Here is a 60948-nt window from a genome sequence, read left to right as displayed (position 1 = left end):
CAACTCCAATCACCCATATACATGTATTAATTTTCAAAATTTGCAAACATTAGAACCCATCATTACAACGAGCCTCAACAAGTTAATCAAGCAAGTCATAGATTCGAGGAATACTCATATCTTCACAACATCTAGGGACCTTGTGATTTCACATACCTCTACGTCCATTCCATAAGTCGGAACCTTAAAACTCTTGATACAGGTTTCTTCTTAACCCTTGCCACATCAACTTCTAATGTTACCTTGAATCGGATTGATTCCGTTATTGATTGCCCATGCATTTCTCCTTTAAAAATCTTAGAATATAATGTGCATTCGATACTTGATATTAGAAAGGATCTTCATTACGTAAAAATCTACAAAGATAACTGATAGATATTTGGCAAGTGTACCAAAGTCTATCGAAGTAGTAAAAATATCGATCCACGAGGACTATATTTAACTTCAACTTAGCAAGTTCGTTATTCTTTAGGATGTGTAAAGTTTATATTGTTTGCCCTAGGCAGTTGATAATTGGTTTGAAAAATCGGTAAATAAATTGCGACAGAAATTATATTGAGATGAATGATTAAGCCGTTGAATCCGCTATTGCTCTATATGAGATAATTGTCCTCTCTCTACTTCTCAATTATTAATCCTTCTTTGCGACAAGTTAACAAAATAGTGTTGATCGCTCTCGCGCATCAACACCCATTCCTAAGCTAGAATCGCCTACTCTATCCAGAGTCTACGTGGCAGCAATAACTTAGGAAGCAAATATAGAACGTTATCTTATGTGTCATAACCCTCAATTTCCCATCTATGGGCTCCTAATGTTGAGTTAAACAGAGTTACTAGATCAAGATCAAAAGCCAGGGTTAGTGGTCATTCAATTCCTAAGATCATTTCATATACATAATTGAGGTAGTTATGGTTAGTGGTCCTACAACAATCATTTTAGAAAAGCAATGAACACAAGTAAAATTGAATAAAGACTGATTAATATTGATAATAGAGAGAGTACAACTACTGATTTATATATTACAATAGGTTCATCATGGCTCAATCAAACTATAGTTTAGCTACTCATAACTAAACTATCATAAGCATAAATGATAGAAGCATACATAAATTCTTACCAACTTGAGAGTTGGTATGACTCTAAGAGCTTGGCTCCTCTGTTTCCTTGTTCCTTTGTGTTTAAAATCCCATAAAACTTCTGTGTCTCAAACATTCTCCCAAACTTTCCCTTTATAGGCAAAATAATGTGGCCAACAGAACGCACCATCGTGCCACGATGACTCCTCATCGTGGCACGTTTAGACAGCAGATGCACGCTTGTCAGCAGATCAATCGCACTAAAGAGTTGCCAGATTGTACCATTGTGGCACGTTGTTGATGCTTCGTGCCACGAAATTTCCAGAAACTTTGTCTTTGATTAAAACCATCCATCGTGCCACGAAGGATCTTAACGTGGCACGATCACTTAGGTTTTTGGAAGCTTTTCTTCTTTTCTCCTCTTTGAGCACTTGTTCGCGTTATGGTCTAATTTCGCAATGAATTATAGGTAGTTGTCTCTCTTTGTGTTACAAAAACAATGTAAATAACAACTAAAAACATGCAATGACAGACAGTCATCAATAACCCCCAATAGCTACTGCAGATCCTAGGGACCATCTGACAGCTTTCGGAAAAACTAAAAATTCGCCCCAGGTTCGCTATCCGCGAAATGCTCTAGAGCAATTTCGCTATTAGCAAAATTTTTGCTATTGGCGAGTTTCTTCAGCTCAATTTTCCAGAAAACATGTTTTGCATAAAAATATTATTTCTCAAGTAACCCAATGCACATTGGTCATCCATAACGTCATAAAAACATTTCATAACATTTGCATGGAAAGCATTAACGTCAATCGATACAATACACGACACATTGGAAACTAATGTCTCATTCGTCGCAACACTTAACGTAAAACTTTCACATACAACCTTAACTTCGTCCACTTCAAACGACTTAACTTGTTTCTCTACCGACTTACTCAACATTCCTACCAGTAGAACCTTGTCCACTCTAAACATACAAGCCTTTGGCTTCAATCCCATATTGCTATTCCTGAGAGCCTATTTATTTATCAACATACGCCTACTACTTTATTCTGAAATTCTTCTTATCCGGTAACTCTCCACTTGCGTTCTAGGATATAGTCTCATCTCAATTACGGCTCTTACAGAAACTTCGAGCAAACTTAGATACCTCAAATCTTCATCTTCGTGTATACGAGATTCCATAACAATTCGACATCGTCAGAGCACTTCATCTTAATCTTAACGATAATTGTGCTCCAAGAGGAAACAAACTTCGACTGCCTATTTCACCGGCCACCTTTTGGCACGACTACACTCTTAACTGCACATTCTTCTAGTTCATCACCATCATAAAATTCGTTCCTCCTGGGTCCTATTCAGCTCTCAGGCATCCGTTCTAACCGTCAAATGTCAAATTTAGTTGATGAGGCTCAACTAACAACAACAATTAGAACATTTACCCGGAACCCAATGGTCCCACTACCTTAGTTGTAACTTAATTACCCATGGCACGATCTGAATCGACCTGCTCTGATACCAAATGTAACACCCATACTAAACGTACCTAGGAAGTTTAGCATGTGCATTAACTTGATACTGGATACATTAAAATTTACAACAATAATGCATTGAATGAATAATCTATACAACAATAAGCGTTCGTACAAACAAATATACTGTACTACTAGTCCAAAAATGTAGAAAATACATCCTTGAAAATCCCTGATATCCTGCAACGGGTACGAACAATCGCTTGCTAAAATATCCATTCGGCTACAAGCTAGCAAAACCATCATGCTTATCTGAAACAAACAAGGATTGGGATGAGACATAATGTCTCAGTGAGTTCTACCTAATCCTAGGCTATAGGTAACCTCGGGGGAAACCTACGATCATCACGTGTCTACAATACAACATGGCGGTTGATTATACGTGTGTGGTCATGCTTTCCTAGACGGTCGTGCATGCTAGATCCGTCATAGGTTCAACTTAACTTGCCGTAGGTCTTTACTAACATCATACGTGTCATGGTGTTAACAGGGTACCTAAGACTGCTATGCGAAGATACGTTAAACGCATCGAGGCCTAAACATAATATAATCATGACACGATCCTAAACTGGACGATTAGGGGAAACCTTAGATCGTCATCGACATTCATTCATATCTTGATCTTACATAAACTAGTATGTGTTTAACAACATATCATCTCTTGACATACTTGAGGATTCATGCTATCATACTAGTTCTCGATGATCTACGTCAAGGCTCTATTACATAACCTATACATATCTAGCATCATAATCATGCATAGTCATATTCGTTCATTCATTCATTATGTTAGCGTTGAACAAACAATCATTATCTGAGTTCATTTTACGGATTAATCCCAGGTGCAGTAACCCTGGAAGTTAATCCCTTACTTGACCGATGAAAACCTAGCTAAGGTACATCAGACTCCCTCAGTGTCGTGCGGGTCCCTTGCGGCTTATCCCGTTCCCCTTGGAGAACCTCTCGTATCCAACCTTGGAAGGAATACAGAGACACGACACCTACATCTTGTTTACTCAATGACATGCAGGCCCCCCTTGCGGAGCTTATCCCGTTCCCCTTGGAGAACCTCTCGTATCCAACCTTGGAAGGAATACAATAGACATGGCACCTACATCTTGTTTAATGGTCTTGACCATATGTGATATCGTGTCTTAATACTTGCTTACCTAATCTTGCTTAATCATTCTGGAAAGATTAAACCTATACATGCTTTCTTATTTACCTCGGATCCTTAATCGATCCGACTAGTGGTAAACTACATACTTGATCATAGTGAAGAGATTAACTATTAATTCACATCTTAACTTGTGTACTTAAACCTTCTTGATCATGTGCAAAGAGAATATACTTCGCGTCTTATCCTACATGGGATTCTTACTTAACATTCTAGTTCTCGACAAACTATGTCGAGGCTCTATATTCATACCCTTTCTTAGTTCATCGCTACCCGAGTAAATCGGCTTAAACTCTCTTGTGCCATCCTTGCCATACATGCTAAGATTTCCATGATTTTTGATTCAAGGATCAATTGATGTTATGTGCATTGCTTAGATGTTGTTTTGGGGTTATAAAGTTATAAAACGTTGAAAGAAAGGCTTCGAAATGCACCACCGACCCTAGAATGATCCAACAACCCAAAAACTTGCTGGCTGGACAGAAGCATTTCACCATAAGCAAAATTCATCTGGGCAGGTTCTGTAAATTTCGCTATAAGCAAAATTATTTCGCTATAAGCGAAATTATTTCGCTTATAGCGAGTTTCTTCGGGTCTGTGGTGCAAAATTTGCAATTTTGACCCAAAACTCGTCCAAATCGATCCTGCAATGCACCATATACATCCAGCAACAAATAGAGACATTTATAAACATATTTCATGGCCATTTAACATCTAATCAACAAGAATTTGCCAAAGGGGCTCTAGGGCTATAAACCCCTAATTAACATAAATTCATGCATTCTCACAAGAATTTACACATCCCAAAGGTAGGAAACTATCTATAGAATTCACCTAACATGTTCCTTGTGATTTCTTCAAGCTCCAAGATCAAACCCTAGCTTTTGATCATTTCTTGATCCTTAACCTTTCAACCAAACCATGCTTTAATCCTTTCCTCCATTGGTTTCTTGCTTGCTAAGCCACCATATTCCATCCTTGATCATTATTAGGAGTAAGTTTGGATGATTAAGAGAAGAGGGGGAGGGCGTGGGTTAAAGAGAAGGAGGAGATAACTCTTTCTCTTAAAACCTAGAGAGAGAAAGGAAAATGAAAATGAATGAAAAGTGGCCCTTGCGGCCTTCTATAACCTTCACGGCTTAATCGCGTCTGGCCTGACATTGATACTTAAACCCTTGCTTGACTGATATTTCTTAATAATGTCTTCCGTCGTACATAACATTCTGTAACACTTAACCTCTGATACATCCGATGGATACAATTCTTTTTGCTGAATAGCGGGAAGTTACAAAGTAGTTAAAATACAATCACTAATAACATTTTAAGTTTTCTTTGTATGAGACTTTGTGAGCACCACTTTATAAACCTTCACTGTGCACATCTGCATCTACCTCAAAATTATGGTTTTGCCACACTAAATTGACATCTGGATTGACCAGATTATTAAACCCGACCCTGCACCACAATATCAGATCCTTAGAACATAATTTAAACATAAACAATAATCCAACCAAGTTTTAAAATCACCGTAACATAAGTGAGAGTAGTTCTCCATTTTATTCCAGTCTGAATAAACATCGATTTAATATTAACGGCCTAATTTGACATAAAAATATGATTTAGGGGAATTGACTGTATAAGTAACAAATATAATTTTTAAACAAAATTAAAGTATTACAAATTAAAAAGGATTAAGCTCCTACAATATGGTCCACATGAATGTAACTCAGTAGGTAGGAACATTGCTTTATATATGTATGGGCTAGAGTTTGAATCCAAACACCCCACTTATTCATCTCAAGGGGTTAATTTCTAACCATTATGCTTCTTGATTAGAAAAAAACTCCTACACCATGACGGATTAAAATTCAGATTTTGATTAAGAATGATTATTCATATTTATTTTTATCATGTTTTGAATATGATCACATCTTTTAAAGTGACCTCTTTGTATTCTTTGATTTTTAGTTTTTATTAGAAATATTATTTGGTTTTTAATTAGACAGAGTTTGTGGCTCAGGGACAAAAGGAAAGGTAGAGAAAATAGAGAAACACTCTAATATTCTCAATGAAAAGTTTATATTATTTGAATGCTTAGATGCTTGAATATCTTGAGTATTAAATATGTCAAAACACTTGGTGATGAGCCTTATTTATACTACTCTAGTAAGGCTCATAGAAAAATCTAGAAACATTTAATGCTACTAATTAATTACAAGAACTATCTAGATGCTAATATCTAGTTCATGTTCCTAGAAAGTTCTAGAGATATAAAAATGCTCCTAGTTAGCATGATTTTATTTAGTAGTATTCTTGAAAGTTCTAAAATATTGTCCACATCTTGAAAGTTCCATAATGCTCTATATTATTCTCCATCATTCTCTATCAGTTTGCTTTTTCCATTCTCTTTTAGTTGGTTACTTCCTGGCATGTACTTGCCGTCTAAACACAAAAGTTGAACAAGGAAAAGTTCTAGATTATTTAGAATGATACTCGCTCTGATTCTAAATATAAAAGAAAATTAGATCAACAAAAATTGATTATTTAGTTAAAATTTGGATCAAATACATTCGGATTTTGTTAATCTATCATTCTTTTATATATAAGATAAGATCATAGGAAGTAATATGATAATGGCGCACAGACTATAAGGTTAAGTGTCAATGGATTCAAGTTTTGTTAAACCAGTTTGTTTTTGCCTTAAAACAAAAGTTTTATTATAGTCAAAGTTGATATTCTATCCCGTACTAATTATAATATAAATCTATTATTTCGATTTATTAAATAACTGATGTATCAACATATATCACTTATCAGCAATGATAAATGAACACAACATATCAAACACAATACAGTATTTATACATTATTATTTTTTTCTTTTACAATTTTTCCTTCTTTCTCTCTTCTCTCCCTCCCCCACTGCTTTCTTTTTCACTCATCTCCCACCACGGCTCCTCTCTCTTCATCCATTGACCGCCGTCTTTTCACCCCTCCACCTTCTTCTCAGTTCACACCACCGCCGGCGACCATTATTCGGCGTCACTCATCGGCGACCATTTTTTGACATCACTCCTGATTTCACTGACGATTTATCTTTCTCTCTCACTACAAGAAAAAATGCATTTTGCGAAAACGACGGATTGCGACTGTTCTAAGGGTCGCAAATTCACATCTGCGACTGTTCTTGAACTGTTAGGGATGTTGGGGTCGCAACAGCATTTTGCGACAGTTCACGAAACAGCCGCTGCAACAGCCGCAATGGGTATTGCGACAGTTCAAAACAGTCGCAATTGATGAAAAATATTTTTAAAATCCCATTGCAGCAGTTTGGAACTGTCACAGTTGTTGAATTTATTTTAAACAAATAAATAAATCAGTTTAATTATACTCGAAATATATTGTCAGACGTTATCTCATCAAATGTGAGACTCTTATTATAACAATAATAGAGATCATACATTGAGGTTTGAAACTTGATGTTTCATGGATTCTTTGCGGCATGGTTCCAGACAAAATCTATATATGTTTCAGACAAAATTATACAGATCATATACATTATGTACACATCTTTCCAGGCACACTACCTCTGAAAACGTCCATAATTTTAAGAACCAATGGCTTGAGCTAATTCAAAATAATGATGCCTAACAAGCTGTTTATCCGACTGACCCATCAAGCTTCAAGCTCATGAGTTGGTTCACCTCGGAGCTAAATTCATCGGGAAGCTTGTTGAAGACATCGCGGAAAAATCCAGAGATCATAGCAGCCATTGCTTTTTCATAGTCTATTCCTCTCTCTTGAAAGTAAAATAATTGATCTTCACCAATTTTCGACGTACTAGCCTCATGCTCAATTCTTGCTGTTGGATTTTTCACCTAGAAAACAATTGCAATTTCATGAGCAGAAGTCTTGAGGCAAGTTTCTTGACATTACAGAATAGAAAAAAGGGTGAAAATAAGAAGGAAACAAATAGGAAGTAGTAGGAGTTAACTTGGGTATGGAAACTGTGCACAATAATGCTATCAAATAAACAAAGAGCTAAATCCATATCAACAATGAACTATTTTTTGTCTCAACCAAACATTGTAAGAGTTTTAGCCTCCTGTAAACAAGATAAAAGACACGCTTCTTCAAGCTATATGTATACACACACCAAAGTTGTGTTCAATCAATATAGAAAATGGGGTCATGTAAATCAGGACCAAAACCTAACATCAAATAGTTGCAGGATACACCAACAATTTCTAGTGTTCTTCCACCATTAATTTGATCTAGACCACGTGTATTAGTTGAAAAAGTACTGATTTTATGCAACATAACCATATAGTGCTTAAATCATAGCTATATAATTGACCACAACAGTTTTTTTTGAAACAGCATATTCATTAATACCTACGCACCAGAAGTGCAAAACGGCGAGGAAATACAAAGAGGCCAAAACAAACAAACCAAAAACTGATGGCAGGAAACAACACACCAGCCTGGAAAATCAGTCCAGCAAACATAAAAATCCTAGAAAACAAACACACAGGCACCTAGAAATCACACAGGCACCAAAACACGGCCGGCCCATAGCAGAAACTCCCAACCAGCCAAAAATAGAATTAGCAGAACAGGTTCTGCATCTGATACCGCAACCAAAACATAAACACACCCCCATCTCGCCTCATACACAGTTAAGGAATTCTCTAGGATTCCATGTTATGCTTGATACAAGGCATGAACATCTGTATGATTTGGAACTTAATATAATCAGGGTTAAATGACTCGAACTATTTTAGTTAAACTTGTTTTGTTAATTTATCAAACACATTCAAGATTAACTTTCTATATCAATATTACTGTGAGGATTCTTCCATAACTTCAAATTGGTCAAGTAAATGTTCAAACCTGTATATCTGTCTCCCCTTTCAACTAGAAACCACAAATACAACGCGACATGCAAATACAATGACATAGGTAAGAAGATACAACAAAACATGTAACTATAAAACATAACACATGAAATTCATATAGAAACTCCAATCTTAGAAAATATACACAAAGTGTCTATGAAGTATGCACAAATACAGCCTACATATTTAGAAATCTTATCAATCAATATACCATAAGTATTAACTAAAAGCATTAATGAGTAACGATGAAAATCACTAACACAATGTAAATATGAAATTATCAACTAAAGTTGAACGCAAAACAGGAAGAAAAAAATGTTACCTGAATGTAAGGATAGGTATTGGCAGCAGCACTATCACCAATAAGCATGGAATCACACTGCGAAACATTATTAAAAGTTAATTATACTCGAAAGACTGGGATGCTCAATTATTAACTGATCCATAAAATTATGAATCTCACAAGATTGGACTGCCTGGATTATAGGACTAACGATTTTTCAATAGGCAGCCTCAACTGCACAAAATATCAGAGTTTAGTTGAATTTAAACTGTTAATTTTTTCCTCCTTTCTTTCATTTCTTCTTTTTTCCTGGTGCAATAAAATATCAAAGTATTCTCAAAGTACAATAAAATAGCAGTTTGTGAAAATTAAGAATGAGAATCCATTACATGAAGCAGTTTGAGTTTATTCCAATGACAATATGATTTCTAGTAGCATCATACATATCACCCCTACTATATTTTCGTCTCTCTCTTATTTCCTACAAGCAAGAACATACAATAACTACTTGTGCAATTTACATACACACACACACACACATATATATATATATGTGTGTGTGTGTGTGTGTGTGTGTGTGTGTGTGTGTGTGTAAATTGTGAGTTTTATTTTTCAAAGAACACTGCTAACATCTGAATATGCAATAACATATAAGAAAGGAAGCTTCTCTTTTTACCTTGTGAAGTGCCCTATTTCGATGCTAAGATAACTAGAGACATCAGATATCGGCCTGTAATACACAAACCTAGTTGAATGGTTGCATATGCTAGACATGGAAAATTCAATTTAAATAGCTGCAATAATCAATAATAAATTATGAGTTTTATTTTTCAAAGAACACTGCTGAATATGCAATAACATATAAGAAAGGAAGCTTTTCTTGTTACCTTGTGAACTGCAAAGCATGAAACTCCTATTTTGATACTAAGATCACAAGAGACATCAGATATCGGCCTGCAATACACAAATAATAATTACCTACAAGTAAGCACATATGGTAATTACTTGTTCAATTGGATATATAATCAATCAAAAGACTTAGTTCCTAGTATACAATAATAGACTAATAGCATTGTCACAATAGACTAATAGCTTAACCTGCATAACTGATAACCTTAGGCACAGTAATAACTGATAAATATCTTAGCAGTTCACATGAATACAACATATATTATTATCTTAAAAAAACCAACAAGATAAGCTACACTGGCTTCTTGAAGAGCAGAAACAATGCTACTCTAAAATCGGAGATCTGTTTTGAAATCCTTCGTGATTTCTCTAACAAATCTTTGGAACTGAAGTTTCAAAATATAGCTCGTCATAATTGTGGTGACAGATAACAATTCAGGAAAGCCTGAGATCATTCAAAAAATGCACTTAATATACTGTGGTGCAAATAATCTTGCCAATAAACTAAATCTTCATTAAGATTATGCAAGTACAAAGTAAATCTGTTTAACATAAGTTGTGCACTGAGATAAAGTCCAAACGCATAGTTCATCAAACCACCAAACATAAGTTGTCTAAAAATTCCATGGTAGAAGCTAATGAAACAAAAGACAAAATAAAGAAAATATACTTAAACTTCGCTGAGTCGAGATCGAAAAAATTTGAGGATTGGAGGAGAGCTAAAATTAGATTAGGAGGGATTTGAGTTTCCTCCCTTCTCCTCACCTCCTCTCAAATAAAAATAAAAAAAAACTAAACAGACCCTAAAGGATTGTTCAAGTTATTGCTTTCTTTAGGAAATAGATCTGTAAGCTAAAGAACAAAACCAGAACCAAAAAGAACTTATAACCAAAAAACCATACCAACTCATCTCTTTTCCTCGCAAACGACTTAGTTCCTAGTACATGAGGGTTTTTTTGCCTTTTCCGATTTCTTGCATTTCTTTGTGCAATCCCCTGCATTAAATGAAACAAGAATTTTTGTACACGAATCAGTCATTAAGGGGTGTTGCAGTGGTAAGAGATGAAATGCATTATGCATGAAATATGAACAGAAAAAGACACTCTACATGTTTTATACACACAATTATGTCACCTCCTCAGTTATCTTCGTTTAATATCGAAATTAAACCTCCGCACATATAATTAGGAAAACTCCAAAAAAAAGAAAAAGAAATAACATAAACCTACCTCTCTAAAAGATGAATCTTCTGTTTTGGTCTATTCTCTTTGATAACAGAGAAGCATGATCTTACAAGCTCCTCCAAGTTTGCCAATTGCAGAAGCCTTAAATTCCTCCTCACCTAATAATTGCCAGACCATACAAAACCCATACTGACTTATATAGACGCATTACATGCATGTAAATGCAATTGTAAACACAAATTTCCCATTTCAATTTCCACACAAGTTCAATTATTTGTAAAATAAGAACTAAAGGAGTAAAAAAAAGGAAAAAAACTCTCACAAAAATTTCCAAAATTAAGTAATTTTACATCATTGAAATTGAAAACTGATTTCAGAGAAACTAGACTACAGTGCGTACCTTCATAAGATGCTGGAAATAGGAACAGCGGCGATGTTGGTTCTTGTTCTTGTATACCAATCTTTCAAGGATGCCACACTCACAAATCATGCCCAGTAAATCAAGGATCTTCAACTAAATAATGCCCAATTTCAGTTTTGAATTCGGAATCTAGTTTATTAGTCGATCAAAAGTTATGAATAGCTTGATGGGGTAAATATTTTCATTTTTTAACTACATAGAATCAAATATCGAAATCTTTAAGAATAAACGAAATCTGAATTCTGAACTTTGCCCACATATTTCAGCTACTTAAGAACCAAAATCCCAAATCTTTAAACAATGAACTTAACCTGAACCAACCCACATTTCAAATAAATATTTTGAATCTGATGTATTAATCATCCATAGTCCCGAATTACATGTTTGTTTAAAAACCATCACTTTTGAACAATAGAGAATCTAAATCCCAAATTTTAAACTATGAACTTAATTCTAAGTATGAAAAATTTCAAGTTTGAACTTCGAATCCAATTTATTAATCATCATCAACAGTTCCAATTTACTCTTCATTTCCCAAATCCTTAACAATGAACAAAAATTGAATAAAAAAAAAACCACAACAACAATTATACAAAAAATTAAGTAGATGATGATACTTACTTGAAAATCTATGAGTGAGAGTGAGAACCCAGCGGATGAAAATCTGTGAAATTGGAAACCCAGCGAATGAAAACGAGAACCCAGTGGTCGAGGTCGAGATTGTGGGAACCCAACGAATGAAAACCCAGCGGTCGTATAAGAACCCAGCGAATGAAAACCTAACTTAAATGGAAAAAGGAACAGAATGGGTTGTATGAGAAGGAACAGTACCGAATGAGCTTGAAAACGATAGTGAACCGAATGAGAAGGATCTGAATTGGAAAAAGGAACCGAATGAGTTTAAATGAAATTAGAAAATGAATTTTGGGGATGCTTCGATTGAGCGATTGGTGGTAGAGATTAAGGTTTCAATTTGGGGAAAGTGAGATTGTGTGTGAGATTTAGGTTTCAATTTGGAGGAAAGTGAATAACATTTGGTTTTAGGGTTTTGGAGTTGTGGGAGGGAGAATGAAAATGGAAAAGCAGGAGTGATAGATATTTGGACAAAATGGTTGCCTTTCCTTCAAAAAAAAAAAAAAAAAAAAAAGATATTTGGACAAAAGGTATATTGTGAAGCGCACGTGAAAAAAAAGTATAAAACCTGCGACCCTTAAGGCTAACCGTTGCAATAACAGTCGCAAAGTAAGTGTCGCAAAATTCCAAATTTCTTGTAGTGTCTCTATCTCTCTCACCGTGCTGTCGCGCGACCCCTTAGATCTGTTCTTTGACGGAGGATCTGTGAGTTTCATCCGTGGTGGTCGTAGAGGACAGACGGTTGTTGTAGGTGGAGATGATGAACAGAGATGTTTACAGATCTGAACGGTGATTGGTGGCGAGGACGAAAACGACAGTGGAGAGGACGAAAATCATGGTGCCAAGGACGAAGGTGGGTATCTGAACTGAAATCTGGCGGCGGCGATGATGGACGATGATGGTGGGAGGGTGGCAGGGGGATGGTGGTTGATGGTGGCTGTTCAGATAGAGGGAAGAAAGAGAGGAAGAAATTAACAAAAATACCCTTCATTTTCAATTGGAATCTCAATTATGCCATTAAACTTGGACGGAAATTATAAAATTGCCCCTGATGTCGAATTTGTGTCTTTGTTTTTGTGTTCAGATATCATTTATGTATCACTTATTTAATGAATATATTATTATTTTGTTTTCTTATAATAAAAACCAAAAGAGTATTTTATTCATAAAGTTAATTGTATATGTACTAGAAGTAAAGTCCACAAAAGTGGACATGACTAAAAATTTATAATTTTATGTTCGTGATATTAATTTTATACCTTCTTTTATTTTATTTTTTGAGAAAAGTAGACATATAATGGCTTAGAATAAAACACATATTCCAACTTTTATGAATTCTGATAGATCTCCAAGCTAACTTACCTACTTGTTAAAGTTGGCAGTAGCATTGGTTGGAGGAGCATTTCTCTTTTCTTCTGTTCAAACCTTAATGGACAAACTAGCTTCAAAAGAGTTTCAAGTTTATATCAACAACAAAGAGTTGAATGTAACACTCATGAGACAATTAGAAACAACACTGCTGGCCCTTCAGGCTGTGTTGGATGATGCAGAGGTTAAACAAATCAACAATCTTGTTGTCAAACAATGGCTTGATGAGTTGAAAGATGCAATCTTGGATGCCGAGGATTTGCTTAACCAAATCAGTTATGATTCCTTGCGATGCAAGATGGAGAATACACAAGCTGAAATTATCACTAATCAGATGCAAAACTTTCTTTCGTCTCCTTTTAAAAGTTTCTATAAAGAGATGAATTCCCAAATGAAGATCATGTGCGAAAGGCCTCTGAAGGTGAGAAAAACACAAGAAGGGGGGTTGAATTGTGTTTTAGAAAAATTCTTCGTTTCTCCTAAAAACTGAACACACTGATCAGAAGCTAAGCGAGACAGCTTCTGAAGTGATAATCAGAATCTAAATGCAGCGGAATAAAACAGAGAGAGAGAGAAGAAGAACGACACAAAGCAATTATACTGGTTCCTTCCACAATCCGGAAGTAGTCCAGTCCCCCTTGCACTTCCAAGGAGATTTCACTATGAGTAATATCTGATTACAAATGCTCAAGCACACAAGCAAGAGACTTCCAATGCTCAAGCACACAAGCAAGAGACTTCCTTTGCTCAAGAACACAATCAAGAGACTTCCTGCTCAAGCACAATTGCAAGAGACTTCCTAACTAAACAAAATTACACAGAAAATTGTTTAAGGTTGAACACTTGATATACAATCAGAGGTGCTCACAATACAAATCAGATACAGACTCAATGGACTTAAGAATTTCTAAGATATGACTTTGAGACACAGAAATTCTAAGTGAATGCAGAACAATTTCAGCAGAGGTTTGGTACTTGTGAAAATCTTTGTGAGTCTTTCGTTCAGTGTTCTTGCATTACCAATTCTCTAGGTCTTCACTCCTTTATATAGAGATGTGAAAGAGACGTTGTGAAATTGCCAGCACACCAAAGAGTCGTTGTTGAAGCTTGATCTTTCACCAATGATCTTTTGCCTGATTTGGTTGTTGTCCTATGAAGAACAAATTTGAAAACCATTCCTTATCCAAAGGAACATGTATGCAGGCGAGACCGTATTCTGGAGCTGTTTTCTTGTCTTGAAGCGCAGACACAAAACAGAGTAGTGGAGAACGTGGTTGTACAATTCGTACAAAGTACAATGTCAACGCTTTCGTCCAAATTGCAAACACACACCTTCAAACACCTTTGAAATGACCGTTGCAAACTCCACTAATCCTTTGTTTGTGTTTTCGAATCCAATAGACAGCTTTTGCATTGATAATTCTTCAATTCTTGATTCTTTGCAAATCCAGTTGATATTCAGCTTCTGGTGAAATGGCTTCTGATGAGGCAGCTTCTGATGATGCGGCTTCTGATGATATGACTTCTGCAGCTTCTGATGACGCAGCTTCTGATGATGTGGCTTCTGGACCTCTTGTCTTCAGAAGCACTATTCTTCAGGAGCAGCTTACTTCAGGAGTGCTATTTCTTCAGGAGCAGCTTGACTTCAGGAGCGCTTTGCCTTCAGAATCATCTAAGCTTCATTTTCTTTTGCTCTTTATTTGCTCATTCAGAACCAATGATGATGTAACTTTATAATTATGGTCCTGTACACTTGAACAAATATTAGCTAGTCCAATTTACAATTTTTAATACCTTGTTATCATCAAAACTCTTTAAGGTTCATTGTTAAACACATTTTGTTCCAACAATCTCCCCCTTTTTGATGATGACAAACAAAAGTATTTAAAATTGATCAATTGTTGTTAATCTAATTAACAAGTTGACTTTGGGGTTCTGAGGTTTGTAAGCTCAGAATCTGAGGTTTGTAAGCTCAAACTCCCCCTGAGTCTGATAGTCTTTAAGGTGAGGTTTGTAAGCTCCCCCTAAGTTCTATCCAGGTTAATTAAATTCATTTTTCGCGCAATAATATTATCAGAGCTTAAAAGCAAAATTGAATCATTGAAAGAATTAACTTATAGATAAGAAGAATGGTTCAATTAACTTTACTTGAATTTTGATACTCCTTCGTTCGTTCATAGCTTATACCAATAAGGTAAAAAAAATGATAGAAGGTTTCCAAAAATTTCAAATGCCATTAATGGGGCTCAGAGCCTTTAAATACTTGTCACATATACTCCCCCTTTTGTCATTATCAAAAAAAATTGAAATATATAGGCATAAAAGACAAAGAGATATGAGAAAAACTCAAACATGAGAGAGTATACTAAGCAATGAACTAAATAAATCAGAGCAAAATATATGAACATGTATATTCAATTGTCAGAAGCAGCTAAACAGTCAGAATCAGTAAGCATTCAGAAGCAAGAGAAATAAGACAAGATGGTTTCAGAAGCAAGGACTAAGAAATTTTAAAACAGACAACAAACAAAGAAAAACACAAGGGTGTGCAACTAAGGGTTGGTTTGTTGTTGTTTCTTCATCTCTTCCATTTCTTCAATCTTCTTCTTCAACAGTTCTTCAAGTTGTTGTTGCCTCTGAAGAAGAGCTTGTTCCCTTTCTCTAGCTTCTTGCTGCTGCTGTGCCATCTGTTTCTTCAGAAGCTTACACAGCCTTGCTTCTCTGGTCAAGTAATCCGTTTCAAAGAAGAAAGGCTGGTTTGCCAGGAGCAGTGTAGAGCTTCTTACTCTAAGACTCTGATTCACATGCTCCATTACCCTTCTGACTGATGCTTGCTTGACTCTGATGCATTTGGCCTTGATTTCTTCAATAACCCCAGCTGCCCGGTTTTGAAGAGATGCCCAGGAGTCTTCATATGCACCTGTGAGATCAATTGTCCTTCTTTGATCCACCAGATTATGCATCTGACTCAAGATTGTGAGAAGCTCAGAATTAATATATCCAGATTCCAGGATGTTTGAGGGTGGTTGTTCAAGGATTTCAAGATCAGAATCATTGATTTCCAAATCTTGAACAGGGTTAGGAACTGGAATGGTAAAGTGTGTTTGTGTGTTTGAAGATGAAGGCTGGTCAGAATCAATGTGTGTGGTGGAGGTTGAGGCTTGAACATTGACTAGAGAGATGTCAACATCCATGGGAGTTGGTTCTGGAGAGTGTTCAGGTAAAGGTTGAAACTCAGTTTCAGTTGGTGGTTGTTTTGGTGAAGCTGATGTTTGAGTGTTGAGTTGGGGGTCAATGGTAGCTATTGGTGATTGAGGGGGTGTTGTGGGTTTATGTGGTTCAGGTGTTTGTTGATGGGGGTTTTCTGAAACAACGTTTTCAGAAGCAGCTGCTTCTGGAGTTGTTTCAGAGGCCTTTTCTGAAGTTTTGTCTATGGGTAATTCACCTGAGTAGTGGAGAGCAAGATTGTCTAAGACAGAAGTGTCTTCTATTTGTTCAGGTGCTGATGGTGAAGAGGGTGAAGTGGGGATAGAGGTGACTGGAATCTGGATTACCTGATCTGCAGGGTCAGCTTCAGAAGTGATCTTCTGTGGATCAGCAGATTGAGAAACTGCTTCTGAAGTTCCCTCTTCTGGAGCATTTTCAAAGACGAGCATCATATTGTCTTCCTCATTGTCTTCAGTAGGTTTACCAGCAATGGCTCTTACTTCAGCCAGTTTATCTTTGTAGAACCTATCACAGTCCTCCAATCCCAAAGCCTTGAGCTTTTCATCTCTTTGATGAATGTATTGAGCTTTTTGATCCTTTCTTTCTGATATAAGATCAGCAGCACGTTCATCTGCCATCCTTTTCCTTATTCGAGTCATCTCAACCATAGGACTCACAAGTTGAAGGGGAGCCTTCTTCTTCTTCAGCTTGGGATCAGCCTCCTCTTTCTCTATTTCTTCAAGAGCTTCATCCAGCTGCTCTTGAGTGATTACCAAGTCTGCCTTACCTTTTCTCCTCTTCTGTGGAATAGAAGCAGCACCAACCTTCTGCATCTTTCCTTTTTCCTTGATAGAAACAGGTTTAGCAGCTTCTGACTCAGTACTAGTTCTGGCCTTCTTTCCTTTAGTAGGAGCAGCTTCTGATTCAGAACTAGTTCTGGTCCTCTTCCCTTTAGGTGCATCAGAAGCAGCAGCTTCTGACACAGCAACTGCCTTGGCCTTCTTGCCTTTCCCTTTAGCATGAGCAGCTTCCTCCAAGACGTACTCAGCTACTGATTGAACTAGGAAATCAGAGTCACTTTCCTTAAAGATGTGAGGAAAGTCCCTGATTATCTCAGTTTCAGCAGTTGTCATCTCTAACCATTTTTCATCTTTAGGGGCTTCTTTGATGAACTTCATAGAGCATAAGCTCCTGCTACTGATAGTCCTTTCAGCAGTAGAGACTTCGAAACAACTATCAGAAGCATTCCTTGTCCTTTTTAAGAACTCCAGCACCCTTCCTTGATGAAAGATTTCAGACAGCAATCTTCCATAGGGTACTTGTTTTCTTCCTCTTGTAATGCTTTCGTTTATGGCCCAGCAGAGATGATCCATTACATATCTTGGGAAGTTTATCTTTTCCAAAATAGCCATGAAGTAGATTGCTAGCTTCTGTTGATTGTTGGGTTGGTCAGATCCTCCTGCTCTTTGAAAGAAGCAATCATTACTGAATTTCACCAACATCCTGTTGTGAATCTCCATTTCAGAAGGCTTTGCATCTTTCTTCCCACCCAAAAGAGTGTTGAAGTAACCTTGTAGCAGGACATCTTCCTTCCTGACTATTTCTTGGAATCTTCCCTCTGCATGCCTTTTACAAGCTTTAGCTATAACTTCTTCAGTGATGGTTATAGGAATGCCCATCACTTCAGACCTTATTTCTAAGCTGTCAAAAGATGTAGGATTCATATCCATGACCATTTTCCCTTTCTTTGACCCAGCTTGTTTGCTTACGACTTTTGCAGGCTTTTCATTGTACACTTCAGCTTTTAACCAAAAGTCCTTGACCAAGTTCACATATGTTGGCCCATTTAGCATCCTGAAATACTCAGACAGCTCCTGTGTCTCTATCAATCCTTCCATGTTTACTTCGTACTTCTTGAGTGAAGTAAAATCCACCGGTGACTCTATTTGAACTATTAAGGATTCCCATGGAATATCCATAGTCTTTTCTTTGTAGATGGACCCAGATTCTGATACGCTTTGCTTGTTTGATGTAGATTCTGAAACTTTTGAGCTTGATGATGCCATTTGATGATTGACGAAGATTTGAAGAAGATGAAGATTTTAGGGTTCTAAGGTTGAGAGAATGCGCTTACTTCGCAAGAGGTTTGAGAGCAAATGTGTTTGTTGTGAGTGAGTAGTGTGTGAATTGACAAAGTGTTAAAAGTAAAACGATTGCAATTCAAAAGAGACAAACAAACATAACATTAATGACAAAATTGGGGGCGCGTGAAAAGTACTTTCAAAGCTTTTAAATCATCATTGCCCTTTTAGTTATACACCAACACATACAGGCCACGTAAGAAGTTCACAGAGTAACTACCAAGTTAGTGGGCCAGAAGTTACTTTTTAAAAGGTAACTTCCAACGTTTCCACTAATTCAACTATTCAGAAGCAACAAATCCAGCTTCTGGACTTCAGATGCTGACGTCATCATCAGAAGCGAGTTTTCCTCAGAACCTCAATAAAGAGCTTCTGATGGACTACTGCTTCTGAACTAACTTCAGAACCTAAAATCCTATTCAGGAGCAAGCAAGCATTTAATCAGATACAAAGTGCATGTTCAAATTTTTCTTTATAAAATCAAATCTTTCAACAGTTAAAGGCTTAGTAAATATATCAGCCCATTGATTTTCAGTATCAATGAATTGTATATCTAAAATTCCTTTTTGAACATAATCTCTGATAAAATGGTGTTTGATTTCAATGTGCTTCGCTCTTGAATGCAAAATTGGATTTTTAGACAAACAAATAGCAGCAGTATTATCACAATAAATGGGAATACTGTTAGCAGTTATCTGATAATCTTCCAACTGATGTTTCATCCAAAGTAGTTGTGTACAACAACTTGCAGCTGAAATGTATTCTGCTTCTGCTGTAGACATAGCAATAGTTGTTTGTCTTTTGCTAGCCCAGGATATAAGATTATCACCCAGAAATTGACAATTGCCACTGGTTGACTTTCTTTCAATCCTATCACCAGCATAATCAGCATCACAGAATCCAATTAGCTTATAATCTAAGGATTTCCTATAAAGGAGTCCAAGATTAGTTGTTCCTTTCAAATACCTGAAGATTCTCTTGACAGCAGTCATATGAGATTCTCTAGGATCTGATTGGAATCTTGCACACAAGCATACACTGAATAAAATATCTGGCCTAGATGCAGTGAGGTATAACAAAGAACCAATCATACCTCTATACAGCTTCTGATCTACTTTAGCTCCATCATCTTCTTTGCTCAAGTTGCACGTAGGGTGCATTGGAGTGTTCATCACTTTACAATCTTCAAGTTTGAACTTCTTCAGAAGCTCCTTTGTGTACTTTGATTGATGAACATAGACTCCATCTTTGCATTGATTGATTTGAATGCCCAGGAAGAACTTCAGCTCTCCCATCATGCTCATTTCAAATTCATCCTGCATTAACTCAGAAAATTCCTTGCAAAGAGATGCATTAGTAGAACCAAATATTATATCATCAACATATATTTGCACAACAAGAATATCTTTCCCAAGGGTCCTTCTGAAGAGTGTAGTGTCAACCTGTCCTCTCTTAAAATCATTTTTGATTAAGAAATTACTTAGTCTATCATACCAAGCTCTGGGAGCTTGTTTCAAGCCATATAGTGATTTCTTCAATTTAAAAACATGGTCAGGATATTTAATATCCTCAAATCCAGGAGGTTGCTTGACATACACTTCTTCTTCTATGACACCATTTAGAAATGCACTCTTGACATCCATTTGATATAATATTATGCCATGATTAACTGCATAGGAAAGAAGTAACCTGATTGCTTCCAATCTTGCAACTGGAGCAAACGTTTCAGTGTAATCAATGCCTTCTTGTTGACTATACCCTTGTGCAACAAGTCTGGCTTTGTTTCTTGTTACTTCACCTTGCTCATTCAGCTTGTTTCTGAATACCCATTTTGTTCCAATAATGTTCTTGTGCTGAGGTTTGGGTACCAGATCCCACACATCATTTCTTTGAAATTGATTCAACTCTTCTTGCATAGCTAGGATCCATCCATCATCTGAAAGTGCTTCATCAACTGTTGTAGGTTCAATCATTGAGATTAGTCCAATCATTGACTCTTCTTGTCTGAAATGTGATCTTGTTCTTCTTGGACTATCTTTGTTTCCAATGATTAGCTCCTCAGGATGTGAAGACTTGTGTTTGAATGTGTTTCTGGGAGGATCTTCTTGATGTGAGCCATCTTGTGCTTCATCAGAAGCAGTTTCATCTTGCGCTTCTGATGTGGGTTCAGCTTCTGGACTATCTTCAGATTCAGCTATCTGATCAGGTTCTGGAGTAACTTCAGGAACCTGTATCTCTGCAAAACTTTCACCTTGCTTTGAAGTTTTATCTTCAAGCTCCTTGTCATCAAATTTAACATGCATAGATTCTTCAACACAGAGTGTCTCTGAATTATACACTCTGTATGCCTTTGACCTTTCAGAGTAACCTAAAAAGATTCCTCTTTGGGCCTTGGCATCAAATTTCTTTAGGTAGAGCTTGTTGTTCAGAATGTAACATGTACATCCAAATTGATGAAAGTAAGAGATATTGGGTTTTCTTCCTTTAAAGAGTTCATATGCTGTTTTCTCCAAAATAGGTCTAATATAGATCCTGTTTTGAACATAGCATGCTGTATTCACTGCTTCTGCCCAAAAATGTTTTGGTAAATTGTTTTCATGAATCATGGTTCTGGCCATTTCTTGTAAAGTTCTATTCTTTCTCTCTACAACCCCATTTTGTTGTGGTGTTCTAGGAGAAGAGAATTCATGGAAAATTCCATGTTTTTCACAAAAAGCTTCAAATGGCTCATTTTCAAATTCTCCACCATGATCACTTCTGACTTTCAAAATTTTTGATTCTTTTTCAGATTGAATTTGAGTGCAGAAGCTACTGAATACATCACACGCAACATCTTTACTCTTTATGAATTTCACCCAAGTCCATCTGCTGTAATCATCAACAATGACTAATCCATATCTACTTCCATATAAGGATGCAGTACTTACTGGTCCAAATAAATCAATATGGAGTAATTCTAACGGTCTTGAGGTTGAAACAATGTCTTTGGATTTAAAAGATGATTTCACAATTTTCCCTCTCTGACATGCACCACAGAGTGCATCTGAATGATAGTCAATGTCTGGTAGCCCTTTCACAAGTTGTAACTTACTAAGCTTAGAGATTAACCTCCAGTTAGCATGTCCCAACCTTCTGTGCCACATCCATTTCTTATCATTCACTGATAGTAGGCAAACCACCTTCTGATCAGCCAGTTCAGAAAAATTGATTTTATAGACATTGTCAACTCTCTTTCCCTTGAACACAATGGATTTGTCTTCCTTGTTGATTACTGTACAGTTGGGTTTTTCAAAAAGCACATCATAACCATTATCACAAAATTGACTAATGCTCAAAAGGTTATGTTCAAGACCATCTACCAACCATACATTATTAATTGAGGTAGAGGAATTACCAATAGTTCCTGTACCTATGATCCTGCCTGACTGGTTGCCTCCAAATTTCACATTTCCTCCCTCTTTCATTGTTAGGCTGAGGAACATGGACTTGTCTCCTGTCATGTGTCTTGAGCAACCGCTGTCTAGGTACCATGATCTTTGCTTTGGCACTGCTCTTAGACATACCTGCATCATTGACATTTTTAGTTTTAGGTACCCATTGTTCTATGGGTCCTGGAAGGTTAGTACTTAAGGCTTTACTCTTCACTTCTTGTACCTTGTGCTGTGAGTTGGGTTGCTTCTGATTAACCATCACCTTAGGTTTTGGTATTTCAGAAGCAGTAACTGTCTTCTTCTGAAACTTAGACTTCAGAACCCCAGATTTTGGTTTCACCAGACTCTGAGGAATAGGTTCTGATCTTTTCAGGATCCTAACCTTTGAAGTCTTGGAATCAGATTTGATCATAGCCTTTGACTTAGAGTTCTTTGGCTTTGAAATAATCTTAGCCTTAGAACTAGAAGCTTCAGGTTCTGATTGAACAACAGTTTCCAACTCAGCCCCTTCTGGTACAAAGAATGTTTTCAGACCTTCCTTGATGCATTCACAACAAGACTTTAGATTGGTTTTCTCCAGTTTCACTTCTGGAAAACCAATTCCTCTGCCATTGTTCTTGTAAATGCTATAAATCATAGAAGCCACTCTGCTTCTGTCAATGCCAGATATAATAAAATCTTCAAGAGCAATTTCATGGTTACTTAAAGGTTTTTCATTACACTTTTCTTGTAGCTTCTGACATAAGAACCTGAGCTGATCTTCATATGTTTTACACATGAAGTCAAAGCCCCTGAGTCCTTGTTCAGAAGCTTTCAGATCCAATAGAGTTGATTTTTGCTGTTGTACCAAATCAGCATATTTTTCTTTTAAATCCTTCAACTCATTGGTTCTTACTTCAAAATGTGTAAGAAGTTCTTTAAGTGACTCAACAAGTTCATCTCTGGGAATTTTGGAATATACCTCATTTTCATCTTCTGAGTCTGAATCTGATCCAGCTTCTGAAGTTGCTGTTGCTACCAACCCAACAGCTACCTTTGCATCTTCATCAGCTTCCTCTTTATCAGATCCAGATTCACTACCCAAATCATCCCAGGTTGCCATTAAACTCTGCTTAATCTGCTTCTTGAATTTGCTTGGTTTGAATGTAGACCTCTTTGATTTGTCCTTTGACTTTTCTCTTTGAAGGTCAGGGCATTCAGCAATGAAGTGTCCAGGCTTCTTACAGTTGAAGCATCCCTTCTGATCTTCTTTCTTTGAGCTTCTGGAGTTACCCCTTTTGGCGAGAAACTTTCTGTTCTTCTTGGCCAGATATTGAAGTCTGTTTGAGAGCATGGCCATTTCAGCAGCATCTGGTTCAGAATCCGAACTTGACTGTTCTTCCTCTTCAGATTCAACCACTCTGAGAGCTTTTGATGACTTGCCTTTGGATGGAAGAGCTATTGATTTATTCTTCTTAGTAGACTCATGTTCATTAAGACTTAACTCATGAACTTTGAGAGAACTAACAAGATCTTCGACACTTAAAGTGTTTAAATCTTTAGCTTCCTCAATGGCAGTCACCTTCGGTCTCCATCTGGCAGGTAAGCTTCTGAGAATCTTGCTTACATGATCAGAAGCAACATAGCTCTTCTTTAGAATCTGTAGCCCAGAAACTAAGGTTTGAAACCTTGAGTACATCTCCTCAATAGTTTCATCATCCTTCATCTTGAATAACTCATACTGATGTACAAGCAGGAGAGCCTTTGCTTCTTTGACCTTCTTGCTCCCTTCATAATTTGAACAGAGAGAAGCAAACATAGCTTTAGCAGTGGATTTGTCACTCATCTTCATGTATTCTGCTTTGGGTATGGCAGTGACAAGAGCTCCTCTGATAATATGATGCTTCTTGTAAAGTTTCCTCAGTTCTGGAGTATGTTTCTTTCTATCCACAGCAGCTCCTTCTTCATCAAGGACGTCACCAACACCATCTTCCAGAATATCCCATAATTCTTCATCCAGGCTCATGATGTAACTGTAAAAGTTGGTCTTCCACCAAGAGAACTCTTCAGCATCTCCATTGAACTTTGGAACTTTTCCAACACTGGTTTTCTTACTATCACTATAATCATGTGAGACATGTTTATAGCTAGTATCACTAGAACCAGAGCCATTAGCAGGAGGAATAGACATGTTTTTCTCAGATCTTTGACTGTTGCACGGTTAAGTGTTACACAACAGACCAAGGCTCTAGATACCAATTGAAGGTGAGAAAAACACAAGAAGGGGGGTTGAATTGTGTTTTAGAAAAATTCTTCGTTTCTCCTAAAAACTGAACACACTGATCAGAAGCTAAGCGAGACAGCTTCTGAAGTGATAATCAGAATCTAAATGCAGCGGAATAAAACAGAGAGAGAGAGAAGAAGAACGACACAAAGCAATTATACTGGTTCCTTCCACAATCCGGAAGTAGTCCAGTCCCCCTTGCACTTCCAAGGAGATTTCACTATGAGTAATATCTGATTACAAATGCTCAAGCACACAAGCAAGAGACTTCCAATGCTCAAGCACACAAGCAAGAGACTTCCTTTGCTCAAGAACACAATCAAGAGACTTCCTGCTCAAGCACAATTGCAAGAGACTTCCTAACTAAACAAAATTACACAGAAAATTGTTTAAGGTTGAACACTTGATATACAATCAGAGGTGCTCACAATACAAATCAGATACAGACTCAATGGACTTAAGAATTTCTAAGATATGACTTTGAGACACAGAAATTCTAAGTGAATGCAGAACAATTTCAGCAGAGGTTTGGTACTTGTGAAAATCTTTGTGAGTCTTTCGTTCAGTGTTCTTGCATTACCAATTCTCTAGGTCTTCACTCCTTTATATAGAGATGTGAAAGAGACGTTGTGAAATTGCCAGCACACCAAAGAGTCGTTGTTGAAGCTTGATCTTTCACCAATGATCTTTTGCCTGATTTGGTTGTTGTCCTATGAAGAACAAATTTGAAAACCATTCCTTATCCAAAGGAACATGTATGCAGGCGAGACCGTATTCTGGAGCTGTTTTCTTGTCTTGAAGCGCAGACACAAAACAGAGTAGTGGAGAACGTGGTTGTACAATTCGTACAAAGTACAATGTCAACGCTTTCGTCCAAATTGCAAACACACACCTTCAAACACCTTTGAAATGACCGTTGCAAACTCCACTAATCCTTTGTTTGTGTTTTCGAATCCAATAGACAGCTTTTGCATTGATAATTCTTCAATTCTTGATTCTTTGCAAATCCAGTTGATATTCAGCTTCTGGTGAAATGGCTTCTGATGAGGCAGCTTCTGATGATGCGGCTTCTGATGATATGACTTCTGCAGCTTCTGATGACGCAGCTTCTGATGATGTGGCTTCTGGACCTCTTGTCTTCAGAAGCACTATTCTTCAGGAGCAGCTTACTTCAGGAGTGCTATTTCTTCAGGAGCAGCTTGACTTCAGGAGCGCTTTGCCTTCAGAATCATCTAAGCTTCATTTTCTTTTGCTCTTTATTTGCTCATTCAGAACCAATGATGATGTAACTTTATAATTATGGTCCTGTACACTTGAACAAATATTAGCTAGTCCAATTTACAATTTTTAATACCTTGTTATCATCAAAACTCTTTAAGGTTCATTGTTAAACACATTTTGTTCCAACAGCCTCAAGTTTTTGCTAAGCAGAGAGACATCCTCGACATCCTCGGTTTGCAAACTGTGAGTGGGAGAGTTTCTTGTAGAACGCCTTCAAGTTCTTTAGTAAATGAATCTTTTATAGTTGGTAGGACTGATGATAAACAAAAACTAATGAATATGTTGTTATCACAAAGAGACACTTGCAATAATATAGGTGTTGTCGCAATTTTGGGCATGGGAGGTGTTGGAAAAACATCCCTTGCTCAACTTCTTTACAATGATATTGATATTCTGAGAGTAACCAAAACTCTTCTTGAATCTATCACTTCAAGATCTTGGGAAAGCAATAATCATGATTTCCTTCGAGTTGAATTAAAGAAAAACTTGAGGGAGAAGAGATTTCTGTTTGTGTTGGATGATATGTGGAATCAGAGTTATAATGATTGGGATGAGCTAATAAGTCCCTTCATTAATGGAAAAACTAGAAGCAGATTGATCATAACAACTTGCGAAGAAAAGGTTGCAGATGTTGCACACACATTTCCTATCTACAAATTAGACCCTCTCTCTGATGAAGAATGTTGGTCTTTACTCTCAAAGCATGCTTTTGAAATTGTCAACTTTCATGAAAACAAGCATACATACCTAGAAGTAATTGGTAGGAAGATCGCAAGAAATTGTGGAGGGTTGCCAATAGCTGCTAAAACACTCGGATGACTTCTACGTTCAAAGGTAGATAGAAAAGAGTGGACTGCAATCTTGAACAGTGATATATGGAACCTACCAAATGATAATATACTTCCTGCTTTGTTTTTGAGTTATCAAGATCTTCCCTCTCATTTGAAAAGATGTTTTGCCTATTGTTCAATTTTTCCAAAGGATTATATTTTGATAGCAGTTGGTTTTGTTGTGGATGGCAGAAGGTTTCCTCGAATATTCTCAAGGTGAAAATGCAGCAGAGGAACTAGGTGATGATTACTTTCTTGAATTGTTATCAAGATCCTTAATTCAGCAATATGGAAAACATCAATTTATCATGCATGACCTTGTCAACGATTTAGCTACATTAGTATCAGGAAAAGGTTGTTGCAAACTTGAATGTGATAAAATCTCATAAAATGTACGCTATTTTTCATATAACGAAGAAGAATATGACATTTTGAAAAAGTTTGACGTTTTCTATGATTTCAAATGCTTGCGAAGCTTTCTACCTACTGGAACTTGGACGCGGAAAAAGTACTTGTCTAGAATGGTGGTTTATGATTTACTACCATCACTTAGAAGGTTGCGTGTGTTATCATTATCAAACTATACAAACATCACCATGCTACCAGATTCATTTGGTAGTTTGGTGCAATTGTGCTATCTAGATGTCTCGCACACCGAAATCAAAAGTTTGCATGAAACAACATGTAACTTTCACAATTTGCAAACCATGCTTTTATCTTATTGTAATAATCTCACTGAATTGCTCGTTCATATTGGAAAGTTGATTAGTTTACGTCACCTTGACATAAAGGAGATGCCAATGGAAATTACTGGGCTGGAAAGTCTTCAAACTCATACCTTTTTTGTAGTGGGAAAGCAGCACATCGGGTTAGGTATCAACAGGCTTAGAAAATTCCCACACCTGCATGGGAAACTTATCATCAAGAACCTACATAATGCCATTGATGCTATGGAGGCATATGATGCCAATCTAAAGAGAAAGGAACAAATTGAGGAGTTGGTGCTACAATGGTGTGAACATACTGAAAAAGATGTGCTAGATGCATTGAGACCATCAGTAAGCTTGAAGAAACTGAGCATTCGATTGTATGGTGGGACAAGCTTCCCGAGTTGATTGAGAGATTCTTTATTTTCTAATACCTGTCCCTGCACATCAATAATTGTAAATATTGCATATTGCTTCCACCATTAGGGCAACTACCTTCTCTCAAGTAGCTATTGATTAGTGGCATGGCAATGTTAGAGACAATTGGTTCAGAGTTTTATTATGTCCAGAGAGGAGGAAATACTAGTTCTTCATTCCAATCATTTCCATCCCTGAACGTCTAGAATTTTGGCTTCCATTTGAAGGTGATAAATTTCCTTTTCCTCAATTTAAAACTTATGGCTAAACCAATGTACTGAATTGAAGGGACATTTGCCTAGCCACCTTCTTCCATACAAGAAATTGAAATAAATGGTTGCCATCATCTCTTGCCTACATCAACAAATCTTCATTGGCTCTCCTCAATCAAACAAATATTTATTATGGGTTCTCCTAGGGATACTGAACGAACTCAGTGGTCGATACTTCAGAATGATTCTCGGTGTTTGCTACATGATGTAAGAATATGGTGCTTCTGTACACTACTGTCTTTTCCCAAAATGATAATAAACAACAATTGTCTAAAACACTTGAAACTCAAAGATATTCCTTCTCTTGCTACATTTCCAGCTGATGGTCTTCCTATTTCATTACAGTCACTTGTTATTCATCTGTGTCAGAATTCATGGAGCCGTTACACATCACTTGTGAAATTGGAGTTATGGAATAGTTGTCAAGGACTTACCGCCTTCCCATTGGATGGTTTCCATGTACTCCAAAGTATTCATATTTATGGTTGTCGGAGTCAAGAGTTCATTTTTTTTATATGAACGATCTCTCCCTCGCTCCTCAATCATCCAATCACTTTCAATCAGTCGTTGTAAGGCACTGCCTCAACAGATGGACACTCCTCGCTGCTCTTGAACATTTATCTCTTTATGATCTTTCAGATGAACATAAGTTACCATTTTGTGAAGGAGCCTTCCTACCTCCAAAACCACGTTCAATTTATATTGTATCAGTATGAATAACAATGCCTGTAACTGAATGGGGTCTCCAACACTTGGCTGCTCTTTCCAAAGTGAGTATTGGAGGTGACGATGATATTGTTAACACCTTGTTGAACGAGCGGTTGCTGCCTATTTAACTAGTTAGGAAGAATTTATTCACTCCTGTTTTAGGAACCTTTTTATTCTGTCACCAGTTAGGAAGAATTTATTCATATATTTTGTAGCCTGCGCCCTGTACGAAATTTGATGTTCCTTCGAAATGATCTTCCCTGCATATTTTTTTACTGCAACTCTTTTTGGGTTGGATTGAATTTTCTATATAATACTTTTTGCCTTATATAAAAAAATCTTGTTTTTTTCTTTTCAATAATTTTTTTGTTCAAGTAGCCTAGTAGCCTGAGCTCACACGTTTTAAATGTGGAGAAGTGAGGTGTCCGGGATTAAAGGCCCGACCCTGTATAAATCATGTATTATCCATACCAATTAAGCTAAGTTTACTACGACATTTTTTTTTCAATTTTACTCTTCACTTAATTCTTTTTACTTGTTTCATCGATTGTTGAAAATAAACGAGAAAAGACAGACACTTTAGTTTCTGTCTTTACTCTAGTAATACTAATGACAATTTCAATCTCAACCATACCCAATAGATGGTATAAAATAGGGCTAAAAATGAGCCGAGCCGAATCAAACTCATCCGAAGTCGACTTGATAAAAAATGGTTCGGCTCGAAGCTCGATTCGAGTTTGAAACGAACCTTTTTTTAACTCGAGTTTGACTCATTTACAGTTCACGAGTTACTCAATTCGGCTCGTTAGGTTCATCTTATAGGCTCGAAAAACAATTTTTTTACTAAACAACTCAAGGACGGTACTTTTACACATTGGTAAGTGAAAAAATTTGTTGACTAACCGTCCTGCTAGAGTTAAAGACTACTAATGATGAAAATGTTGGTAGCGCTTTACACTAAATATATCACACAGTACAACCAATGCACTTCTCTTTTACAGAATTCCTACCAACCATAAAGTGAAAGTGAACACTACTTAGGAAGAATGTATTCATATATTTTGTAAGATATGTGATGTTCCTTCGAGATTATCTTCCTTGCATACTTTTTAACTGGTTGTTTTCTGCAAGCCTGCAACTATTTTTCCGTTGGATTGACTTTTCTATATAAATACTTCTTAAGTAAATATATTTACAGATAACATTTTTCTTTACTCTTTGTTATCTTTGTTAAAAGCTAGGTATATATGGATCGTATGGAAAGTCATCGAATCTTACATGCATTTGTTGAATATAGTTTAAAATATCTCTTTTCTTGAAACCTGTATGCATAGACAGCAGTGGAAGTCAAGACTAGTCCACTATTGTTGGGATTACATAATCTGTTTCATTTTTCAAAATCATATAATTAATACTGACTCATATAATTTCAGTTGTATGTTGCATGGTATTATTGATTTCATTCTTTTGTAGTTAATATGTCAGTGGTAAGACCTGTATAGTGCATAACTGTCCAGCATGAAGTATAAGAGTTTTCTTATGTGTGGAAATTGAAATTGAACTCGGTATCCTGAGGTTTACAACACTCACATAGACTTCACGCCAACGGACCTCAAGTAAGAAAGAAATGACCCTTTATCATGTTGAGTTTTATTCATAAGGGAGTTCACACTTGTTTTATATAGGTTTTCTGTATAGTAGATCGTCTCACATGATAGCTTATTACATTCACCCTATCAGCTACATGATGGTGACCTAAATATCAACATCTTTTCTGTATATCTGCAATGTATAACCATGCAATTCATGCTGCACTATTTGGCGTGACTATGGATTCAGTCCAGATTTAGCTTAAAAGTAGCCTTGTATTATATTATCTATAGGATTCTGCAAAAACTACATGAAAATCCTACCAATTTGCTTTTTTTTTTTTTTTTCCCATAAGGACTATTTGATTACAAGGTTTTAAATCACATGCACGTTACAATTGTATCGCAATCTGTGATACTATACTGCCGAGTATCTCATCGAATGTGGCTGATATGAGCTCAATCACAATTGTATTGTAGTTGTGGTAACTTGAAAAACAATAATGCTGCATTCAAGATTTAAAACTTATAAGATTCTACTAAGTCTTGAATAGTTAACTCTCCACAGTCCACACGACACTTATGCATAAATTGATAACTAAAAGATAATACTTGCGTATGGTTCCTCTATGCACCATAAACCTATAAACTTAACAAGATTAGGATGTTGCAGTTTCCAATATCGTTTATTTCATCCTAATAGCCAAAATATCCTGCAATCCATATAATATTTCATCCTGCAAGGCACAATAGAAAACAAAACAAAATATAGTAGTAAGCAAGCAATCAATTTTGAACACATGATTAAAATAACAATGCCAATTATAAAATTAAAGGAGAAAACGATGTAGGCCTAGTTATTGTACCCTAACACCATCGGTGATGGACGTCCTTCCCCAAGATGAGCGAGTGCAACCTAGGATAGATCGGCAAAATCATTGAGGCCGAGTTCCGAACCAGAATTTCCAATTTGATTATGGCGTGTGATCATTGCATACCTTTTCTTAAACACTTTGAACCTGTAGTGCTTCTCTTCTCTGAAGAGTATGTTCTGTTATATTCCTTACACCAATCTTCAAAGTTTTCATAAGTAGCCTATCATTAAGAATAGCAATAATTAGATTAGATACAGAAAACACACACAAGATTTTAAAATAAAGGTCTGCAGTCACAATCTACGTGACTACGTCATGATGTATTGGTTTTTATGAAGCTAAAACAATAACGAGACCTCAACCTAGGTTGCATTGGCGGTATTTGACTGCAATTCTCTGCAATATAAAAAATCGCAATGTAAATGCAATATTTAAAACAATTATCGAAGATATATTTTTGTGGTATGGATAATGAACCTGATATTGGAGATAAAACCGTTCTTGAAACCTAGAGACTAGCGGTTCTTGAAGTTCGGAGGCTCGCATTTTGGTTGTGTCGATTTTTCCTTTTAATGCTTCCATTGATTTGCAAACTTTAAGAAATTTAACAGCTAGTGGGAAGGTTGATCAGAGATATTGAAACCAACTGTTGGAATATTCCCTTTATTTTTTGTATTGACTAAATATTTTTTAGTAAACCAAACAAAACATTAGTTTTTCGTCTTATTCAATGTACTCTAACAGACACTTGTAAATATGCAAAACAGTAACCACATGGCCACACCTCTTTCGTTGTAACAAACTCTGCAGGATTGTACCACCATTTTTTTTTTCATTCCACCTACTATACAAAATTTGGAATTTTCCTCAATTAACAATGGAGCTTAACCTAGATGATTCGTAGTATAAATAAGTGAGAGGCACACATTTGAGAACAATGCGAGTTTTGGAGAGATCATTCCAGCTACCATCATTTTCTTCAATCCATATAATATGATTCCTTTCATAACCTCACAATTAACATTAACATGTGCATCTCCTTCAATCCTCTCAATATCCTTTTTGTTTGGTGAATAATTCTCTCTGTCTCTAACCACCACATTTTTCTGTTTCTGCAAACCTTACACACACTTTTCCCGTTTCTGCATACCATTTATTGATAAAAGTTCAAGGTAATATAACTATATGGCTTTACATTTATTTCCTGTATATTAAATATGAAATAAAAGAAATTGCACATTTTTTATTTATAAAAGAAATTTGTGCACCTTTTATTTTACGGAAGAAATTTGTGCACCTTGAAAACACGAGTACTTGTCAAATGTATTAGCAACAAAGGAGACATTTGAGGGTCGGGTTAATTTTAACTCTTTGTCCCTTGGTTCTGACAAAACCTCTTTTTTATCATTTTTTATCGTATCTATTCTTTCTTATCTTAATTATTTCACATTATCAACAACAGTTGACGATAATGGTAGAAGATCATCTTGAGGGATAAATTATGTTGAGCGGTGAAGTGTTGAATATGCAAAAGCAATTTAATAAATAAGCAACTATCTATGTTATCTGAGACTTACATATTTACAACTAAATGAACTAATTTTCGTGACCAATGTTTGAAAATGTTAACCATTGGACAGGGAGTTTACTTCTCTTATTTTTAAATGTATAAGTCTTATGAATTTAGCTAGTTGCTTATTTATTAAATTAGTTCTTGTGTGGAATCAACATTCTGATATTTAATTATTTCTATCCTTAAGGGGTTCACTTTTCTATATTAAATTAGTTTTTGTTTATCATCAGTCCTACCAACCATAACAGATTCATTTACTAATGAACTTGAAGGTACGAGAAACTCTCCCACTCACAGTTTGCAAACCGAGGATGTCTCTCTGCTGAGCAAAAAGTTTGAGCCTTTCGCACATCATCTTCATTTGGGAATTGATCTCTCCACAGAAACTTTTAAAAGGAGACGAAAGAATGTTTCTCACCTGATTAGTGATAGTTTCAACTTGTGTATTCTCCATCTTGCATCTCAAGGAATCATAACTGATTTGCTTAAGCAAATCCTCGGCATCCAAGATTGCATCTTTCAACTCATCAAGCCATTGTTTGACAGCAAGATTGTTGATTTGTTTAACCTCTGCATCATCCAACACAGCCTGAAAAGCCAGCAGTGTTGTTTCCAATTGTCTCAAGAGTGATACATTCAACTTTTTGTTGGTGATATAATCTTGAAACTCTTTTGAAGCTAGTTTGTCCATTAAGGTTTGTACATAAGCAGAGAGAAATGCACCTCCAACCAAAGCTGCTGCCATCTTTAACAACTGGATAGCTGTTTCTAATTGAGTAAAGAGTGATAAATTTGTAAATAAAAGTGACAGATAAAAGTTGAAGAAAAAATGACCACATCAAAATATAGTGTATAGGTACTAAATTACAAAAATTTATGCGATTATATCAAATTTTTTTTTTTTTATATGCTAAAATTATAATAAAGAGATGGATAACTCATTTGATTAAACTATGAAATTAAATGAGTTAAATGTTTATGGTTCAATCTAGTAAGAAGAAAATACTGTAATATTTGAATAAAAGAAGACTACATCAAATATAGTAGATATTATTATGATGTAATATAATTTTTAGTCAAGCCCACTTTCCTGGACTTTACATCTGGTGCATATACAATTAACATCACGAATAAAATACTCTCCGATTTTTGTTATTAGAAAAAATTTAAGTTAAGAGTCTCACATTGAATAATAAATGGTCTCATAATGTGTTTAGAGGTAGAGGTAATTTTCACCTTATAAGTCAGTTTTGTGGAGTTGTGTAAGAGTCAATCATAATTTTTAAGATGGTATTAGAGCCTGTTCAAAATTCATTTGATCATCTGCTATCAGGTTTCCATTATCGGATCACCCACCATTTATATCCACACACACAAAATCCAATAGTGTTGGATGGGAGAAATGTATTAAAGAGTCTCATGTTGAATTAGAGATAGTCACCATAAAGTATCAACTTCGACTTTAACAATACTTGAATCTTTTGACACAAGTCTAATCTTTTGACACAAGTCTTGTTGTTCGTGTTCCATTATCATATTACTCACTCCGATTCTATATATAAAAGAACGTTAAATATAGGTATATTAATTTTCGTTGATCTAACTTTCTTATATATAAGATCAGAGAGTATCATTCTAAAGTATCTAGATCGGTTGAATTTTATTATGGGTCCCTTGTTCAACTTTTGTTTAGTTCTAAGGGAGGACGGCATCTACATTCTAAAAGAAAATGGAATAAAGGATACACTGTCTAATTAAAAATCAAAGAATACATAGAGAACACTTTTTTTCCCATAAGTCCCTCTCTATGTGATGTAATCATATTCAAGACATGATTAGATAATAAATATGAATATCTTTCTTAATTAGAATATTTAAATTTTAATTCGTCATATTATAAAAGTTTAATCCCTTTTAATTTTTAATTTGTATAGTATTTCAACTTTGTTTAAATGTCGTATTTGTATATACAGGTCAATTCCCCAAAATCATATTTTTATGCCAATTAGGCCGGCAATATTAAATAGAATATTTTATACAATTATTGCTGTACCGGTCTTGGTATTAAAAGCTTTTATTTTACATACTGATGTTACCTACTCAATTCCTATTGCTTTCTCATTCAAAAAAATTCCTATTGCTTTCTTATAACAAATAATTATTTGTAGCTAGATTTTATAAGCAAAATGCCTGGAGACAAAAAATAATTCATATATTAAAACTTGGCATAGGCCTCTCTAACTGTTGAACATTATTGGGTTCTGTTATTGAAAATACTAATTATTTCTTCTCTTTACAAGATATATGTACAAATCTTTATTTATTTGATAAATTTATTCTTATTATTTCAACCACTGCCTTTTGATTATTATCATACAACTTCATTGGGTTGCATCACGAACCAAGTCATGCATTTTCACCAGGCATTGACTGGCCTCCAACAACAACCAAGAATCTAGGAGATTATTTTTGGATATTACAACTTGACTTCGAGCATCTTCGTAGCTGACATAGTCTTCCCCAAAAAGGCCTCCTCCAATGCCAAGTCTGTTGGAACAAAATGTGTTTAACAATGAACCTTAAAGAGTTTTGATGATAACAAGGTATTAAAAATTGTAAATTGGACTAGCTAATATTTGTTCAAGTGTACAGGACCATAATTATAAAGTTACATCATCATTGGTTCTGAATGAGCAAATAAAGAGCAAAGGAAACAACAAAAATTTGAAGCTTGGACGCTCCTGAAGGCAACTTGTTACTGAAGAGAAAAAGCGCTCCTGAAGTTAAGTCGCTTCTGAAGTAAGGATAGTGCTCCTGAAGTTAAGACGCTTCTGAAGTAAGAATAGTGCTCCTGAAGACAAGAAGTCCAGAAGTCATATCATCAGAAGCTGCATCATCAGAAGCTGCAGAAGTCATATCATCAGAAGCTGCATCATCAGAAGCTGTCTCATCAGAAGCTATTTCACCAGAAGCTGAATCTCAACTGGATTTGCAAAAGATTCAAGAATTGAAGAATTATCAATGCAAAAGCTGTCTATTGGATTCGAAAACACAAACAAAGGATTAGTGGAATTTTGCAACGGTCATTTCAAAGGTGTTTGAAGGCTTGTGCTTGCAATTTGGACGAAAGCGTTGACATTGTACTTTGTACGAATTGTACAACCACGTTCTCCACTACTCTGTTTTGTGTCCACGCTACAAGACAAGAAAACAGCTCCAGAATACGGTTTCGCCTGCATAGATGTTCCTTTGGATAAGGAATGGATTTCAAATTTGTTCTTCATAGGACAACAACCAAATCAGGCAATATATCATTGGTGAAAGATCAAGCTTCAACAACGACTCTTTGGTGTGCTGGCAATTTCACAACGTCTCTTTCACACCTCTATATAAAGGAGTGAAGACCTAAAGATTTGGTAATGCATGAACGCTGAACGAAAGACTCACAACATTTTTACAAGTGCCAAACCTCTGCTGAAATTGTTCTGCATTCACTTAGAATTTCTGTGTCTTATAGTCATATCTTAGAAATTCTTAAGTCCATTGAGTCTGTATCTGATTTGTATTGTGAACACCTCTGATTGTATATCAAGTGTTCAACCTTAAACAATTTTCTGTGTAATTTTGTTTAGTTAGGAAGTCTCTTGATTGTGTTCTTGAGCAAAGGAAGTCTCTTGCTTGTGTGCTTGAGCAAAGGAAGTCTCTTGCTTGTGTGCTTGAGCAATTGTAATCAGATATTACTCTTAGTGAAATCTCCTTGGAAGTGCAAGGGGGACTGGACTACTTCCGGTTTGTGGAAGGAACCAGTATAATTGCTTTGTGTCGTTCTTCTTCTCTCTCTCTGTTTTTTCCGTTGCATTTAGATTCTGATCATCACTTCAGAAGCTGTCTCACTTAGCTTCTGATCAGTGTATTCAGTTGTTTAGGAGAAACGAAGAATTTTTCAAAACACAATTCAACCCCCCCTTCTTGTGTTTTTCTCACCTTCAATTGGTATCTAGAGCCTTGGTCTGTTGTGTAACACTTAACCGTGCAACAGTCAAAGATCTGAGAAAAATATGACTACTCCTCCTCCTAATGGTTCTAGTGATACTAGCTATAAAATGTCTCACATGATTATAGTGATAGTAAGAAAACCAGTGTTGGAAAAGTTCCAAAGTTCAATGGAGATGCTGAAGAGTTCTCTTGGTGGAAGACCAATTTTTACAGTTACATCATGAGCCTAGATGAAGAATTATGGGATATTCTGGAAGATGGTGTTGGTGATTTAGTCCTTGATGAAGAAGGAGCTGCTGTGGATAGAAAGAAACATACTCCAGAACTGAGGAAACTCTACAAGAAGCATCATATTATCAGAGGAGCTCTTGTCACTGCCATACCCAGAGCAGAGTACATGAAAATGAGTGACAAATCCACTGCTAAAGCTATGTTTGCTTCTCTCTGTTCAAATTATGAAGGGAGCAAGAAGGTCAAAGAAGCAAAGGCTCTTCTGCTTGTACATCAGTATGAGTTATTCAAGATGAAGGATGATGAAACTATTGAGGAGATGTACTCAAGGTTTCAAACCTTAGTTTCTGGGCTACAGATTCTAAAGAAGAGCTATGTTGCTTCTGATCATGTAAGCAAGATTCTCAGAAGCTTACCTGCCAGATGGAGACCGAAGGTGACTGCCATTGAGGAAGCTAAAGATTTAAACACTTTAAGTGTCGAAGATCTTGTTAGTTCTCTCAAAGTTCATGAGTTAAGTCTTAATGAACATGAGTCTACTAAGAAGAGTAAATCAATAGCTCTTCCATCCAAAGGCAAGTCATCAAAAGCTCTCAGAGTGGTTGAATCTGAAGAGGAAGAACAGTCAAGTTCAGATTCTGAACCAGATGCTGCTGAAATGGCCATGCTCTCAAACAGACTTCAATATCTGGCCAAGAAGAACAGAAAGTTTCTCGCCAAAAGGGGTAACTCTAGAAGCTCAAGGAAAGAAGATCAGAAGGGATGCTTCAACTGTAAGAAGCCTGGACACTTCATTGCTGAATGCCCTGATCTTCAAAGAGAAAAGTCAAAGGACAAATCAAAGAGGTCTACATTCAAACCAAGCAAATTCAAGAAGCAGATTAAGCAGAGTTTAATGGCAACCTGGGATGATTTGGGTAGTGAATCTGGATCTGATAAAGAGGAAGCTGATGAAGATGCAAAGGTGGCTGTTGGGTTGGTAGCAACAGCAACTTCAGAAGCTGGATCAGATTCAGACTCAGAAGATGAAAACGAGGTATATTCCAAAATTCCCAGAGATGAACTTGTTGAGTCACTTAAAGAACTTCTTACACATTTTGATGTAAGAACCAATGAGTTGAAGGATTTAAAAGAAAAATATGCTGATTTGGTACAACAGCAAAAATCAACTCTATTGGATCTGAAAGCTTCTGAACAAGGACTTAGCGGTTTTGACTTCATGTGTAAAACATATGAAGATCAGCTCAGGTTCTTATGTCAGAAGCTACAAGAAAAGTGTAATGAAAAACCTTTAAGTAATCATGAAATTGCTCTTGAAGATTTCATTATATCTGGCATTGACAGAAGCAGAGTAGCTTCTATGATTTATAGCATTTACAAGAACAATGGCAAAGGAATTGGTTTTCCAGAGGTGAAACTTGAGAAAACCAATCTAAAGTCTTGTTGTGAATGCATCAAGGAAGGTCTGAAAACATTCTTTGTACCAGAAGGGGCTGAGTTGGAAACTGTTGTTCAATCAGAACCTGAAGCTTCTAGTTCTAAGGCTAAGATTACTTCAAAGCCAAAGAACTCTAAGTCAAAGGCTATGATCAAATCTGATTCCAAGACTTCAAAGGTTAGGATCCTGAAAAGATCAGAACCTATTCCTCAGAGTCTGGTGAAACCAAAATCTGGGGTTCTGAAGTCTAAGTTTCAGAAGAAGACAGTTACTGCTTCTGAAGTACCAAAACCTAAGGTGATGGTTAATCAGAAGCAACCCAACTCACAGCACAAGGTACAAGAAGTGAAGAGTAAAGCCTTAAGTACTAACCTTCCAGGACCCATAGAACAATGGGTACCTAAAACTAAAAATGTCAATGATGCAGGTATGTCTAAGAGCAGTGCCAAAGCAAAGATCATGGTACCTAGACAGCGGTTGCTCAAGACACATGACAGGAGACAAGTCCATGTTCCTCAGCCTAACAATGAAAGAGGGAGGAAATGTGAAATTTGGAGGCAACCAGTCAGGCAAGATCATAGGTACAGGAACTATTGGTAATTCCTCTACCTCAATTAATAATGTATGGTTGGTAGATGGTCTTGAACATAACCTTTTGAGCATTAGTCAATTTTGTGATAATGGTTATGATGTGCTTTTTGAAAAACCCAACTGTACAGTAATCAACAAGGAAGACAAATCCATTGTGTTCAAGGGAAAGAGAGTTGACAATGTCTATAAAATCAATTTTTCTGAACTGGCTGATCAGAAGGTGATTTGCCTACTATCAGTGAATGATAAGAAATGGATGTGGCACAGAAGGTTGGGACATGCTAACTGGAGGTTAATCTCTAAGCTTAGTAAGTTACAACTTGTGAAAGGGCTACCAGACATTGACTATCATTCAGATGCACTCTGTGGTGCATGTCAGAGAGGGAAAATTGTGAAATCATCTTTTAAAACCAAAGACATTGTTTCAACCTCAAGACCTTTAGAATTACTCCATATTGATTTACTTGGACCAGTGAGTACTGCATCCTTATATGGAAGTAGATATGGATTAGTCATTGTTGATGATTACAGCAGATGGACTTGGGTGAAATTCATAAAGAGTAAAGATGTTGCGTGTGATGTATTCAGTAGCTTCTGCACTCAAATTCAATCTGAAAAAGAATCAAAAATTTTGAAAATCAGAAGTGATCATGGTGGAGAATTTGAAAATGAGCCATTTGAAGCTTTTTGTGAAAAACATGGAATTTTCCATGAATTCTCTTCTCCTAGAACACCACAACAAAATGGGGTTGTAGAGAGAAAGAATAGAACTTTACAAGAAATGGCCAGAACCATGATTCATGAAAACAATTTACCAAAACATTTTTGGGCAGAAGCAGTGAATACAGCATGCTATGTTCAAAACAGGATCTATATTAGACCTATTTTGGAGAAAACAGCATATGAACTCTTTAAAGGAAGAAAACCCAATATCTCTTACTTTCATCAATTTGGATGTACATGTTACATTCTGAACAACAAGCTCTACCTAAAGAAATTTGATGCCAAGGCCCAAAGAGGAATCTTTTTAGGTTACTCTGAAAGGTCAAAGGCATACAGAGTGTATAATTCAGAAACACTTTGTGTTGAAGAATCTATGCACGTTAAATTTGATGACAAGGAGCTTGAAGATAAAACTTCAAAGCAAGGTGAAAGTTCTGCAGAGATACAGGTTCCTGAAGCTACTCCAGAACCTGATCAGATAGCTGAATCTGAAGATAGTCCAGAAGCTGAACCCACATCAGAAGCGCAAGATGAAACTGCTTCTGATGAAGCACAAGATGGCTCACATCAAGAAGATCCTCCCAGAAACACATTCAAACACAAGTCTTCACATCCTGAGGAGCTAATCATTGGAAACAAAGATAGTCCAAGAAGAACAAGATCACATTTCAGACAAGAAGAGTCAATGATTGGACTAATCTCAATGATTGAACCTACAACAGTTGATGAAGCACTTTCAGATGATGGATGGATCCTAGCTATGCAAGAAGAGTTGAATCAATTTCAAAGAAATGATGTGTGGGATCTGGTACCCAAACCTCAGCACAAGAACATTATTGGAACAAAATGGGTATTCAGAAACAAGCTGAATGAGCAAGGTGAAGTAACAAGAAACAAAGCCAGGCTTGTTGCACAAGGGTATAGTCAACAAGAAGGCATTGATTACACTGAAACGTTTGCTCCAGTTGCAAGATTGGAAGCAATCAGGTTACTTCTTTCCTATACAGTTAATCATGGCATAATATTATATCAAATGGATGTCAAGAGTGCATTTCTAAATGGTGTCATAGAAGAAGAAGTGTATGTCAAGCAACCTCCTGGATTTGAGGATATTAAATATCCTGACCATGTTTTTAAACTGAAGAAATCACTATATGGCTTGAAACAAGCTCCCAGAGCTTGGTATGATAGACTAAGTAATTTCTTAATCAAAAATGATTTTAAAAGAGGACAGATTGATACTACACTCTTTAGAAGAACCCTTGAGAAAGATATTCTTGTTGTGCAAATATATGTTGATGATATAATATTTGGTTCTACTAATGCATCTCTTTGCAAGGAATTTTCTGAGTTAATGCAGGATGAATTTGAAATGAGCATGATGGGAGAGCTGAAGTTCTTTCTTGGCATTCAAATCAATCAATGCAAAGATGGAGTCTATGTTCATCAATCAAAGTACACAAAGGAGCTTCTGAAGAAGTTCAAACTTGAAGATTGTAAAGTGATGAACACTCCAATGCACCCTACGTGCAACTTAAGCAAAGAAGATGAAGGAGCTAAAGTAGATCAGAAGCTGTATAGAGGTATGATTGGTTCTTTGTTATACCTCACTGCATCTAGGCCAGATATTTTATTCAGTGTATGCTTGTGTGCAAGATTCCAATCAGATCCTAGAGAATCTCATATGACTGCTGTCAAGAGAATCTTCAGGTATTTGAAGGGAACAACTAATCTTGGACTCCTTTATAGGAAATCCTTAGATTATAAGCTAATTGGATTCTGTGATGCTGATTATGCTGATGATAGGATTGAAAGAAAGTCAACCAGTGGCAATTGTCAATTTCTGGGTGATAATCTTATATCCTGGGCTAGCAAAAGACAAACAACTATTGCTATGTCTACAGCAGAAGCAGAATACATTTCAGCTGCAAGTTGTTGTACACAACTACTTTGGATGAAACATCAGTTGGAAGATTATCAGATAACTGCTAACAGTATTCCTATTTATTGTGTTAATACTGCTGCTATTTGTTTGTCTAAAAATCCAATTTTGCATTCAAGAGCTAAGCACATTGAAATCAAACACCATTTTATCAGAGATTATGTTCAAAAAGGAATTTTAGATATACAATTCATTGATACTGAAAATCAATGGGCTGATATATTTACTAAGCCTTTAACTGTTGAAAGATTTGATTTTATAAAGAAAAATTTGAACATGCACTTTGTATCTGATTAAATGCTTGCTTGCTCCTGAATAGGGTTTTAGGTTCTGAAGTCAGTTCAGAAGCGGTAGTCCATCAGAAGCTCTTTATTGAGGTTCTGAGGAAAACTCGCTTCTGATGATGACGTCAGCATCTGAAGTCCAGAAGCTGGATTTGTTGCTTCTGAATAGTTGAATTAGTGGAAACGTTGGAAGTTACCTTTTAAAAAGTAACTTCTGGCCCACTAACTTGGTAGTTACTCTGTGAACTTCTTACGTGGCCTGTATGTGTTGGTGTATAACTAAAAGGGCAATGATGAATTAATAGCTTTGAAAGTACTTTTCACGCGCCCCCAATTTTGTCATTAATGTTATGTTTGTTTGTCTCTTTTGAATTGCAATCGTTTTACTTTTAACACTTTGACAATTCACACACTACTCACTCACAACAAACACATTTGCTCTCAAACCTCTTGCGAAGTAAGCGCATTCTCTCAACCTTAGAACCCTAAAATCTTCATCTTCTTCAAATCTTCGTCAATCATCAAATGGCATCATCAAGTTCGCAACGAGAAGATTCAGTATCTACTTCACGAATGGTCCCTGAATATGACTACAGAGGAAGAAGCATGAAATTGGAAGAATGGGATTTACAAGTTCAGATAGAGAATCCAGTGGATTTTGATTCTCTGGATTTTCATAAGTGTTGGATCAGAAGCTACTTTGAAGAGCAAGGACTCATGCATTACTTCAAAATGTTGAATGGACCAACATACGAAGCTCTGGTTAGACACTTCTGGGTAAGAGCAAAATTTTACAACAGAGCAGCATCCCTAGCTGAGGAAAGTCAGATGGTGTTAATGTATCCTGAATTAGAAGGGAAAGCAAGAGAAGAAATGGGTCTTGCGCCGTTTGTTGAGGATGAAATCAGATCAAGTATTTGCGGTATTCCAGTAAGAATTACTCAATGGCAGATAGAAGCTGTTCTTAAGGTGGAAGCGTCTGGATATTACTCTGGAATTGATCTTTCGAGTGCTGCTGAACAACGCATTTGGAAGGAAAAAGCTAATTTGGTTATATACAATTCTGAAAAGGAGAAGAAATATGCTGAATTAAACATGGAAACCAAGATGCTTCTGAAGATTCAGAATGAAGATTTGTTTCCATGTGGTGATAATGAGAAACCAAATTTGGCTCAGAAGGTCTTTCTCCAGCACCTCATCAAGAAGGAAAAGGTAAATGTGCCCAAATACATGTTCAAGTACTAAATGCATCAGAGTCAAGCAAGCTTCAGTCAGAAGGCTAATGAATAATTTGAATCAGAGTCTCAGAGTAAGAAGTTCTACACTGCTCCTGGCAAACCAGCCTTTCTTCTCAGAAAAGGATTACTTGACCAGAGAAGCAAGGTTGTGTAAGCTTCTAAAGAAACAGATGGCACAACAGCAGCAAGAAGCTAGAGAAAGGGAACAGGCTCTTCTCCAGAGGCAACAACAGCTTGAAGAACTGTTGCAGAAGAAAATTGAAGAAATGGAGAAGATGAAGAAACAACAACAAACCAACCCTTAGTTGCACACCTTTGTGTTATTTTTGTTTGTTGTTTGTTTTAAATTCTTAGTCCTTGCTTCTGAAACCATCTTGTTTTATTTCTCTATGCTTCTGAATGCTTACTGCTTCTGACTGCTTAGCTGCTTCTGATAATTGGATATTCATGTTCATATACTTTGGTCTGATTTATTTAATTAATTTCTTGTATACTCTCTCTTGTTTGAGTTTTTCTCAAATCTTTTTGTCTTTTATGCTTATTTTTATCTTTTTTTTGATAATGACAAAAGGGGGAGTATATGTGACAAGTATTTAAAGGCTCTGAGCCCCATTAATGGCATTTGAAATTTTTGAAAAACTTCTATCATTTTTTTTACCTTATTGGTATAAGCTATGAACGAACGAAGAAGTATCAAAATTCAAGTAAAATTAATTGAACCATTCTTCTTATCTATAAGTTAATTCTTTCAATGATTCAATTTTTTTTAAAAAAGCTCTGATAATGTTATTGTGCGAAAAATGAATTTAATTAACCTGGATAGAACTTAGGGGGAGCTTACAAACCTCACCTTAAAGACTATCAGACTCAGGGGGAGTTTGAGCTTTCAAACCTCAGACTCTGAGCTTACAAACCTCAGAACCCCAAAGTCAACTTGTTAATTAGATTAACAACAATTGATCAATTTTAAATACTTTTGTTTGTCATCATCAAAAAGGGGGAGATTGTTGGAACAAAATGTGTTTAACAATGAACCTTAAAGAGTTTTGATGATAACAAGGTATTAAAAATTGTAAATTGGACTAGCTAATATTTGTTCAAGTGTACAGGACCATAATTATAAAGTTACATCATCATTGGTTCTGAATGAGCAAATAAAGAGCAAAGGAAACAGCAAAAATTTGAAGCTTGGACGCTCCTGAAGGCAACTTGTTACTGAAGAGAAAAAGCGCTCCTGAAGTTAAGTCGCTTCTGAAGTAAGGATAGTGCTCCTGAAGTTAAGACGCTTCTGAAGTAAGAATAGTGCTCCTGAAGACAAGAAGTCCAGAAGTCATATCATCAGAAGCTGCATCATCAGAAGCTGCAGAAGTCATATCATCAGAAGCTGCATCATCAGAAGCTGTCTCATCAGAAGCTATTTCACCAGAAGCTGAATCTCAACTGGATTTGCAAAAGATTCAAGAATTGAAGAATTATCAATGCAAAAGCTGTCTATTGGATTCGAAAACACAAACAAAGGATTAGTGGAATTTTGCAACGGTCATTTCAAAGGTGTTTGAAGGCTTGTGCTTGCAATTTGGACGAAAGCGTTGACATTGTACTTTGTACGAATTGTACAACCACGTTCTCCACTACTCTGTTTTGTGTCCACGCTACAAGACAAGAAAACAGCTCCAGAATACGGTTTCGCCTGCATAGATGTTCCTTTGGATAAGGAATGGATTTCAAATTTGTTCTTCATAGGACAACAACCAAATCAGGCAATATATCATTGGTGAAAGATCAAGCTTCAACAACGACTCTTTGGTGTGCTGGCAATTTCACAACGTCTCTTTCACACCTCTATATAAAGGAGTGAAGACCTAAAGATTTGGTAATGCATGAACGCTGAACGAAAGACTCACAACATTTTTACAAGTGCCAAACCTCTGCTGAAATTGTTCTGCATTCACTTAGAATTTCTGTGTCTTATAGTCATATCTTAGAAATTCTTAAGTCCATTGAGTCTGTATCTGATTTGTATTGTGAACACCTCTAATTGTATATCAAGTGTTCAACCTTAAACAATTTTCTGTGTAATTTTGTTTAGTTAGGAAGTCTCTTGATTGTGTTCTTGAGCAAAGGAAGTCTCTTGCTTGTGTGCTTGAGCAAAGGAAGTCTCTTGCTTGTGTGCTTGAGCAATTGTAATCATATATTACTCTTAGTGAAATCTCCTTGGAAGTGCAAGGGGGACTGGACTACTTCCAGTTTGTGGAAGGAACCAGTATAATTGCTTTGTGTCGTTCTTCTTCTCTCTCTCTGTTTTTTCCGCTGCATTTAGATTCCGATCATCACTTCAGAAGCTGTCTCACTTAGCTTCTGATCAGTGTATTCAGTTGTTTAGGAGAAACGAAGAATTTTTCAAAACACAATTCAACCCCCCCTTCTTGTGTTTTTCTCACCTTCAAAGTCTAGTTAAACTTTCGGTAGGAATTTTTTCATCTTCTCGAAATACAGAACACAAGAGCAATAGTTTCTTGGCCTTCTCAGTCTTCGTATTATCATAGCTAACTTGCAAGCGTTTATAAATTTTAACAAGTTCATCATCAACACCGTGCATGGGTTTCTGCAAGGATTTTAAGGCCCCATCCCATCCCATTCTTCCAGATGTGGTATGCCCTTCAAACTACTGGCGACAACAGCAGCTGCAATTGGTAACCCTTTGCATTCATTTGCAATTTTACGGCCCTTATCGAGCAAACTTTTAGTTAAACTTTCTCTTAGACCAGCATGCCTTTGGAACATGGTCCATGCCTCTTCATCAGACAAGAGCTCCAGTCAGATTGTCCTACTGCATCGTAATCTGTTGCACACTAAGAGAATACGCATGGTTACAAGAATTCTATAGCCTTTGTGATTGTCACTGTATGGAATACCAATTTCATTAAAATAAATATCTCCCCACACATCATCCAATATTAGAAGAATCTTTTCACCATTGGTTAATCTCTTCCATAGATTTTTGGGTCTGTCTGATTCAGTACGGTCATTCAATTTTAAATCCAAGGGTCCAGCAATATCATTTTGAATCTTTCTAATATCAGGAGATAACGACACTGTTGTATCGATGACTCTGGTAAATTGTTTGGATTGCTTAAGTTTCTTACCCACTTGTTTAAATCCAAAAAGACATTTTTGTTTTGTTTTGTTTTGGTGTCTTCTTGAATGAGGTTATCAGCTTTGTTTTCCGAAAAAAGAGCATTAGCTTGAACATCCTCTCCTCTTCTTGTTGCCACATCAACATGTTGCTTAACAGTTGTGCATTCTATTTCCAATCTAGCTCTTTCTTTTTCAAAATCATTAGCAATGCACGTGAAGCAACATATATAACTTGACTCTGCGATCAGGGGCGGATCCAGTGTATCACGAGGGTGTGCACCTGCACACCCTGAAGTTTAAAATATTGCACCAATAATCTTATATTTTGATATTTTGCACACCCTGGAAATTGTAATTTGCACATTTGGCCAAAAGATTTTGCACTTAGACCCTAAAACCTCTCACCTCTCACTTCATCTATGAAGACTGACAAATGCTTTTGCTTTTTTGTGATCAATAGACTGTTACAGCAGGATAGTGTTGATAGACTTCTATTTACCTTTATTATTATTATTATTATTATTATTATTATTATTATTATTATTATTATTATTATTATTATTATTATTATTATTATTATTATTATTATTATTATTACTACTACTATTATTATTATTATTATTATTATTATTATTATTATTATTATTATTTTTGACAAGATTCTTATTATTATTATACTTTCCCTTTTCAGTTTTCATTTATATTATTATTTAATATACTCCCCTAAGGCCAAAACTGAAGGACTTGTTAATGGAACTCACGTCCCGGAAGATTATTGTAACGGACATGATCCAATAGGCTATATATTGATTGCTACTCCAGATGTTCACGAGTATACTACATATTTGATATTAGGATGTACTTTTTTCTCATATATTTTTGTTTTTTCCTTTTTATCCTTTCATCTTAAGAGACTATAATCACTCAATTTTTATTGTTGTTATATTTTTATTTCAAATTTCATCTTATATGCTAACTATTAAAATTATAATGTCAAAAAATGTGTTTATTTTTAAAAATTAGCAATTTAATAGGGTAAAAGGGTAAAATAATAAGAAATAAATTTCTATATTTTTTTTAGTATTAACTCTCTGGTTTTTAGATGAAAGTGGATTTAGTAATATGAAGTTCATTCAAAAGATAAGTAAAGTATGACCGAAAATCGTTCCACCCAAAAATCAAATGATTCGTCTTTAGATGAAGTTCATTAACCACTTGAACTCAATCATTTGGCTAAATAATAATAATAATAATAATAATAATAATAATAATAATAATAATAATAATAATAATCTAATACTTTTAATTTTTTTAATAATTATTTGTTACGTTAAAAATTTTGCACCCCCTGATCCAAGGTCCTGGATACGCCACTGTCTGCGATCGCCCCATTTATCAATTTCTCCACATAAGGCTTTGCCAGATCAGTCAGAAAACTAGCCATCTAAATAAATTTCAATAAATTTCAATTGTGTGTGTGTGTGTGTGTGTGTTTTGTATTGTGTATTGAAAAATACAATGGTTGATAACGACTATCGTTCTCATAGCATATCATTCATGTTCTTTTTGTGTAGGAAGATTTTCTTCGTTCATGGTCTGTTAATTTAAAAAATGATACTTGATGACACACTTTTCATCAAAGAATTTTTTTAGCTTGTTCAAACAAATATTTGAGAAAATTCAAATGGGAGTCCATCCAATATTAAAGTTTAAGATCCTTTAAGCCAATCTCTAAATACCTAATTTATCTTTGAAAACAATAAACAAGTTATGAAAAAAATGATCATGTAGATAAGTAGAGTGAAGACCGAAATTGGAAATCATATACAATTAGAGAATCTGAGAAGTAACTTAAGTCAGTATCAATCCACTATTATTTCCCATTTTTCAATACTTGGAAGCAGGCTTCAAGGTTTAAACTTTAGTTTGAAAAGTAAAATTAATATGTTTGATTCTATCCTTATCAACTAGAGTTGGTTTCTCTAAAAAATAATATTGTAAACTGAATCCTAGTAGTATTATATATACCGCTAGTATTATATATCCTAGGGCGTGGGAGTGGAGACGCCGTTTGCTAGCTTGGGATGAGGAGAGTGTTCGGGAGTATTACAAGCAGGCTTCAAGGTTTAAACTTTAGTTTGAAAAGTAAAATTAATATGTTTGATTCTATCCTTATCAACTAGAGTTGGTTTCTCTAAAAAATAATATTGTAAACTGAATCCTAGTAGTATTATATATACCGCTTGTAATACTGAAACCGCAGTAATAGATAGGGAATTATAACTGCTCTATAGTCACAGAGGTAGGCACAATTGGCCGAACTACGTTAACAAATATCGTGTGTTCATTGTCTTTCTCTTTTCGTTCTCTTATTTAATCTGTTGTTACTTGTTATTGTTCTAACAATATATAAATGAATGATCAAGCAAAATGATATTGTTATTTACCTGATCATTCCAACAAAGTATTTTCACCACATTCGGTGCATACTTAAGTCTTATGAACAAGAATCTTTAAAGATAGTGCAAACTATAAAGACAGGAACACTGTTTTTGGATAATTTGATGAGTCTAGATAGTGCAAACAATTCATTTGTAAAAGATTCTTATTAAAGACAATTGTCAATACTTTGGTTTATTGGATTATTTTTTTGTTTACGATGGTTAAATATTAATATAAGTATCTGCCATGACATTTTAACCAACATGTGATCATCGATTTGGTTCAGATTTCATCATAAATATTACAAAACTTGAACAAAACCGACTATTCTACTAACAAAAGTTTGACCTTCTAACCTTAAGAGATTGAGACAGTGGTAAAATGTTCAAGACATTTTAGTTAATAATAATTTTTCTCTCCTCAATTAAAAAAAAAAAAAAAAAACTAAAATTGATTTACCTTATTTCCAGCAGTATAAACAATCTTCCCCTTTCTCCAATCTGAAATTGAAGTTCTACAGCAAACAGAAGCAGGAGAGATTATAACAGTTTTTTTTCCTCTCTTTTTTTTATTTCTTACCCAACTCATCTGTGTTTTAGTGAAAAAATTATTTGAGAAATTCTTGCATGGTCTTGCCCTTAACACGTCACCCTTGAGCCCATCCAATCAAATAATTTCAATTAATTAGTTTAATATCAAAATAGAAAGAAAAATTAATATTGCCACCCAGGATCAATTCTCTGAGTGGAGTTACTCTCTCTCTGCATTTTTTGGAACGACTCACCATTCTTTTTCGTTACCTTGTCCATCTCTTTCTTTATATCAATAATTCAAGTTTCATAATTGTGTGGAGAATTCAGTTTTTTTCTAATTTCAGTCTCATCAGTTTTGGGACTTTAAGGATGAAGTTTATGTTGATTAAGAGTGCTGAAATTATTCAAAGAAACTTAAGTCGGTATGTTTGATAATTATAATACAATGCAAGAGATGATATTGTGGGTTTGAAAGCATCTTAGGAGAAGTTGAAGAGGACTTAAGTCGGTACGTTTGGTATTGCTGAAGTCTGTCCTGTCCTCTCTTTCGGTTTACTTTCTTTCCTTTTTCAGAGCCCCTGCAGGTATAATTTCTTCTATTGAATCTATTTTTAAAAAAAAAAAATTGGGGGGTTGTGAGGATATTAGGAAAATCTCTTGGATAAAATGGGAGTCCATTTGTTTACCAAAGGAGGATGGAGGGTTGCGGGTAAGAAAGGTGGGTGCTTTTCATTTATCGTTGTTGGGGAAGTGGTGTTGGAGGTTGGTGAATGAGAGGGAGGGGTTGTGGTATAGTGTGCTGAAAGCTCGTTATGGTGAGTGGGGAGGGCGCATAAAGGAAGGGGATAGGCGCAGTTCGCATTGGTGGAGGATGGTGTGCCGTGTCCGGGATGGGGTGGGTGAGGGTGTAGGGAGTTGGTTCGATGAAAATCTTCGTAGGGTAGTAGGCAATGGTCGCAATACTTTATTTTGGTTTGATTGGTGGGTGGGGGATATGTTTTATCTTGGTTTTCGGGTGTCAAACATTGGTTACGTTCGAACCTTTTAAACCGGTGATATCTTATTTTTTCTTGGGAAGGGAAAAAGTAAGCAAAACCCTTGAGAATCGAGGTCCGGGAGTTGTTTTCGCTACGGGAAGGTGTTAGGCACCCATAACGACTATAGTAACCTATAGGAACCGTCTTTAATTTCTACGCGCGCGCTTTATTTTTAAATGCTATTTTGAAAGATGTTATTAAACCTAAGAGTTACTAAGTGAAGGATTGGAGGGAGAAGAATGTTTTTGGATTTTTATTTTAGTTGAATTGAAGGAATTTTGTTCCTTGCCTACGTACCCGTTTAAGGGATCAAATCCACCGTAGTTCTCTTCCAAAAATGTTTTTGTTTTTGTTGGTTGATTTTAAGTTTGAAAATTGGATTTTGAAGAATAGAAAGAGGCCTCAAGGGCATGAGATTAGGAAACAGTGAGGTTGGATTAGTGAATTGCAAAAGAAGTCAAAGTTTGATTATTTTCATTGAAATTTGATTAAGAAAATGGAAAAGAAAATACAATGGGATATTGGATCCCAAGGTTTATTTGGAAAAGGTTTGAGTGAAGTTGTTCACATTTGTTTGGAAAATTGGATTTTTCTAAGTATAAGTCCTAGGCATTCATCTAAACATACAATCCTAAGCATACATCTAAACATGCATATTCTAGCTATATAGTGGTGTGTGTGCATGTGTCGGTGCTTGTGTCGGTGTACATCATTAGAGTCCATTGTCCTTTACATCATACCCTAGATACATTCTATGGCCTCTTTGCCAAGAAATTAAAAGCATGAAAGTAAAATATTACAAGAACTCCTAAGTGTTTACATTCTAACTTTGGTACAAATTAAATTGCAAGAACATAAAGGGAAAGAATATGCGAAGGAGATGAAATGCTTATGGATGTATGAAACATAAAGTGAAAGGGGTTAGTAGCACAAATGATATAGAAACTAGTATTAAAAAAGCATAGTAAAGCTATTTGTAACTTGCAAGAAAAGGTAAACTAACAAGCTTGACAAAGAGTACTAATAAGAGCTTGGAATTCAATGTAAAACTAAAACAAAATCAAAGCCTAGGTTCTCATAATATTGGAGGAGTTTTAGATGACTTATCTCAAGAAAACTAACATGAGAATCTAAGGATTTAACCATGCCAAAGTTTACAAAATTTTCAAGTTATTTATGCACTCTTATTTCATATTATTCACCAATCACAAAATTCACAAAAGACCATATCAAAGCAGCAAGCATATATCAAAATCAAAGGGAAATTCACTTAAAAACACATATTCATGACCACAATTAAGCACCGAAATTCAAGGATAAAAACACATCACAAAATTCACAAAAGTTTTGACTAAAAGTGGCAAAAGTGACAAAACAAACCCCCCATTATTTTCGAAGTAGGTTTTAACACGTAATTTCACTCCAAAAGGCAGTCCTCAAACACCAAAATTACTTACAAGAAAAGTCCACAACATCTTCAAAGATTTTTAACAAAATTTGCACAAAAATTGAACAAAAGTATTAGATCACATTGTAAAATATTTTCCCATACCTTTCCAATATTCATCATGCAAGAAATATCAAGAAACCATCAAAGATCATCAAGAAAATCAATAGGAAATTTTTTGGGAGTTTTATTATGCAAAAATTAACATGGCAGTAGGTGTAAAAAGTATTAAACAGTGTAGAAATAGCAAGACAGTTTAACCAATACGAAAACTGCAAACAAACCAGGCCCAGGCCCAGTCCCAGATGGAAAAACGGGTTGGATTGGTGAACCGGGTCAGGGTCGTGGGCATGGACTGATTTGAACGGGTCGAGGAATTGGATATGGTATAAAATTCTGTTTTGTTCACAAAAACACCACTTTCCTCAACCCTTTCTCTTTCTACAGATTCATGAATTCACCCTCTCTCTCAATAAACACATCAATCGAAGAAGATGAATGAGGGGCGGCCGGAATTCCTCCGGTGCGGTGGTTGGCCGGAGCGCCGCCGCACCGGAGTTCTTTTTTCATTCTTTTTTGAAGGATTCTTACACCAACGTGACCACCTCCTTCTTCTCTTCTCGATTCCGTATTCAGATTTTCGAAATTAACTCATATCAGTCCTAAATCTATCAATTTCAGCAAGATCTTCGTAACAATATTTTCCAAACCACGCGAACATTAACGAATACACAGAATTACAGAGAAGAAACACAACACCTCGGGTTTAAATCGGAGAAAGAGAGAGCTTTGAAACGGGAAGCTGCACCTCGGAGTCACTTGTGCTGGCTCGATCTGCTTTGCTATCAATTCGTCTTCTTGAAGTTTCTAATCTCAACAGACTCGTACGATCCCAGACGTTGATGCTTTCATTTGAGGCGCTGCTGAACGAGTACAATCCGTTTGTTCCTGCTTGCTCTTCCTTTCACGAATTCTTCGTGATTCAGAGACTGTTGCTGCTCGTTCCTTCTTTGCTGTTCACGCGACCTTGGATGTAACAATGGCAGATTCTTCTTCTTTCAATCTGGACGGGTTGCACGTGTTTGGTGCTGCAGCTTTGGTTCCGAATAAGCTTCGCCGCGAGTTCGAACGGCTTGGATTGCAAGCCTCACTCTGCTGCTGATTTGCTACGAGTTTCGATTTGGACGAACGTTGATTTCGAAAACTGAATTGTGTTTGTGGATCGTAGGAAAAATTGTGAGGAATGATGACAATGACGGTTGAGGTAAGATGAAGGTGTTGATGAAGGATTGTGGTGGTTTTTTGGTTGTTATGGATGAAGATGGAGGTGGTTAAAGGTTGTGGTGAAGTTGTGGTGGTTTTTTGGTTGTTATGGATGAGAAAGTTAGTTAGAGGAGAGGGAAAATTGAGAGAAAATAATTAAAATGATTTTGTGATTTTTGGAGTTTTTTTTTGTGAAAAATCATTGAATGAAAAATTGACCATGGTTTGACTTATATAGGTGATGTGGAAAGCTTGGACCAATGAAATAACGCCATGTGGCACTTGACTTGTAACAAACTTTTGTGGACCAATAACATTTGGACACGTGGCACTTGGACTCTAACAAACTTAAAAGGGATTAAAATGTAAATAACGAAAGTGCGCGGACTAAAATGAAAATTAACACTAAAATTGAATCGAAAAAGTAAATTGAAAATTAACGTAAAGCGAGACGATTAAAAACAACAAAGCAGATTAAAACGAATCAGAAATATTATGTGAAATGACCAAAACGCCCCTAGGGACCAAATTGACCTAAAATGACGCAAATGCAAATTTGAAATGATTTTTTAACAAGGGATTAAAGCAAGAATTTATTTAAACCAATTTAAAAGACTCAGAGACAATTTTAAGAGTTTAAACAGAGTTTTGACACATGAAAAGACTAAAATGCCCCTAGGGGCAAAACTGACTCAAAATGACTTCAAATGCAATTTTTGAAATGGATTTTGACATAAAATTGAAATGAAGACTTATTCAAACTATTTGAAAGGACTCAAACAAATTTTTAAAGATTGAAAGAGATTTTGACATGGGAAATGACTAAAATGCCCCTAGGGGCTACACTGACTAAAAAAAATGACTTAACTGATATTTTTGAAATGAATTTTGACATGAGATTGAAACAAGGGCTTATACAAACCAATTTAAAAGACTCAAACAATTTTCAAAGAAAAAAATGAATTGAATGCAGGAAATGACTAAAATACCCTTTTATGTGAATTTTGCAAATAACATTGAGATAAAATGCAGAGAAAGATGCAATTGATCAGAGACATATCAAATGACTTATAATGCAAGAAAAGAAGAATTGATTAGTATTTTTAGGTCCAAAATTAGGGTATAACAGCTGCCCCTATTTAAGTTTCTTTGTCCGGAGGGTCAGGAGACGAAGTCTTTGAGTTGACGGGACGAAGATACTTAAATATTAACATTTGCACTGCTTTTGGACATAAAAATACACTTTCAGATTTTTCAAACAAACACGAATGCCATGCAACATTTCATTTATGAATGCAAGACAATCGAACCGGAATCTACGGGCTGTGTCACACCACCAAGGGATTTATAGACATCAAGGTAGAAAGAACGGGCAACAAATAGACAGGTACAAGCTGCTCTTGGGATCGAACTTGGCACTTGACCGGAAACATAGACATATAGGCAGATACAAGCTGTTCTTTGGATCGAACTTGACACTTGATCGGAAGCATAAACATATAGGCAGATACAAGCTGTTCTTTGGATCGAACTTGACACTTGGTTGAAGATACAAACAGATAGGCAGACACAAACTGTTCTTTTGGATTGAACTGGTTGTTTGGCTGGAGACATAGACAAAAGGGTTGATACAAGCTGTTTCTTTGGATCGAACTTGCTTGTTGGATTATCACCACATCATGTGGGAGAGTGCAGACTGTTCTCTTAGATCGAACTTGTCGTTTGACCGATAACAAAGCATAAGCTGGGTACAAACTGTTCTTCAGATTGAACTTGCCGTCTGACTGATAACAAAGCATAAGCTGGGTACAAACTGTTCTATCGAACTTGCCGTTTGACCGATAATAGAACATAAGCTGGGTACAAACTGTTCTATCGAACTTGCCGTTTGTCCGGAAGCATAGGTATATAAGCAGGTACAAGTGGTTCTTTTTTGGATCGAACCTGGCGCTTGACCAGTAACAAGATACAAATTGAAAGTCTGGTTTAACAAGATACCAATTGAGGGTAAATTGTCATTGACTTAATTTGAAAGTAGACATGACCATTTTTGTTGGCCCAAGAGTAAATTGACATTGATTTGAATTGAGAATTGACATCGACATTGACATTGACATTGACATTGACATTGGCTTGGCAATTGAAATTGACATTTGACATTGACATTGACATTGACATTGGATATTTGACATTGACATTTGACATTGACATTGACATTGACATTTGACATTTGACATTGGATATTTGACATTGACATTTGACATTGACATTTGACATTGGATACTTGACATTGACATTTGACATTGGATATTTGACATTGACATTTGGCATTGACATTGGATTGAAAATTGACATTGGAATTGGAATTGGAGATTGGCATTGGAATTGGAGATTGACATTGACATTGTCATTGGATGTCAACATTGGACTTGGAGATTGACATTGACGTTGTCATTGGATGTCAACATTGACATTGTTATTGGAGTTGAGATTGCTTCGAATTTGACATTTGACAAGGTTTGGAATTGAGATTGGAAGGTTGAGATTGCATCGAATTTGACAATTGACATTGAGTTGAATTTGACAGTTTGACATTGAAATTGAGATTGGAATTGACATTAGAGATTGGAAATTGCTTCGAATTTGACAGTTGACATGATTGGAATTGAAGTTGGAGAGTGGAAACTTGTATTGAATTTGGCAGTTGAAAGTTGGATATGCAACATGTATGTATGATATAGCAAGATTATTGGATGTATGAGCACACGAAATGCATGATTATGCATGTATGAATGCTTGAAATGCATGATTGATTGGCAGTTTGACAGAGAAGTTTCGCAAAGGCAGATGAGACATTGGAAGATTGGGCACGTAGTGGCTCGTGTTGCAACATATTCGCAGGGGAAAAACCTCTTTGGAGAGACCGTCGTTGGGAGACGTATCGAAACCATGGCTGAGGGCAATAAAACTTGTAAAGAAGGACCCTTGGAAAGTCCTTGGATACAGGTCGCCGTTGCTAGGCGTGTCAGTGCTGGGTAAACATTGGATGTTCGCATCTGTGGTCAATGCTTTTTCAATATTTCGTTCTTTCATTTTTCATTTTCAAACCCATTTTTGCCTGAACCGCCCCTTCGGGTTTTCGATTCACCGGGGAATAAGATTCTTTTCATTGCCCCATTTTTGCCTGAATTGCCTTCATAGGTTGTCAATCAGCGGGGTGCTCATTTTTTTGCCTAAGCAGCCCTTTCGGGTTTTCAACTTAGCGAGCTTTTCACTTTTATTATTTTTTTTTCAATTTTTCATTTCCATTCTATTTTTTCCATTCTTGCCATTGACCACAGATCATCCTGGGGAGTAACCTGCTTGTAACATGTATTGAAATAGACATTGACATTCATTCATTCATGCATGTTTCATTAAAATGTACCCTGTTGCTCAGGTTTGCTTTCAAAATAGACAGAAAAAGATTTTTCAATTTTCAAAAGATGTTTGTTTCCGGTATTGATGTTTATCAAATGGAAAGGAAATATTTTGTATAAAGCATTGAAAGTAGAAAGAAAAATAGAATTTCAAACAATAGCACAGGCTCAAATTGATGTAGGAGAGTGAGAGTCAGCCAAAGTCATGACTTCACGGATTTACAAAGCTTGGAAAATGGTAATTTTATTGGTTGGTGATACATTGAACACGATGACCGCTACATTTCATAGAAATTTTGAATTCACAAGTACAGAAGCCTCTGATGAAGACGATCATTGATAGTTGCAGACGCCCCAGGGGGTGATGGTGGTTTGCCAGATATAGTTACTTGTCTTTATTGTCAACCTCATTTTTGCATGAACCGCCCTTTCGGGTTTTCGGCTCATCGAGGCGCTCATTCTTGCCTGAGTTGCGTACAATCTCAGCGAGCTTTTTCATATTCGTTTTTTTTGTCCCTAACTTTTGCCTGGATCGCCCTTTCGGGTTTTCGATCCACCGGGAAGCGCATTTTTGCCTAGGCCGCCCTTTCGGGTTTTCGACCTACCACGCTGTTCTTTTCTTTTTAGACAAAGTATTTCTTGACTATATCGGCATTAACAGGATTTGGGAGTTCAACACCATCCATGTGTGTAAGAATCAAAGCACCACCAGAGAAAGCCTTCTTGACAACATAAGGACCTTCATAGTTAGGTGTCCACTTGCCCCTTGGGTCGGGTTGCTGACTTATCCTTCTTTTCAATACAAGTTCGCCTTCCTTGAATTCTCGAGGTCGGACTTTCTTGTCAAAAGCATTCTTCATTCGCACTTGATACAACTGTCCATGAGTCATAGCATCCATACGTTTCTCTTCAATCAGATTCAATTGATCATACCGACTTTGACACCATTCAGCCTCAGTTAACTTTGCTTCCATAATCACTCGAAGAGATGGAATCTCCACTTCTAGAGGGAGAACTGCTTCCATACCATACACAAGGGAGAAAGGAGTTGCCCCGGTTGAACTGCGTACCGTAGTACGGTAACCATGCAAGGCAAACGGTAGCATTTCATGCCAGTCTTTGTAAGTAGTGACCATCTTCTGAACAATCTTCTTGATGTTCTTGTTAGCGGCCTCAACTGCACCATTCATCTGAGGTCTATAAGGGGAAGAGTTGTGATGTTCAATTTTGAATTCTTCACATAAAGCTTGCATCATGCTGTTGTTCAGATTGGAACCATTGTCAGTGATGATTTTGTTGGGAACACCATATCGACAGATGATGTTATTCTTGATAAACTTGACAACCACTTGCTTGGTCACATTTGCATAGGAGGCAGCTTCAACCCACTTGGTGAAATAGTCAATTGCCACTAGAATGAAACGATGTCCATTGGAAGCCTTCGGTTCAATTCTTCCGATCATGTCAATGCCCCACATGGAGAAAGGCCATGGGGAAGATATAACATTGAGGGCATGTGGAGGCACATGAATCTTGTCGGCATAAATTTGACATTTGTGGCATCTTTTAGCATGTTTGTGGCAATCACGCTCCATGGTTATCCAGTAATAGCCGGCTCTTAGCAATTTTCTTGACATGGTGTGACCCGAAGGATGGGTCCCAAAAGTACCATCATGTACGTCATGCATCAATTTCTCAGCTTCTTGTTTGTCAACACATCTCAACAAGACCATGTCATAGTTCCTCTTGTATAAGATTTCTCCGTCCAGAAGGAATTTGCTAGCCCATTTCCTCAAAGTCTTTTTATCTCTGTTGGAAGCACCAGGTGGATATTCACGATTCTGCAAGAATTGCTTGATATTATAATACCATGGCTTTTTATCATTCCCATCTTCATCAGCTTGTCCTGGTACAGTTTCAATGGTAAACACATGAGCGGGTCTATCAAGACGTTGCACTTTGATTACGGGCACGTCGTTCCAGTGATTGACACGAAACATGAAAGACAAGGTGGCAAGAGCGTCAGCCATCTGATTTTCATCCCGAGGGATGTGATGCAGCTCAACCTTTGTAAAGTATGTCAACAGACGTCTTGCATAGTCACGGTATGGGATCAGCTTCTCATGATGAGTCTCCCATTCACCCTTTATCTGATTGATAACAAGTGCAGAATCTCCATAGATGTCAAGGTGCTTAATTCTCAGATCAAGGGCTTCTTCAATGCCCAAGATGCATGCTTCATACTCAGCTATGTTGTTTGTGCATTCAAAAGTTATTCGAGCGGTGAAAGGAATATGGTGCCCCTGCGGTGTTACAATGATGGCCCCAATTCCTTTACCATAAGCATTAACAGCACCATCAAACACCAAACCCCATTTGCTATTGGGATCCGGCCCTTCATTGATCAGGGGTTCTTCACAGTCTTTTGCTTTCAGATACATGATCTCTTCATCAGGGAAATCAAACTTAATCGACTGGTAATCATCAAGAGGTTGACAAGCAAGATGCTCAGCAAGGACACTTCCTTTGATTGCTTTCTGAGCTTTGTACACAATATCGTATTCAGACAATAACATTTGCCAACGCGCAATCTTTCCAGTAACAGCAGGCTTTTCAAAGATGTACTTGATTGGATCCATTCAGGATATCAACCAAGTTGTATGATTCACCATATAATGACGCAGGCGTTTGGCAGCCCAAGCTAAAGCACAACAAGTCTTTTCAAGCATCGTATATCGAGTCTCGCAGTCGGTGAACTTCTTGCTCAGATAGTAGATAGCATGCTCTTTCTTACCAGTCTCATCTTGTTGACCGAGAACACAACCCACTGAATCATCTAACACTGACAGATACATGATCAAAGGCCTTCCTTCCACTGGCGCGACAAGGATAGGTGGTTCCAACAGGTATTCTTTAATGCTATCAAAAGCTTCCTGACATTCATCATTCCATACAACAGGCTGATTCTTTCTGAGCAATTTGAAAATTGGACCACAGGTAGTAGTCATGTGAGATATGAATCTTGAAATATAATTCAGACGTCCGAGGAAACCTCTGACTTGCTTCTCAGTTTGAGGGGCCGGCATCTCTCTGATGGCTCGGACTTTGTCAGGATCAACTTCAATGCCTCTTTGACTGACAATGAAGCCTAGCAACTTTCCAGATCGTACACCAAATGTGCACTTGTTAGGATTCAACCGCAGCTTGTACTTTCTTAATCTTTCAAACATCTTTTTTAAATACACAACATGCTGCTCTTCATCACTTGACTTCACAATCATGTCATCAACATATACTTCAATCTCTTTGTGAATCATGTCATGAAACAGAGTGGTCATACCCCTTTGATAGGTAGCACCAGCATTTATCAAGCCAAACGGCATTACTTTATAACAGAACGTTCCCCACGGAGTGATGAAGGACGTCTTTTCTCTATCTTCAGGAGACATTCGTATCTGATTATAACCAGAGAAACCATCCATGAAAGAGAACACTTTGGATTGAGCAGTACTGTCAACAAGCACATCAATATGAGGCAATGGGAAGTTATCTTTTGGACTAGCTTTATTCAGATCTCTGTAATCAACACACATTCGAACTTTCCCATCTTTCTTAGGTACTGGTACGATGTTGGCAATCCACTTAGGATATTCAGCTGTCATGAGGAAACCCGCATCAATTTGCTTCTGCACCTCAGCCTTGATCTTAAGAGCCATGTCTGGACGAGACCTTCTCAATTTCTGTTTGACGGGAGGACATTCAGGTCTTGTCGGTATCCGATGTTCCACAATCTTGGGATCTAGACCCGGCATATCTTCATAGGACCATGCAAAGACATCTGGATAGTCATGGAGAAGCTGAATGATCTTCCTTTTCACTTCTGGCTCAAGTGCAGCACCAATCTTGATCTCTCGCTTGTTTTCTTCAGTACCCAGGTTGATAAGCTCAATCTCTTCCTGGTGAGGCTGAATGGCTCTTCTTTCTTGCTCAAGCAGTCGAGTGATCTCATATGGTATCTCTTCATCATCATCCTCATCTTCAGCTTCATATACAGGGAATTCAAGATTTGGAGGAACCATAGGGTCACTGTGTTCAACGGGTTTATTATGGTTCAATCTGCATAATATGATTGGGATGATTTTAGAAAAAGTTTTTCATGCAGATTTTTGAAATTAATAAGAAAAATACAGATGTTTTGGTTTTTTCTGGCATTACCATTATTTCCAAGAAAAAGGCACTAAAAAGTAAAAAACAAAGAGTCGTGAGAAAGACGACAACTTTTTATTGATTAACGGCAATGCCGAAACAAACACGCCCTTACAATGATATCACTTTCGCCTTGGGCAGAGCGAAAGGATTGTTATTTTGAAAACAAAAAACATGAGCAACAAGACACATTACATGGAAGCATGCATGACTAAAGGAATATCAATGGCTTCCCAATTTCT

General features: G+C 36.4%; 1 protein-coding gene and 1 pseudogene across 2 annotated transcripts; one reads left to right on the top strand and one right to left on the bottom strand.

The window, feature by feature from the left end:
• Nucleotides 1–7187: 7187 nt before the first annotated feature.
• On the bottom strand, nucleotides 7188–12548 carry LOC146936438 (iron-sulfur cluster assembly SufBD family protein ABCI9-like). 2 transcript variants are annotated; one of them, XM_085751273.1, is made up of 8 exons: nucleotides 12105–12548; nucleotides 11463–11576; nucleotides 11108–11220; nucleotides 10781–10873; nucleotides 9857–9923; nucleotides 9646–9763; nucleotides 9009–9065; nucleotides 7188–7666 (listed from the first exon to the last, which is right to left on the bottom strand). In XM_085751273.1, the coding sequence occupies exons 7-8, from the start codon at nucleotides 9054–9056 to the stop codon at nucleotides 7448–7450; spliced, it is 267 nt and encodes an 88-aa protein (XP_085607399.1). In that variant the 5' UTR covers nucleotides 9057–9065; nucleotides 9646–9763; nucleotides 9857–9923; nucleotides 10781–10873; nucleotides 11108–11220; nucleotides 11463–11576; nucleotides 12105–12548; the 3' UTR covers nucleotides 7188–7447. The 2 variants fall into 2 exon arrangements, with proteins under 2 accessions (XP_085607399.1, XP_085607398.1); XM_085751272.1 differs by lacking the exons at nucleotides 9646–9763; nucleotides 9857–9923; nucleotides 10781–10873; ... (1 more) ...; nucleotides 11463–11576; nucleotides 12105–12548 and adding an exon at nucleotides 9150–9338.
• Nucleotides 12401–28869, top strand: LOC146936437 (putative disease resistance RPP13-like protein 1; annotated as a pseudogene).
• The last annotated feature ends 32079 nt before the right edge of the window (nucleotides 28870–60948 follow it).

Source organism: Medicago sativa, chromosome 3 (assembly GCF_051527215.1).
Source record: "Medicago sativa cultivar Bolivia chromosome 3, Bolivia_mono, whole genome shotgun sequence".
Classification (NCBI taxonomy): Eukaryota; Viridiplantae; Streptophyta; class Magnoliopsida; order Fabales; family Fabaceae; genus Medicago; species Medicago sativa.
The sequence above is the reverse complement of the archived record's forward strand: the minus strand, read 5'-3'. Positions and strand labels throughout refer to the sequence as shown.

Bases quoted from the DNA above. Each gene is read 5' to 3' on its own strand.
- LOC146936438 (XM_085751273.1), bottom strand. From the start codon at position 9,056: ATGCTTATTGGTGATAGTGCTGCTGCCAATACCTATCCTTACATTCAG. The intron at 7,667-9,008 runs GTAACATTTTTT...ATTGTTTTCTAG, and splicing joins ATACCTATCCTTACATTCAG to GTGAAAAATCCAACAGCAAG.